The 54,112-nt window shown below is 42.8% G+C and overlaps 1 protein-coding gene across 7 annotated transcripts; it reads left to right on the top strand.

The window, feature by feature from the left end:
* The first annotated feature begins 16,669 nt into the window (after positions 1-16,669).
* On the top strand, positions 16,670-51,117 carry LOC143277537 (uncharacterized). 7 transcript variants are annotated; one of them, XR_013053752.1, is made up of 12 exons: positions 16,671-16,867; positions 20,832-21,230; positions 22,059-22,222; positions 23,948-24,155; positions 26,302-26,401; positions 28,570-28,730; positions 30,709-30,798; positions 34,567-34,689; positions 40,156-40,177; positions 41,515-41,584; positions 46,112-48,693; positions 48,742-51,117. XR_013053752.1 is itself a non-coding variant. In XM_076582418.1 (11 exons), exons 1-11 carry the CDS (start codon positions 16,819-16,821, stop codon positions 46,244-46,246), a joined length of 1,518 nt encoding a protein of 505 aa, XP_076438533.1. In that variant the 5' UTR covers positions 16,670-16,818; the 3' UTR covers positions 46,247-51,117. The 7 variants fall into 7 exon arrangements, 2 of the variants coding, with proteins under 2 accessions (XP_076438533.1, XP_076438531.1); XR_013053754.1 differs by having other exon boundaries at positions 46,112-48,799; positions 48,848-51,117; XR_013053753.1 differs by having other exon boundaries at positions 46,112-48,953; positions 49,109-51,117.
* The last annotated feature ends 2,995 nt before the right edge of the window (positions 51,118-54,112 follow it).

The raw sequence follows: 54,112 nt of genomic DNA, 5'->3' as shown, positions 1-54,112 counted from the left end.
GACGTTTGTCCTTTAATGCGTCATCATCATGTCTCAGTTATGGTCACTGTGATGGTGGCACTTTTGTTCTTTTTTTTTTCCACAAGTATTTGGGATTGCCTTTGTGATGTGCTTTTCCTTGCTCTTAAATCTATTGTGTGTGTACGATGTGTGTGTATGTGTGTGTGTATGTCTCGCTCGCTCGCTTGTTCGCTGTGTCATGCACGTATTACTAAACCATATGGATGCGCGTGATGATGCGCATATGTTCGTCCGCTGCTGCTTACTTACGAACACATTCACGCGGGCGCGCACGCACACGCAAACACGTTGAAGCACGCATGCGTCAATGTGTGTGTGTGTGTGTGTGTGTGAGAGAGAGAGAGAGAGAGAGAGAGAGAGAGAGAAATCATATTGTTGATGTTTGGTTGTTGAATGTTTCGTGGAGGTGTAATTTAAACACACACACACACACACACACACACACACACACACACACGCACACACACACACACACACACTCTCACACACACACACACACACACACACACACACACACACACACACACACACACACACACACACACACACACACACACACACACACACACACACACACACACACACACACACACACGGTCACAGAGGGACGTGTGAGAGGCCCAGCAATGTCTTTCCGTCCATAATTACATACATGCTGTGTTCACAGCTGTCATTGTCACACAGCTGACACCAGGGAGGGATGCCTCAATCACTGCCTTCACACGGTCCCCCCTTTGACTGGACCGTGAGAGAGACGTGGAAGAAGGAGGGGGGAGAGAGAGGGGGGGAGAGAGGGAGAGAGAGGGGGGAGAGAGGGAGAGAGAGGGAGAGAGAGAGAGAGAACAGTGCTCAGAAGGTTTGATGTCCATCGGCCTCTGGCCACAATACATGACAGGTGAAAAGAGCATGTGGTGGGGGTGGGGGGGATAAATGTTTACATACATACATACATACATACATACATACATACATACATACATACATTTGCTTCATGAAAATAATAATTCATTTCGCTTTACGTGTAAGTGGACTGGAAAGTTATATCTGGAATCATGTGGAACATAATGACATTATTTCATCTAAAAGATAGTGAGAGATAGAAAGAGACGAGCGAGAGGAGAGAGAGACAGAAGAGAGAGAGAAAACAGAGGAGAGAGAGGAGAGAAGAGAGAGGAGAGATAGAAAGAAAGGGACGGAGGAGAGAGTGAGAGAAGAGAGAGAAGAGAGAGAAAAAAAACAGAGGAGAGAGTGAGAGAAGAGAGAGAAAAAAACAGAGGAGAGAGTGAGAGTCGAGAAAGAAAGAAAAAGAGAGACAGAGAGAGAGGGGGATTGGAGGGAGGGATGTACGGAGAGTATGATATGAAATGAATAACAACATCTCAACACTGTCTGAGTTAGGGAAAATGTATGATATGAAATGAATAACAACTTCAACACTGTCTCAGTTAGGGAAAATGTATGATATGAAATGAATAACAACATTTCAACACTGTCTGAGTTAGGGAAAATGTATGATATGAAATGAATAACAACATTTCAACACTGTCTCAGTTAGGGAAAATGTATGATATGAAATGAATAACAACTTCAACACTGTCTCAGTTAGGGAAAATGTATGATATGAAATGAATAACAACTTCAACACTGTCTCAGTTAGGGAAAATGTATGATATGAAATGAATAACAACATTTCAACACTGTCTGAGTTAGGGAAAATGTATGATATGAAATGAATAACAACTTCAACACTGAGTTAGGGAAAATGTATGATATGAAATGAATAACAACATTTCAACACTGTCTCAGTTAGGGAAAATGTATGATATGAAATGAATAACAACTTCAACACTGAGTTAGGGAAAATGTATGATATGAAATGAATAACAACTTCAACACTGTCTCAGTTAGGGAAAATGTATGATATGAAATGAATAACAACTTCAACACTGTCTCAGTTAGGGAAAATGTATGATATGAAATGAATAACAACTTCAACACTGTCTCAGTTAGGGAAAATGTATGATATGAAATGAATAACAACATTTCAACACTGTCTGAGTTAGGGAAAATGTATGATATGAAATGAATAACAACATTTCAACACTGTCTCAGTTAGGGAAAATGTATGATATGAAATGAATAACAACATTTCAACACTGTCTGAGTTAGGGAAAATGTATGATATGAAATGAATAACAACTTCAACACTGTCTGAGTTAGGGAAAATGTATGATATGAAATGAATAACAACATTTCAACACTGTCTGAGTTAGGGAAAATGTATGATATGAAATGAATAACAACATCTCAACACTGTCTCAGTTAGGGAAAATGTATGATATGAAATGAATAACAACTTCAACACTGTCTCAGTTAGGGAAAATGTATGATATGAAATGAATAACAACTTCAACACTGTCTCAGTTAGGGAAAATGTATGATATGAAATGAATAACAACTTCAACACTGAGTTAGGGAAAATGTATGATATGAAATGAATAACAACATTTCAACACTGTCTCAGTTAGGGAAAATGTATGATATGAAATGAATAACAACATTTCAACACTGTCTGAGTTAGGGAAAATGTATGATATGAAATGAATAACAACTTCAACACTGAGTTAGGGAAAATGTATGATATGAAATGAATAACAACATCTCAACACTGTCTCAGTTAGGGAAAATGTATGATATGAAATGAATAACAACTTCAACACTGTCTGAGTTAGGGAAAATGTATGATATGAAATGAATAACAACTTCAACACTGAGTTAGGGAAAATGTATGATATGAAATGAATAACAACATTTCAACACTGTCTCAGTTAGGGAAAATGTATGATATGAAATGAATAACAACATCTCAACACTGTCTCAGTTAGGGAAAATGTATGATATGAAATGAATAACAACATTTCAACACTGTCTCAGTTAGGGAAAATGTATGATATGAAATGAATAACAACATCTCAACACTGTCTCAGTTAGGGAAAATGTATGATATGAAATGAATAACAACTTCAACACTGTCTGAGTTAGGGAAAATGTATGATATGAAATGAATAACAACTTCAACACTGTCTCAGTTAGGGAAAATGTATGATATGAAATGAATAACAACATCTCAACACTGTCTGAGTTAGGGAAAATGTATGATATGAAATGAATAACAACATTTCAACACTGTCTCAGTTAGGGAAAATGTATGATATGAAATGAATAACAACTTCAACACTGTCTCAGTTAGGGAAAATGTATGATATGAAATGAATAACAACATTTCAACACTGTCTCAGTTTGGGAAAATGTATGATAGGAAATGAACATAGTCGTCGTCACTGTAGTAGTAGCAGCAGCAGCAGCAGTTGTAGTAGTAGCAGTGGTAGTAGTAGTATTAGTTGTAGTAGTAGAAGGTTTACATTGTTCTCTCAACAATGACACGTTTACAGCCTGACCTGTGCGTGCCTATCAATCCCAACACGGAATCAACAGCTAAGGTAACGGGGGGAGGAAGGGGGGGGGGTCGACACGTTAATGACCTTGAACCCGCTTTCAAAACAGAACCAGAAAAGAAAGAAGAAGGGGTGGGTGTGGAGGAGGGAGGGGGTAAAAGGGAGGGAACTGGAGCGTCCCTTGCTCAGTCTTTGAGGCGAAAACAGAAGGAACAGTCAACTTACCTGCTGTTGTTTCAGTGACGATGTCAGCTAGACGCCTGGTCACAATAGACCCAGGGATAGTTTTGTATAGCGTGACGCCATACCTAGGTAATGTACACATACATGAATATTGAAATGAAAACATATATAATAAATGAATACTTGAATTGTGTGCTTATGTACCTGTGTATGATTTGTCACAGACTTTAACATTGTGAACCTGTACAATTTGATATATCACTAATAAAATGTTTTATTTCAACATGGTTTCATTTGTTGGTTAAATTTTATCTACAGTGTGAATATGTTTTGAAAACATTGATTGCATGAGTTAGGGGTTGGACTTCTTTTTTTTTTTGGGGGGGGGGGTTGTTTTTGTTTTTTCTTTTTTGTTTGCGCTGCTCTGCATGTTGTCTGTAATGGTATGACTGACTGTGTGTGACATCCTTGTGCCCTGCTCTGCATGTTGTCTGTAATGGTGTGACTGTGTGTGTGACATCCTTGTGCCCTGCTCTGCATGTTGTCTGTAATGGCATGACTGTGTGACATCCTTGTGCCCTGCTCTGCATGTTGTCTGTAATGGTGTGACTGTGTGTGTCTGAGATCCTTGTGCCCTGCTCTGCATGTTGTCTGTGATGGTGTGACTGTGTGTGGCTGACATCCTTGTGCCCTGCTCTGCATGTTGTCTGTAATGGTGTGACTGTGTGTGTCTGACATCCTTGTGCCCTGCTCTGCATGTTGTCTGTAATGGTGTGACTGTGTCTGAGATCCTTGTGCCCTGCTCTGCATGTTGTCTGTAATGGTGTGACTGTGTGTGTGACATCCTTGTGCCCTGCTCTGCATGTTGTCTGTGATGGTGTGACTGTGTGTGTGTGACATCCTTGTGCCCTGCTCTGCATGTTGTCTGTAATGGTGTGACTGTGTGTGTGACATCCTTGTGCCCTGCTCTGCATGTTGTCTGTAATGGTGTGACTGTGTGTGTCTGAGATCCTTGTGCCCTGCTCTGCATGTTGTCTGTAATTGTGTGACTGTGTGTGTCTGACATCCTTGTGCCCTGCTCTGCATGTTGTCTGTGATGGTGTGACTGTGTGTGTCTGACATCCTTGTGCCCTGCTCTGCATGTTGTCTGTAATGGTGTGACTGAGTGTGTCTGACATCCTTGTGCCCTGCTCTGCATGTTGTCTGTAATGGTGTGACTGTGTGTGTGACATCCTTGTGCCCTGCTCTGCATGTTGTCTGTGATGGTGTGACTGAGTGTGTCTGAGATCCTTGTGCCCTGCTCTGCATGTTGTCTGTAATGGTGTGACTGAGTGTGTCTGACATCCTTGTGCCCTGCTCTGCATGTTGTCTGTAATGGTGTGACTGAGTGTGTCTGACATCCTTGTGCCCTGCTCTGCATGTTGTCTGTGATGGTGTGACTGTGTGTGTCTGAGATCCTTGTGCCCTGCTCTGCATGTTGTCTGTGATGGTGTGACTGTGTGTGTGACATCCTTGTGCCCTGCTCTGCATGTTGTCTGTAATGGTGTGACTGAGTATGTCTGACATCCTTGTGCCCTGCTCTGCATGTTGTCTGTAATGGTGTGACTGTGTCTGAGATCCTTGTGCCCTGCTCTGCATGTTGTCTGTAATGGTGTGACTGTGTCTGACATCCTTGTGCCCTGCTCTGCATGTTGTCTGTGATGGTGTGACTGTGTGTCTGAGATCCTTGTGCCCTGCTCTGCATGTTGTCTGTGATGGTGTGACTGAGTGTGTCTGACATCCTTGTGCCCTGCTCTGCATGTTGTCTGTAATGGTGTGACTGTGTGTGTCTGACATCCTTGTGCCCTGCTCTGCATGTTGTCTGTGATGGTGTGACTGTGTGTGTCTGAGATCCTTGTGCCCTGCTCTGCATGTTGTCTGTAATGGTGTGACTGAGTGTGTCTGACATCCTTGTGCCCTGCTCTGCATGTTGTCTGTGATGGTGTGACTGTGTGTGTCTGAGATCCTTGTGCCCTGCTCTGCATGTTGTCTGTAATGGTGTGACTGAGTGTGTCTGACATCCTTGTGCCCTGCTCTGCATGTTGTCTGTGATGGTGTGACTGTGTGTGTCTGAGATCCTTGTGCCCTGCTCTGCATGTTGTCTGTGATGGTGTGACTGTGTGTGTGACATCCTTGTGCCCTGCTCTGCATGTTGTCTGTAATTGTGTGACTGTGTGTGTCTGAGATCCTTGTGCCCTGCTCTGCATGTTGTCTGTAATTGTGTGACTGTGTGTGTCTGAGATCCTTGTGCCCTGCTCTGCATGTTGTCTGTAATTGTGTGACTGTGTGTGTCTGAGATCCTTGTGCCCTGCTCTGCATGTTGTCTGTAATTGTGTGACTGTGTGTGTCTGAGATCCTTGTGCCCTGCTCTGCATGTTGTCTGTAATTGTGTGACTGTGTGTGTCTGAGATCCTTGTGCCCTGCTCTGCATGTTGTCTGTGATGGTGTGACTGTGTGTGTCTGAGATCCTTGTGCCCCTGTGATTTTTGTTTTTTGTTGTTGTCGTTTTTTTGTTTGTTTTTTTCAAAGTTTCACAGTTCACTGTTCACTGGTACACACACACACACACACACACACACACACACACACACACACACACACACACACACACACACACACACGCACGCACGACAGAACACAATAACAAGAGCAATTCTTCAGCTTCTCATCAAACGATTTCATTTAATCTTTCAGTTAAAGAATTGAAATGCATAATTCGTGTTTCATTGTCCATGGATAATGAGCCTGCATACGGTCACAAGGGGAGCACGGTTGACACAGCACCGGTTCGGACAACCTCAGCGTTGACAGAGACCCCAAACGATTGTGCTCTGTACGTGATACTTACCTGTACAGGCGTTCACAGATCGCCTCTCTGTTCTTTTTTTTAATAATTAATTTCTTTGAATACATATTAGGCATGCTTTGATACATGGGTTCAGTTTGTTGAATTAAGTCCGTCCGTTTGGGTTGGTGCTGTTATTCAACTGGACTGACTAAACTGTGTTGTGTTGTGTTGTGTTGTGTTGTGTTGTGTTGAGTGGTGTTGTGTTGTGTTGTGTTGTGTTGTGTTGTTGTGTTGTGTTGTGTTGTGTTGTGTTGTTGTGTTGTGTTGTGTTGTGTTGTGCTGTGCTGTGCTGTGCTGTGCTGTGCTGTGCTGTGCTGTGTTGTGTTGTGTTGTGTTGTGCTGTGTTGTTGTGTGGTGTTGTGTGGTGTTGTGCTGTGCTGTGCTGTGTTGTGTTGTGTTGTTGTGTTGTGTTGTGTTGTGTTGTGTTGTTGTGTTGTGTTGTGTTGTGTTGTGTTGTGTTGAGTTGTGTTGTGTTGTGTTGTGTTGTGTTGTGTTGTGTTGTGTTGTGTTGTGTTGGTTGTGTTGTGTTGTGTTGTGTTGTTTTCCGGCGTGTTGAATTGCTTTGAATCTGATTATATCCGGCTGTGTGTGTGTGTGTGTGTGTGTGTGTGTGTGTGTGTGTGTGTTGTTTTTGTTGTTGTTGTTGTTTGTTTGTTTGTTTTGTACAGCCATCTGAAAATTTAATCCCTCAAGACAATGCTTTTCTTTCTTACAAGTGAACTTTCGTATAACGAACCTTTCCAACCAGCCACAAAATATATGTTTTAAAGAAACAAACCTAACTACGAACCTTTCCAACCAGCCACAAAATATATGTTTTAAAGTAACAAACCTAATTACGAACCTTTTAACCAGCCACAAAATATATGTTTTAAAGTAACAAACCTAACTACGAACCTTTCCAACCAGCCACAAAATATATGTTTTAAAGTAACAAACCTAACTATGAACCTTTCCAACCAGCCACAAAATATATGTTTTAAAGTAACAAACCTAACTACGAACCTTTCCAACCAGCCACAAAATATATGTTTTAAAGAAACAAACCTAACTATTTTTTTTTCTTCTTTCTTTCTTTCTTTTTTTTATCTAACAGTCTAAATGATTGAATGACAATTTAATGAACCAGATAGATGAATAAACAAATGAATCATTAAATTAACGAGTTAATAAATGAATAAGTATTAGATAAATAGAGTGTTAAAAAAAATATAGACAGAAATAAATGGACGAATAAATAAATATATTCACCAATAAATAAGAACATGAAAAGCAGCATACACAAACTGACAGGCAGAGGAATGAACGAACGAACGAACGAACAACGAGCACACACATACAATCAGACAAACACACAGATAAAGTTTAATAAACATAACTAAACCAGACCTGCTGATACAAAACTAACACAGTAATTAAGACACGCTCACACCAAAAAAACATAAACAAAACCACACACACACACACACACACACACAACACACACACACACACACACACACACACACACACACACACAGAGCAAACAAAAAAAGACGAAAAAAGTGCACAGTACAGTGAGCATGGTTCTGGTTGAGTGAGCAGCCTGTACAGACCTTCGATGTTTACCTTATCACGGTCTGTTGACTCTCTCTCTCTCTCTCTCCAATGCTTAGCAAAGACACCCGGACACTCTGCCAAAGACGTCTTCTCGTTTTTCTTCTTCTTTCTTCAGACCCTGAAGGGTTTCGGTAGGCCAGTGAACCTGAACGCTGGGATTCAAAAGTTTGTGTCGCGTGATGTATGGCGTATTCAAGGGTCAAAAAACGTTCTGGTTTTGTTTGGTTTTGATGGTGATGGTAGTGGTGGTGGTGTTTTCTTGTTCCATCACAGATCTGATCACATGATTATGTGTTGCTGTGTGACTGGTGATAAGTTTTCTCACTGAGGTGCGCAGACGTGTGTGTGTGTGTGTGTGTGTGTGTGTGTGTGTGTGTGTGTGTGTTTGAATGCGCGCGTGCGTGCCCAGTTGCGCCGGAGTATGAGTATGCCACCGAAAATTCCGTGGACGAGTTTTATTTTCATTTCGAATGTTTCGCATGGACCACGGAAACGCAGACTTACATCTACAGTACAGATCACATCATCACAGCACGTTGACAAAACTACATCATCAACGAAATACACTCACACGCCCAACACGCTATTGTTGTTGTTGTTGTTGCAAGCAATGTACAGCATTGTTAACGTTCCCACCTGCATGGCCCTCCCACTTATTATTCCCCGATGGTGTTCCTGTAATGACACAGTGTCCGTGTGATAAACACCTGTAATTAAGCACAGTAGTCCATACTCATTACGGTGAGAAGATCTGGTGGCGGATTAGAATGTCGATCATGACGCGTTGTCATGTGCGTAATTGTATAGAATCTGACGTAATTAATACGTTCGGTTCCAGATTGACGAAATTAGCTGACGAAATTCTACGTTATGGTGTGCATGTGTGCGTGCACGTACTGATAGTCTGACTGATGAGTGCCGGAGGTAGCTGTTGGTTTGTAAAGCGCTGAGAGTCTGTATGATGAGTGCCGGAGGTAGCTGTTGGTTTGTAAAGCGCTGAGAGTCTGTATGATGAGTGCCGGAGGTAGCTGTTGGTTTGTAAAGCGCTGAGAGTCTGTGCTCCCTGACAGAAGTCAGACGCTGTATAACTATCAATGATAATAACACTAATGTAACGCTGTATAACTATCAATGATAATAACACTAATGTAACGCTGTATAACTATCAATGATAATAACACTAATGTAACGCTGTATAACTATCAATGATAATAACAATAATGTAACGCTGTATAACTATCAATGATAATAACAATAATGTAACGCTGTATAACTATCAATGATAATAACACTAATGTAACGCTGTATAACTATCAATGATAATAACACTAATGTAACGCTGTATAACTACCAATGATAATAACACTAATGTAACGCTGTATAACTATCAATGATAATAACACTAATGTAACGCTGTATAACTATCAATGATAATAACACTAATGTAACGCTGTATAACTATCAATGATAATAACACTAATGTAACGCTGTATAACTACAAATGATAATAACACTAATGTAACGCTGTATAACTACAAATGATAATAACACTAATGTAACGCTGTATAACTACAAATGATAATAACACTAATGTAACGCTGTATAACTACAAATGATAATAACACTAATGTAACGCTGTATAACTATCAATGATAATAACACTAATGTAACGCTGTATAACTATCAATGATAATAACACTAATGTAACGCTGTATAACTATCAATGATAATAACAATAATGTAACGCTGTATAACTACCAATGATAATAACACTAATGTAACGCTGTATAACTATCAATGATAATAACACTAATGTAACGCTGTATAACTATCAATGATAATAACACTAATGTAACTATTGACATATATGGCACTAAAGGCGCTAACTCTGATTGTCAGGTAGAGAATGATTGGGATGCAGGCTGATTATAATCACCATGGACGACACTGCCACCATCTCCGCAGTCACCAGCACAAGTGCCGCCACCACCACCACCGCCGCCCTCACCAACAACAGCAACGACGCACAGTGAATCGTGTATGGGCAGTCCAACAACTGAATGGCTTCACTGAGACTCAGAAACCGGAGTGCCGCCAACACCACCACCACCACCACCAACAACAACAACAACAGTAACGACAGCAGCAGCAGCAGTATTAACACAGATCTGCAAGCCCCCTGTACCTGCTTGATGTACAGATTTTAGTGGTGGTTTCAGACAAGCAAAATGAAAGGGGCGTGTACGTGTGGGGGTGGGGGTGGGGGGTGGTGAGGCGGGGGGCTGAATAAAGAACCGAGAAACGTTTCAGAGTGTGAACTAAACACGTGTAAACGAAGCACCACAGCAAGCACATTCCGCAGTCCAGCCCCAAGGCAATACGTACAATGAATCATGTATGGGCAGTCCAACAACTGTCATACACTGAATGGTTTCACTGACACTCAGAAACCGGAGTGCCGCCAACACCACCACCACCAACAACAACAGCAACGACAGCAGCAACGACGCACAGTGAATCGTGTATGGGCAGTCCAACAACTGAATGGCTTCACTGAGACTCACAAACCGGAGTGCCACCACCACCACCACCACCAACGACAACAACAGTAACGACAGCAGCAGCAGTATTAACACAGATCTGCTGGCCCCCTGTACCTGCTTGATGTAATTAACACAGATCTGCTAGCTCACTGTACCTGCTTGATGTAATTAACACAGATCTGCTAGCTCACTGTACCTGCTTGATGTAATTAACACAGATCTGCTTGCTCCCTGTGCCTGCTTGATGTACAGATTTTAGTGGTGGTTTCAGACAAGCAAAATGAAAGGCGCGTGTACGTGTGGGGGTGGGGTGGGTGAGGTGGGGGCTGAATAAAGAACCGAGAAACGTTTCAGAGTGTGAACTAAACACGTGTAAACGAAGCACCACAGCAAGCACATTCTGCAGTCCAGCCCCAAGGCAATACGTACAATGAATCATGTATGGGCAGTCCAACAACTGTCATACACTGAATGGTTTCACTGACACTCAGAAACCGGAGGGCAAAACTGAAATGAAAAAAAACAACAGAGACCCGTTTGATAAAAAGAATAAAAGCAACAAAGGCCCTTCAAATTCAAATCACACACACACACACACACACACTATACATAATTATATATGTGTGTTATGTATATATTCATTATTATCATTATGTAAATTACAGATAGATAGACAGACAGATATTGGTTGTTTTAACTAAAGGCTTGCTGAACCACACCAGCCCTGTATGAACGGTGATTACACGTGCTATATTCATGGCACATCGGGTGAGTGACACTCACGCACAAGCACAGCACTATAAATAGACCAGGCACCTCACGAACTGGAAGGTGATGGTGTCGGTTCATGGTGCCAGTTGACTGAAGGAGGGTGCAGGGTGTTGGCTGGTGTGAGTGACACAATTTCACATTGTTGTGACGCCGATCATCATCATCATCATCATCACCACCACGTGACCACCATCATCGTCATCGTAATCATCATGATCAGTCCTGTCATCATTAAAGGTGATTCAAATCTAAATACCCCTCTGTGTGTGTGTGTATGTGTGTGTGCATGCGTGCGTGCAATTGATTTTTTCCCTGACTTCGCGATCCCGCCCCCCCCCTCCCCACTGTGTGTTCTTTTTTCTTTCTTTCCTCCTTTCTTTCTTTTTAGCATTTAGTTATTATTATTACAATCCCACCCCAACCCCCTTAAATAACTTTGTGTATGTGCGTAAGTGTGTGTGTGTGTGTGTGTTTGCGGGAAGGACAAACCAAACAGATCGAAAACAGCTGATGAAAGCCACGATAACTCTCCCAACCCCAGAACAGAACTGACGCAAACAGCCGTGACGTAGAAACCACAGAGAACACAAGGTGCAGCTCGTGAGTCCCGCCATCGATCATTGCACGTGCACTATTTCTGCAGACCACGGGCACAGCCGTCACACGCACGCGCCATGTGCTAAAATTAGACAGAGACATCGGGATTCGATGATTCAGATTTTTGTCTGATTCACTGAGAATGACAATGTAGGTTTCCCAGAACATCGGACGGGGAAGGTGTGTGTGTGCGGTTGTGTAGGCTACAAATGTGTGCGTGCGTGCATGTGTGTGGGAAGGGTCGGGAAAGTGGGGGTGGTGGTATGAATAAGACACAGGTCATACTTTTCACATGACTGCAAAATGCTATTTTGTTACATGGTGCGTGACGCTATTGCGGAAATTCCATGGTTTTAACCTGCTGGAATGACCAGAATCAGCTGCAGAATGCTGAACACTGGGTTACAACCACCCATTTGAGCACCAACACCAAGTTGACAGTGTACACAGTTCTCCACACTGCTGTAGGACTGCTGGATGATCACTGGGAATGATCACACCAAGCTGACAGTGTACACAATTCTCCACACTGCTGTAGGACTCACAATGCTGGACGATCACTGGGAATCATCTCACCAAGCTCTCCACCATCCACACGAGGAATCTCCAAAGAGCCCTGCAAGTCTTCTGGTCCAGTACCGTCTCCCGTCAACAAGTACTCGCCCAGTGAAGTCATGAGACCATCATCATGAGAAGGTCGTACAATGGACTGGACACGTCATGTGAAGAGATACCATCACCTGGACAGCCCTTCACTGGACACGTCATGTGAAGAAGTACCATCACCACGACAGCCCTTCACTGGACACGTCATGTGAAGAAGTACCATCACCACGACAGCCCTTCACTGGACACGTCATGTGAAGAGGTACCATCACCACTGAGACAGCCCTTCACTGGACACGTCATGTGAAGAGGTACCATCACCACTGAGACAGCCCTTCACTGGACACGTCATGTGAAGAGGTACCATCACCTGGACAGCCCTTCACTGGACACGTCATGTGAAGAGGTACCATCACCTGGACAGCCTTTCACTGGCCACGTCATGTGAAGAGGTACCATCACCACTGAGACAGCCCTTCACTGGACACGTCATGTGAAGAGGTACCATCACCTGGACAGCCCTTCACTGGACACGTCATGTGAAGAGGCACCATCACCTGGACAGCCCTTCACTGGACACGTCATGTGAAGAGGTACCATCATCACTGAGACAGCCCTTCACTGGACACGTCATGTGAAGAGGTACCATCACCACTGAGACAGCCCTTCACTGGACACGTCATGTGAAGAGGTACCATCACCTGGACAGCCCTTCACTGGACACGTCATGTGAAGAGGTACCATCATCACTGAGACAGCCCTTCACTGGACACGTCATGTGAAGAGGTACCATCACCACTGAGACAGCCCTTCACTGGACACGTCATGTGAAGAGGTACCATCACCACTGAGACAGCCCTTCACTGGACACGTCATGTGAAGAGGTACCATCACCACTGAGACAGCCCTTCACTGGACACGTCATGTGAAGAGGTACCATCATCACTGAGACAGCCCTTCACTGGACACCACAAGGCAGACACAAGACAGCAAGGTCACATCACCCAGACAGCCCTTCACTGGACACGTCATGTGAAGAGGTACCATCATCACTGAGACAGCCCTTCACTGGACACGTCATGTGAAGAGGTACCATCACCTGGACAGCCCCACACTGGACACCACAAGGCAGACACAAGACAGGAAGGTCACATCACCCAGACAGCCCTTCACTGGACACGTCATGTGAAGAGGTACCATCATCACTGAGACAGCCCTTCACTGGACACCACAAGGCAGACACAAGACAGCAAGGTCACATCACCAGGACAGCCCTTCACTGGACACCACAAGGTGGACACAAGACAGGAAGGTCACATCACCAGGACAGCCCTTCACTGGACACCACAAGGCAGACACAAGACAGGAAGGTCACATCACCAGGACAGCCCTTCACTGGACACCACAAGGTGGACACAAGACAGGAAGGTCACATCACCAGGACAGCCCTTCACTGGACACCACAAGGTGGACACAAGACAGGAAGGTCACATCACCAGGACAGCCCTTCACTGGACACCACAAGGTGGACACAAGACAGGAAGGTCACATCACCAGGACAGCCCTTCACTGGACACCACAAGGCAGACACAAGACAGGAAGGTCACATCACCAGGACAGCCCTTCACTGGACACCACAAGGTGGACACAAGACAGGAAGGTCACATCACCAGGACAGCCCTTCACTGGACACCACAAGGTGGACACAAGACAGGAAGGTCACATCACCAGGACAGCCCTTCACTGGACACCACAAGGTGGACACAAGACAGGAAGGTCACATCACCAGGACAGCCCTTCACTGGACACCACAAGGTGGACACAAGACAGGAAGGTCACATCACCAGGACAGCCCTTCACTGGACACCACAAGGCAGACACAAGACAGGAAGGTCACATCACCCAGACAGCCCTTCACTGGACACCACAAGGCAGACACAAAACAGGAAGGTCACATCACCAGGACAGCCCTTCACTGGACACCACAAGGCAGACACCAGACAGGAAGGTCACATCACCAGGACAGCCCTTCACTGGACACCACAAGGCAGACACAAGACAGGAAGGTCACATCACCCAGACAGCCCTTCACTGGACACCACAAGGTGGACACAAGACAGGAAGGTACCAAATTTAGACTGAAACATAATTTGGGAATTAAATTTGATCGTTGTCTGAGTCACAATTGACAGCATGCCGCAAAGAGAACACACTCTCATAATGTTCTGAAAAACCCGGTTACCGCAGAAGTATTCAAAACGACTGTTGGCCACCAACATTATCCAGTTATTAAAGATGATTATCAATTCGTCGGTTGGTGTTGGAGCAAATAATGACGGACATGATTTCTGACTTGCTGATCAGCTCTGCTTGGTTATGAATACTTGTTATCTGATGATTGTGCCCTCAACAAGTGTGTGTGTGTGTGTGTGTGTGTGTGTGTGTGTGTGTGTGTGTGTGTGTGTGTGTGTGTAAGTGAGAATGAGGGCGGTTATTACGTTTCACAGAGAGAGAGCCTCGGACAGACAGACAGACAGACAGACAGACAGACAGTTTCAGTTTCTCAAGGAGACACCATTGCGTTCGGCCTCCTTCTTCTTCTTCCTCGTTCGCCTCCCATTAGAAGAGCAGCCCGTGTCCTCGATGAAGGCTGCCGTCTGTCGCAGCTCCTCCAGGGTGCCGTACAGTTTGGCTTCCACTGCTGTCGGTGCCGACGGTTGGCCAGTATTGCGTTCGGACAAATCCATATACGCTGCACCACATCTGCTAGGCAGATGCCTGACAGCAGCATAACCCAACGCGCTTCTCAGGCCTGGAGTGCATGCCTATAATAATATCAGAATCAGAGTGGATTCAGTCTTTTTACGAAACTTCAGTGCCAGAGGACAGCAGTCTGCCACATTCCTCTGTATGACAGACAGTGACCTTTGATCTTATCCCCACCCACCACCACCCTTCCCCTTCCCCTCATATCTCAGTAGGATATGTACATGTGTATGTATGTATGTATGTATGTATGTATGTATGTATGCATCTATCTACAAAGCTTATACAGAGCGATCTTTACTGTCATCATCCTGAGCGGGAGCTGCATGCAGGCTATAATCGCTCCATCACCATGACCACTGCTGTCATCCCTTTTATTACTCCTGATGAAGCCGACAGTCAGGTCTGGATTTTTACTGACTCAAGTCCAACTCATTCATGTGACTCACAGTGTTTATATTATGTATCAGTATGTCTGTATGTATGTACTAGTATATATGTATGTCAGTAGCCTATAAAACATAATTATGTTTATATATATCATATATATATATATATATACATACACAGAATATATGATATATAAAAACTGATGATAAAATAACAAAACTATGATTATACATTATAATCCCCCCCCCTCTCTCTCTCGGTCTCTCTCTCCGGGTCTCTCTCTCCGGCGGCCGAGTCAGTCTCTCGGCTCTGGCTCGCTCTCTCTCTCTCCACACTCACACACACACACACACACATACCATGTGGGACCCACAACTTGAAATAATTATAACCCTTCCATCAGTGATAATTCTGTCACGTCGGCTTTTTCTTAATTTCTATTTATTATCATTTTAGTGTTCATATTGTTGTTCTGATCGCTTCTTGGACAGAATAAACAAACAAACAACTGGATGCATTGTTAATAAAATCAACCTCTCCTTGTCTCGTTGATTGGATCGAATGACCAGCGGGCCTGCCCGTGGGGCGATGCATTGAGTGTTGATAGTCTACGTTTCTCATTAAATCAAGAACGCCTGAGTTTATTTAAAAAAAAAAAACAACAAAAAAAAAAAAAACGCCGTGAAGGTGGCGTCCGTTGAAAAAACCCCAGGCCTGATTGTTCCTTCCTCGTACCCCCATCCATGTCAGCTCAGTGGTGTGGCCCAGTTTAAACAGGTCGTTGGACTGACTGCCACAGTTGTGTCAGCCCGCAGTGACAGTCTGCGCAAGACGCAGGCCACGCGCTCGCAAAGGACGACGGGAAAGTTGTCTGTGAGTCATGGCGGATCAGTTTGTGTGTTGACCAACCCTGCCTTCCGCTTGCGCACTTTGACTCTCCTGTATCAAAGATTTCCAATATTTTATTTTGTGTTGAAACCTTTCCTGGATCGTTACAACCATGGATACCCGGCGGACAACACTGTGTGTTCTTCTGATGTTGTGCACAGGTAAGTATTTCCCACACCTGTTCCCCTTTTGAAAATGTCACCTGTTTTTACCTGTGAAAGTCGTCTGCATTTTGGATCGGCTGTGCTGAGGCCAGCAAGAACATGCCTCGAGTGGCTTGCCAATCCTTCGGTGTTTCCGTAGGGTTGGGTTTCGTTGAATACAAAATGAGGGCTGTATTGTATAATAAATCTAGATGTAACTGCAAGTAAGGACGTAAGTGTCTTGAAGTTGAACACTTACAAATAGCAACACAGCGAGTTGCTGAGCGAAAACAGCGGAAAATGGAAACGCCTTCCTGGTTGTTTGTCCCAGCGCTGGGTCCGTTTGTTGTGTGTGACACAGCGGTTTTCTGCCCTTTGATTCAAGACGGTTTTTGTTGTTGTTGTTTTTTCTTGACGAAGTGAAACGATTTCACACTTAGTTTGCATAGAATGAATCAAACGTTTTAATTATTTTATTTGAGGGCAGCATCAATTGAAATTTGTTCCAACTCAGAACTGAATCATACATAGTAAGACAGAACGTTTTCTTTTGAAGCCAGCAGAGGAAAAGTCAGAACTGAAAAGGTATACAGGTCTGCATTAAGTCTGCTTTCATCAATTCATGGCAAAAACAAAAACAAACTATTAAAAAAAAAAAAAAAAAAAGTTGAAAGAATAGTAATAATGAAAATTTTCACCAAGTTTCTGTTCAATGAATCTCCGTGCACACACCATAATTATGTTCAAGGAAGCACCAGTGTGAGGGATTGGCTGTTTTTGAAGCTGGGTTTTTAAGTTTTCCTGCTGTTAGTAATTTTAGTAAATTAATTATTACTACTGCTTTTGTTTAACCCTCTACTGAGGTTCTATTAAAAGTGCGGTGTACTGATTAGTTTTATTAGTAATAGATTCAATTCCTAAATATATAGCATAATTTACAATTCATTAAATGATATTAAGTTAATTAACCGATTTTAACAAATTATAGTATTAATATTCATACTACTCCTCAGACTCTGAGTGTTAATGACTTTAATACTAATATTATAACAATGATGATATGTTTTTTACATAGCAAAACAAAATGCACCAAAAGCACTTTGAGTTCTGTGCACTTGACTTCAGTGGGGAGGAAAAGCTAATTTTAAACTTAGACAGTTCACTGTACAATGTGATTCTTGACTTATGTGGGAATTTGCTCAGTGGGTGAGGAAAAGTTAATTTTAAAGACAGTTCAATGTACAGTGTGATTCTTGACTTGTGTGGGAATTTGCTCAGTGGGTGAGGAAAAGTTAATTTTAAAGACAGTTCAATGTACAGTGTGATTCTTGACTTGTGTGGGAATTTGCTCAGTGGGTGAGGAAAAGTTAATTTTAAAGACAGTTCACTGTACAATGTGATTCTTGACTTGTGTGGGAATTTGCTCAGTGGGTGAGGAAAAGTTAATTTTAAAGACAGTTCAATGTACAGTGTGATTCTTGACTTGTGTGGGAATTTGCTCAGTGGGTGAGGAAAAGTTAATTTTAAAGACAGTTCAATGTACAGTGTGATTCTTGACTTGTGTGGGAATTTGCTCAGTGGGGAGGAAAAGCTAATTTTAAAGACAGTTCACTGTACAATGTGATTCTTGACTTGTGTGGGAATTTGCTCAGTGAACTGAATCTGAATCTGTACCTATACAGTACTGTGATCTAATATAATATGATGTTGTCAGATAACAAACAGATTTTTAAAACCCAAAAATCAAACCCCTCCAAAAAGAAAAAAAAAAAAGAAAAAGATACGGAAACATTTTCTAGTAATACTAATATTTTATGCCTGAGTCAATTCAGGAACTCAACTTCAAGTTACAGAAAATTTTTAAAGAATTAAATTTTCAGTAAAATGGGAATTCATACATTATTATACTGGCCATCATTCCATGTATGATGTATTGATCAGCATTATGTCATAAGAATATAATTGTTTTGAAATTAAGTTAAAATTCCTCACTGATAATGCAGGGTACGATGTATAGTAAATTTTGTTTTGTTAAAAACAAACAAAAAACAAGGAGAAAAACACACAAAAAAGTAAAAGTTTTTTTTTGTTTTATTTAATGTAAAAGACAGAGTATAATCCATAAACATCCAAGAAAAATGCCATCACACACTTGAAAATCATGCAGACAATTCTTCAGAATAAGGGGACTCTTTCTGGGTCTTGGTTGAAGTGGAGAATGAGTACTTCTTTGTGACAACAAAGTTTGTGTAAGACTTTTGAAGAAGTATACTGGCTGCACTCATGTCCCAGAGGAGCTAGGTTGAGCTGTTTGAGATTGCAGACCTGTGCACACCTGTGCAAAGTTAGGTGTGGTGGGTAAGGAGAGGGTTGGTTGGGGGTCTGGATATAGCTCTGTGTGGTAATAATAGTGTACACCTGTAGGTGCTTTACCTGTTTCTGGGATTTATCATGTAAAAATGTAATTGACGTGAATGGTTACATGTATACATGTGTGTGTGTGTGTGAATACTGTAACTGTGTTTGATGCCCTTAACTAGTTACAGGTTATATATACTCGTGATACTGTGTGAGTGAGTGTACAGAGTGTATATAATATATGGGTGTGAATATGGGGGTAATGCCTGTGTATAATTTATGTGTGAGTTTTGAGGGTGGGGCTTCGTAGTGGGTAGGTGTTTGGCATACAAGTAATTTGCCTCTGTGTGTGTGTGTGTGTGTGTGTGTGTGTGTGTGTGTGTGTGTGTGTGTGTGTTGTATTTGTGTGTGTGTGTGTTGTGTTTGTGTGTGTGTGTGTGTGTGTGTGTGTGTGTGTGTGTGTGTGTGTTCTCTCGAAAGGTGAAACCTGAAATGGGATTTGTTTTCATTATGTAATACAGTATGTGAACAGGTATGATCTATACATGTTGTCTTATATAATTTATAAATTATATTTTTCAGTTTGTCATTTGGGTTTTTTTTTTTATTGGAAAGTTGTTCCATGAATAATAATAATAATAATAATAATAATGTACATTTATATAGTGCCCTTTCTCTCTAAGAGCTCAGGGCTGACAAATCAACCATGACTACTCTACTCAGCCCCCACCCCCCACCCCAACCCACCCACTCTCCCTTTCCCACTCTTCATACATATATCCGAAGTGAGCTGACATGGGTGTTGTTGGAGAACAAGTTGAGAGTGCTTAAAAAAAGTAAGTTATAAATAGATCAGGTTTTAAAAAGATGAATTTTTAGTGATGAGAGAAAAACAGAGTATAGAATCAGATGCACCGATATGATGAGGAAGGTTGTTCCAGATGTCAGGAGCAGCAAAAAGAAAGAACGTTCACCATAGGTTCTTGTATTGACACCAGGAAGTTTCTAAAGGTAACAGTTAGAGGAAGAGCAGAGATTTCTTGTGGGAGTGTAAACACTGATAAGGTCAGAAAGATATAATGTAGGTCCTGCAGAGTGGAAAGCAGAATAGCAGAGACACGCAACTTTGTAAAATTTGTATAAATTCTCGCTTCAGTAGGGAGCCAGTGTAGAGTGTGGAGGTGAGGAGAAATGTGATCAGTACATGGGACTCAGAGAGTCAGACGGGCAGCATTGTTTTGAAGTTTTTGAATTCGCTGAAGAATATTCTGTGGACAGCCTATGTGAAGAGAATCAAGTAGTCAATTCATGACAGCACAAAAGCAGAAACTTATAAGAGTTTTAGTAGAACAACAGAAAGGTACCGAAGGACAGAGTTGATGAGACAATTGACTACAGGTATACATAAAATTTGTATTCAGAAAAGTTGAACACAGCAAGTCTGATATTGGTGATAATCAAGAAATTTTAATGGAATATATTATTATTATTTTTTTAATGAAAATGTATTTTTTATCTCATTTATTTATTTTTAATTAATTTATAATTCTGTTTATTTAACATTTTGTAAGCTGTATTCATCAGTTTGATGGTTGCCATGGAAAAGACCTGTGCTGTATTTCAGAGCTGTGCTGTCTGGTGCAGACCAGATCATTGACTGCCTCCTTCACTCCAAACCCAGCCATCAAGGGCAGTAACCAGCACACAGTCAGATGCGATTTCTCCCTGGATCAAGGGGATAATTTTCAAGCCCTGAATTTATACCTGGAGTCTGAAGCCCCAGCAAATCTTGTGGCCATCGTTCTTCCGGATGGCACCGTTACATGGGGCGGCAGCAATGTTCCGGGAAACATGAAGCAGAGAGGGTATCTGCAAGGGTCAAAAACTGAGGGTCATCTGTCTCTGGTGCTGAATGACACAGTGTGCAGCGACAACAGTAGAGTCTACCTGTGTGCTTTGGACGTCTTCAACGCTGAAACTGGCTTGTGGAAACCTCGTGAGACGGTAGCTGTGCAGGTTGAAGGTGAGTTAGCTCCTGTTAAATAAAAATTGAAATGAACATTTGTAAGGTCATGAATGCCTGTGTGAATAGTAAAACTAATCTTTTACAAATTACAGACTGGCAGAGTTAGAGTATGTGTGGTCTTCAGTTACTTCCAAAAGTTCTTCATGAAATAAACTATAGTTATGAATTAATGTCATATTAAATTTGTGTGTATTGTACATTGTTTTAATGTTTACATGTCAACAGTGATTCATTTCGTGCATTGCATAAATTCACTGTGGCTTGGATGATGCAAATGGTTATGATATCAATGTAATTTATATTACACTTGCAGAGAACTTTGAAGACTTTGCAATTGCAGCTATAGAGAAAAAAAGATAAAAAGGTCAAGTGGTTTTGCACTGTGTAGGGTGAGCAACCTGAATTCCACACACTGAAACTTATCTGTTTGGGCAAGAAACTAAGAACTAAAAAAGTACATGTAATGAATTATGTCTTTTTGTTTTTTTAATTTCTTTGTAGTGCAATAGTCTGAATAAATCTGTATTTTTCATACATGAACTAAAATGTGTGACCTATGGTTTTATTTGCTTCAAACATTGACAGCGTGTTTGTCAGTGGAAAAGTAAAAATGAAAAAAGTAAATCATGTTATGAATGATGAATTATTTTTTAATGATAAATTTCACCTAGTAATGATAAAATTGTTCATTTTATTGTAATATGAATTGATCACTAAAATCGAAATAAAAATTATTTTTTTTCAAGTGTCTTCCTTGTGTGTATTAATCTTTCTGTCTGAAGAAGTAAATGTTGACTGGTAATTGTCATAACAATGTGTTGTCAGCTGCCCCACTGGCTCCCAGCGCAATGGATACACCGCCAAATTCAGAGAATGCCACAGAGTTCTCTGAGCTTGAGTTCCAGTGCAGTGGGAATGTGGGCCGGCCAGCGGGCACCTTCCAGTGGTTCACCTTTGTTGGCAGCTCTGGTCAAGAAGTGACCGAAAAGGTCTGTTCACATTATTATATATAGTCATTCACTGTGCTGTTTCAGGGTTCTCTAAGAACTTTTGGTTTTCCTGCATTGAAATATTCTTCTTTTTTTTTTTTCTTTTTTTCCAACTTTTTTTTTTTTTTCAGATGAAGGTTTACAGATAATTTTGAATATAATTATCATATTATACACTGACAAGTTACAACAGTATATTATTCTGAATATCAGTCATTCCACATCAAGATCATGTGTAGAAGTTAGAACACTAATTCGTTCAGTTTCAAGTTTGATCAATGTGCTGTTATAAAGTCCAGTTTACAGTGAAATCTTGATAATGGGAAGAGCTTCAAATATCCGTTTACACATTGATTTCAGTGGTATTAATTACTATTACTAAATACTATACCCAGTTTCCATCAAAATAATTTTGGCACAACAGTGGGTATTCTTTCACACATTGATTCTATGTAATATGACAATGCTTGGCTCACATCAAAGCATAGTCAAAACAACATGAATTCATTTACACATTGATTCCAAGTAATATTACAATGCTCGGCTCACATCAAAACAAAGCATAGAACAACAGGAATTCATTTAGTGATTTACACATTGATTCCATGTGATATTACAATGCTCAGTTCACATCAAAGCATAGTCCGAATTCATTTACACATTGATTCCATGTAATATTACACTGCTCGGCTCACATCAAAGCATAGTCCGAATTCATTTACACATTGATTCCATGTAATATTACAATGCTCGGTTCACATCAAAGCATAGTCAGAATTCATTTACACATTGATTCCATGTGATATTACAATGCTCAGTTCACATCAAAGCATAGTCAGAATTCATTTACACATTGATTCCATGTAATATTACAATGCTCGGTTCACATCAAAGCATAGAACAACAGGAATTCATTTACACATTGATTCCATGTAATATTACAATATAAATACAGTGCTCGGTTCACATGAAAGCATTGTCAGAATTCATTTGCACATTGATTCTATGTAATATTACAATGCTTGGCTCACATCAAAGCATAGTCAGAATTCATTTACACATTGATTCCATGTGATATGACAGTGCTGCCTACAGGTGATGGAGGGTATACCTCTGGGTGGATAACTAACTGGGTACAGACTGTAGAGTGCCTGTCTGTCTACAGGTGATGGAGGGTATCCCTCTGGGTGGATAACTAACTGGGTACAGACTGTAGAGTGCCTGTCTGTCTACAGGTGATGGAGGGTATCCCTCTGGGTGGATAACTAACTGGGTACAGACTGTAGAGTGCCTGTCTGTCTACAGGTGATGGAGGGTATCCCTCTGGGTGGATAACTAACTGGGTACAGACTGTAGAGTGCCTGTCTGTCTACAGGTGATGGAGGGTATCCCTCTGGGTGGATAACTAACTGGGTACAGACTGTAGAGTGCCTGTCTGTCTACAGGTGATGGAGGGTATCCCTCTGGGTGGATAACTAACTGGGTACAGACTGTAGAGTGCCTGTCTGTCTACAGGTGATGGAGGGTATCCCTCTGGGTGGATAACTAACTGGGTACAGACTGTAGAGTGCCTGTCTGCCTACAGGTGATGGAGGGTATCCCTCTGGGTGGATAACTAACTGGGTACAGACTGTAGAGTGCCTGTCTGTCTACAGGTGATGGAGGGTATCCCTCTGGGTGGATAACTAACTGGGTACAGAGTGTAGAGTGTCTGTCTGTTTACAGGCAGTGGAAGGCAGCCCAGTACTATCAGGGGACGGCTGCACGTTTACCAGGACGAGCCGGCTCAAGCTGAACCTGACCCGCACCAACGGCAACCAGAGACTGGTGGTGCGTTGCCGGGTCAACCAGACCCATGGCAACCGCGACGTGTCTGCCTGCACCGACCCGGACACCGACTTCTGCCGCATGAGTCCGCAGATCAACATACAGTGTAGGTTGATCCACTGATACATGTGGAGTTTGGGTGTGTGTGTGTTGGTGTCATGTGTCAGTGTGTGTCATGTGTCAGTGTGTGTTGGTGTCATGTGTCAGTGTGTGTTGGTGCCATGTGTCAGTGTGTGTTGGTGTCATGTGTCAGTGTGTGTTAGTGCCATGTGTCAGTGTGTGTCATGTGTCAGTGTGTGTTGGTGTCATGTGTGGGTGTCATGTGTCAGTGTGTGTTGGTGTAATGTGTTAGTGTGTGTTGGTGTCATGTGTCAGTGTGTGTTGGTGTCATGTGTCAGTGTGTGTTGGTGTCATGTGTCAGTGTGTGTTGGTGCCATGTGTCAGTGTGTGTTGGTGTCATGTGTCAGTGTGTGTTGGTGTCATGTGTCAGTGTGTGTCATGTGTCAGTGTGTGTTGGTGCCATGTGTCAGTGTGTGTTGGTGTCATGTGTGTGTGGGTGTAATGTGTTAGTGTGTGTTGGTGTCATGTGTGTGTGTGTGTGTGGGTGTAATGTGTCAGTGTGGGTTGGTGTCATGTGTGTGTGGGTGTCATGTGTCAGTGTGTGTGGGTGTCATGTGTCAGTGTGTGTGGGTGTCATGTGTCAGTGTGTGTTGGTGTCATGTGTCAGTGTGTGTTGGTGTCATGTGTCAGTGTGTGTTGGTGTCATGTGTCAGTGTGTGTTGGTGTCATGTGTCAGTGTGTGTTGGTGTCATGTGTCAGTGTGTGTCTGTCTCGTGCAGTTTGCTCATTGTGTTCCTGAACTGACACTGATTTCTGCCGCACATTTTCCTGCTGTTGGCTGCTTTTCCTTTTCTTTGTTTCTTTTCTTTTTCTCATCAATGTTTTATCTCATTTCTGATGATAATTTTTTTTCCAAAGTAGAAGAGTGCTGAACAATGGATGTGATGTGTGATGGTGTGTGGGAACAATGGATGTGATGTGTGATGGAGTGTGTGAACAGTGGATGTGATGTGTGATGGAGTGTGTGAACAGTGGATGTGATGTGTGATGGTGTGTGAGAACAGTGGTTGTGATGGTGTGTGATGGTGTGTGTGAACAGTGGTTGTGATGGTGTGTGATGGTGTGTGGGAACAGTGGTTGTGATGGTGTGTGATGGTGTGTGTGAACAGTGGTTGTGATGTGTGATGGTGTGTGAGAACAGTGGTTGTGATGGTGTGTGATGGTGTGTGGGAACAGTGGTTGTGATGTGTGATGTTGTGTGTGAACAGTGGATGTGATGTGTGATGGTGTGTGAGAACAGTGGTTGTGATGTGTGATGGTGTGTGAGAACAGTGGATGTGGTGGTGTGTGTGAACAGTGGTTGTGATGTGTGATGGTGTGTGAGAACAGTGGATGTGATGGTGTGTGTGAACAGTGGTTGTGATGGTGTGTGAAAAAAGTGGTTGTGATGTGTGATGGTGTGTGGGAACAGTGGATGTGATGTGTGTGATGGTGTGTGGGAACAGTGGATGTGATGTGTGTGATGGTGTGTGTGAACAGTGGATGTGATGTGTGATGGTGTGTGTGAACAGTGGATGTGATGTGTGTGACAGTGTGTGTGAACAGTGGATGTGATGTGTGATGGTGTGTGTGAACAGTGGATGTGATGTGTGTGATGGTGTGTGTGAACAATGGATGTGATGTGTGATGGTGTGTGGGAACAGTGGTTGTGATGTGTGTGATGGTGTGTGGGAACAGTGGATGTGATGTGTGATGGTGTGTGTGAACAGTGGTTGTGATGTGTGATGGTGTGTGGGAACAGTGGTTGTGATGTGTGTGACAGTGTGTGGGAACAGTGGATGTGATGTGTGTGATGGTGTGTGTGAACAGTGGATGTGATGTGTGATGGTGTGTGGGAACAGTGGATGTGATGTGTGTGATGGTGTGTGGGAACAGTGGATGTGATGTGTGATGTTGTGTGTGAACAGTGGATGTGATGTGTGATGGTGTGTGGGAACAGTGGTTGTGATGTGTGTGATGGTGTGTGGGAACAGTGGATGTGATGTGTGTGATGGTGTGTGGGAACAGTGGATGTGATGTGTGATGTTGTGTGTGAACAGTGGATGTGATGTGTGATGGTGTGTGTGAACAGTGGATGTGATGTGTGATGGTGTGTGTGAACAGTGGATGTGATGTGTGTGATACGTGTGCAGACCCTGTGACGGTGAGAGTGGACCGGGAAACCACCAGCTCCTATGAAGGGGCTGATGTCAGACTTCTCTGCATCACTGAGGCCAACCCCCCACCCTTTCTGTAAGTCTGCCCGCATGGAGGGCAAATGAACACATCTTCTTACACGTAAAGCTTGTATACATACGTGTGTAGTGTGTGTGTGTGTGTGTGTGTGACTGAAGCCTGAGTCATTGACACAGGGAACCAAGGATAAGTGCCCAAAAGCAGGTCACTTGGCTCTACCTAGGTAGGCTGTCTGTTGTTGGGCTGTCTGTTGTTGGTAGGTAGGCTGTCTGTTGTTGGGCTGTCTGTTGTTGGTAGGTAGGCTGTCTGTTGTTGTTGGTAGGCTGTCTGTTGTTGGTAGGTAGGCTGTCTGTTGTTGTTGGTAGGCTGTCTGTTGTTGGCAGGTAGGCTGTCTGTTGTTGTTGGTAGGCTGTCTGTTGTTGGTAGGTAGGCTGTCTGTTGTTGTTGGTAGGCTGTCTGTTGTTGGTAGGTAGGCTGTCTGTTGTTGGTAGGTAGGCTGTCTGTTGTTGGGCTGTCTGTTGTTGGGCTGTCTGTTGTTGGGCTGTCTGTTGTTGGGCTGTCTGTTGTTGGCAGGTAGGTCTGTCTGTTGTTGGCAGGTAGGCTGCCTGTTGTTGTTGGTAGGCTGTCTGTTGTTGGTAGGTAGGCTGTCTGTTGTTGGGCTGTCTGTTGTTGGCAGGTAGGCTGTCTGTTGTTGGGCTGTCTGTTGTTGGGCTGTCTGTTGTTGGTAGGCTGTCTGTTGTTGTTGGTAGGCTGTCTGTTGTTGGCAGGTAGGCTGTCTGTTGTTGGCAGGTAGGCTGTCTGTTGTTGTTGGTAGGCTGTCTGTTGTTGGTAGGTAGGCTGTCTGTTGTTGGGCTGTCTGTTGTTGGCAGGTAGGCTGTCTGTTGTTGTTGGTAGGCTGTCTGTTGTTGGCAGGTAGGCTGTCTGTTGTTGGGCTGTCTGTTGTTGGTAGGCTGTCTGTTGTTGTTGGTAGGCTGTCTGTTGTTGGCAGGTAGGCTGCCTGTTGTTGTTGGTAGGCTGTCTGTTGTTGGCAGGTAGGCTGTCTGTTGTTGGGCTGTCTGTTGTTGTTGGTAGGCTGTCTGTTGTTGTTGGTAGGCTGTCTGTTGTTGGCAGGTAGGTTGTCTGTTGTTGGGCTGTCTGTTGTTGTTGGTAGGCTGTCTGTTGTTGGCAGGTAGGCTGTCTGTTGTTGGCAGGTAGGCTGTCTGTTGTTGGGCTGTCTGTTGTTGGTAGGTAGGCTGTCTGTTGTTGGCAGGTAGGCTGTCTGTTGTTGGCAGGTAGGCTGTCTGTTGTTGGGCTGTCTGTTGTTGGTAGGTAGGCTGTCTGTTGTTGGTAGGTAGGCTGTCTGTTGTTGGGCTGTCTGTTGTTGGGCTGTCTGTTGTTGGGCTGTCTGTTGTTGGTAGGTAGGCTGTCTGTTGTTGGTAGGTAGGCTGTCTGTTGTTGGGCTGTCTGTTGTTGGTAGGTAGGCTGTCTGTTGTTGGTAGGTAGGCTGTCTGTTGTTGGTAGGTAGGCTGTCTGTTGTTGGGCTGTCTGTTGTTGGCAGGTAGGCTGTCTGTTGTTGGGCTGTCTGTTGTTGGCAGGTAGGCTGTCTGTTGTTGGCAGGTAGGCTGCCTGTTGTTGGCAGGTCTGTTGTTGGCAGGTAGGCTGTCTGTTGTTGGCAGGTAGGCTGCCTGTTGTTGGCAGGTCTGTTGTTGGCAGGTAGGCTGTCTGTTGTTGGCAGGTAGGCTGTCTGTTGTTGGCAGGTAGGCTGCCTGTTGTTGGCAGGCCTGTTGTTGGCAGGTAGGCTGTCTGTTGTTGGCAGGTAGGCTGTCTGTTGTTGGCAGGTAGGCTGCCTGTTGTTGGCAGGTAGGCTGCCTGTTTGTAAAGCACTAAAAGTCTGACGGAGCACACATGTTATATGACTTTGTAAGTATCCACATCAGTCAGTAACTCCATGTTTGTAAAGCACTTAAAGCCTGACTGAGCACAGGCATTATATAATTTTACAAAGTTGTTGCCATATACCAGTCAGTGACTCCATGTTTGTAAAGCACTGAAAGTTTGACTGAGATGTTATATAGTATCCAAATCGATCAGTGACTCCCTGTTAGTAAAGCACTGTACTTGACGATAACAGTGATGATAACGATAACAATGATGACAACGATAACAATGATATTAACAATGATGATAACGATAACAATGATGATAGCAATGATGATAACGATAACAAAGATGAAAACGATGTGCAGAGTGCAATGGCAGAAGGAAGGGGAGAACGTGACAAGGGAGGGAACCATGCTGACCCTCACCAACCTGACGCAGGCCGACCAGGGAACCTATGTCTGCACTGCCTTCAACACCATCGCCGGTGTCACCGCAAATGACTCTGCCACCGCCAGCCTCACTGTCGGTCAGTGGCACTGTTTGTCTTTTCTGTTTCTTTCTTTTTCCTCCATGCACCGAAGGTTCTGTTTGTTCTTGTTTTCCTTGCAGTGGGGGTTCTTTATGTTGTTTTTCCTCCTTGCAGTGGAGGTGCTTTGTGGTGTTGTTTTTCATCCTTGCAGTTAAGGTTCTTTGTGTTGTTTTTCATCCTTGCAGTGAAGGTTCTTTATGTTGTTTTTCCTCCTTGCAGTGAAGGTTCTTTGTGGTGTTGTTTTTCCTCCTTGCAGTGAAGGTTCTTTGTGTTGTTGTTTTTCATCCTTGCAGTTAAGGTTCTTTGTGTTGTTTTTCATCCTTGCAGTGAAGGTTCTTTGTGTTGTTTTTCATCCTTGCAGTGAAGGTTCTTTGTGGTGTTGTTTTTCCTCCTTGCAGTGAAGGTTCTTTGTGTTGTTGTTTTTCATCCTTGCAGTGAAGGTTCTTTGTGTTGTTTTTCCTCCTTGCAGTGAAGGTTCTTTGTGTTGATGTTTTTCATCCTTGCAGTGAAGGTTCTTTGCATTTTAAAGGGGTGTTACTATTTACATCAGTCAGGTACTGTTAATGTACTGATAATACATGTTCTTTCATTTCAGAGGAGCATATTATAACAATCAGTCAGGTATTGTTAATGTCATAATAATTCATTTTCTTTTGGTTTTAGAAAGCACATTATTACAGTCAGTCAGGTACTACTAGTGTACTACCAATAATATTTCTTTAAGGCAAGGGTTTTAATGTAAGTAGTAAAAATGTAATGTAAAAAAGTAGAATAGATGATCAAAACTAAAAAATGACATGCAAAGCAAACATACAGAAAGAAACAACAATTATATATATATATATATATAATATAATCATATAATATTATAATCATATAATCATTCATATACACACACACACGCACGCATATATATATATATATATATATATATATATATATATATATATATATATATATATATATATATATATATGCGTATATATATATATATATATATATATGCGTATATATATGCGTGCGTGTGTGTGTGTATATGAATGATTGATGCTGTTCCCCCAGATGTTGGGTAAGTGAGCCTACACATTGAGTGCCTTTTGTGCCAGTTGTGGAAAGTGTGTAATGATTGCCTGTTTTCTGCCACTGACCACAGAAAACTGGCTCCTTCTATGAGCTTCATCCTAATGACATGATGAAATTTTCCAACAGAACACCAAAGACAGAATGAATGCAAAAACTGCAATTTTTTTCTGAGAAGCTCTTTTATTGGACAAAGGGAAACGCTGTCTGTGATTGGCTTTTAGAGCCATTGGGGGATTGGGGTTTCCCGATAGAAGTTGACCCATCCGTTGTGGGAATGTACATGTACACATGAAATATGAATATAATAGTATTCATTTGTATGCACCCATACATGCATAGGTTTTGTTTTCTGTGGCATGGTTTGTTGGTTTTGGATTATGTTTTTCCAAAATAATGCTTAATGCAAAATTGTTTTTCAAAATAATGCTTGGATGTTATAATGAAAACCAAACAAAACTGAGTGTCTTCAAAATAAGCGTTTGTTTATGCAAGACTTGCAGCCCTGTACAAAGCTTCCTTCTCTTGAAAGGTTTTACCTCTATGGTAGCAGTTTTCATCCAAATGATAAAAAGTACATATAAAAGCACTTATCAGTCAGTGGGACATTTGCTGGAATTTAACTTTGTCAGGTAATAAAACATCCAAAACTGTTTTACTTGTGTGTGTGTGTATGTGTAGGTGTGCATGTGTGTGTGTAGGTGTGTATGTGTGTGCAAGTGTGCATGAATGTTTGCATGTTACAATGTGTGTGCATGTGTGTATGTGTGCTTGTGTGTGTGTGTGTGTGTGTACGTAGGTGTGCATTTGTGTATGTGTAGGTGTGTGACTATGCTTCAGTGTACTTGTGTGTGCTCACATTCCTGAATCACATGTGATCCCCTTATGATTTCAGATAAGACAACCACACCCCCACCAACCACCAGCACCAAACCCCCACCCCCAACGTCAACCACCCCCAAAGATGGTGACAAAGCTGCCACAGGTGAGACAGACAGGAAAGAGGGGGGGGGGGGGTGAAGGGGAGAGCATGGAGGGGGGCTGTTTCACATTCAGATGCACACACACTGACCTGTTTCTTTGATACATGACTGCCGAGTTAGCCATCACCACTGCACAGCACCCAAACCAAGGTTCACAATCCACTCAGTCATCTCTGAAGCTAATGATGGAGTTAGCTCCCCTGGACCGTGCACCATGAAATTTCTCTGTGCTGTTTTCATCAAACACTGAAGTAGTCTGTGAAATCTCTGTGCTGTTTCCCCCAGTGCTGAAGTAGTCTGTGAAATTTCTCTGTGCTGTTTTCCCCAAGCATTGAAGTAGTCTGTGTGAAATTTCTGTGCTGTTTTCCCCAAGTATGAAATAGTCTGTGTGAAATTTCTGTGCTGTTTTCCCCAAGTATGAAATAGTCTGTGTGAAATCTCTGTGCTGTTTTCCCCAAGTACTGAAGTAGTCTATGTGAAACCACTGTGTGCTGTTTTCCCCCAGTACTGAAGTAGTCTATGTGAAATCACTGTGCTGTTTTCCCCAAGTACTGAAGCAGTCTATGTGAAATCTCTGTGCTGTTTTCCCCCAGTACTGAAGTAGTCTATGTGAAATCACTGTGCTGTTTTCCCCAAGTACTGAAGTAGTCTGTGTGAAATCACTATGCTGTTTTCCCCAAGTACTGAAGTAGTCTGTGTGAAATCACTATGCTGTTTTCCCCAAGTATGAAATAGTCTGTGTGAAATTTCTGTGCTGTTTTCCCCAAGTACTGAAGTAGTCTGTGAAATCACTGTTTGCTGTTTTCCCCAAGTACTGAAGTAGTCTGTGTGAAATCTCTGTGCTGTTTTCCCCAAGTACTGAAGCAGTCTATGTGAAACCACTGCTGTTTCCCCAAGTACTGAAGTAGTCTGTGTGAAATCTCTGTGCTGTTTTCCCCCAGTACTGAAGCAGTCCATGTGAAATCTCTGTGCTGTTTTCCCCAAGTACTGAAGTAGTCCATGTGAAATCTCTGTGCTGTTTTCCCAAGTACTGAAGCAGTCTGTGAAATCTCTGTGCTGTTTTCCCCAAGTACTGAAGCAGTCCGTGTGAAATCTCTGTGCTGTTTTCCCCCAGTACTGAAGTAGTCTATGTGAAATCTAATTGCTGTTTTCCCCAAGTACTGAAGTAGTCTATGTGAAATCTCTGTGCTGTTTTCCCCAAGTACTGAAGTAGTCTGTGAAATCTCTGTGCTGTTTTCCCCCAGTACTGAAGTAGTCCATGTGAAATCACTGTGTGCTGTTTTCCCCAAGTACTGAAGTAGTCTATGTGAAATCTCTGTGCTGTTTTCCCCCAGTACTGAAGTAGTCTATGTGAAATCTCTGTGCTGTTTTCCCCAAGTACTGAAGTAGTCTGTGAAATCTCTGTGCTGTTTTCCCCCAGTACTGAAGTAGTCTATGTGAAATCTCTGTGCTGTTTTCCCCAAGTACTGAAGTAGTCCATGTGAAATCTCTGTGCTGTTTTCCCCCAGTACTGAAGTAGTCTATGTGAAATCTCTGTGCTGTTTTCCCCAAGTACTGAAGTAGTCCATGTGAAATCTCTGTGCTGTTTTCCCCCAGTACTGAAGTAGTCTATGTGAAATCTCTGTGTGCTGTTTTCCCCAAGTACTGAAGTAGTCTATGTGAAATCACTGTGTGCTGTTTTCCCCCAGTACTGAAGTAGTCTATGTGAAATCTCTGTGTGCTGTTTTCCCCAAGTACTGAAGTAGTCTATGTGAAATCACTGTGTGCTGTTTTCCCCAAGTACTGAAGTAGTCTGTGAAATCTCTGTGTGCTGTTTTCCCCAAGTACTGAAGTAGTCTATGTGAAATCACTGTGTGCTGTTTTCCCCAAGTACTGAAGTAGTCCATGTGAAATCTCTGTGCTGTTTTCCCCCAGTACTGAAGTAGTCTATGTGAAATCTCTGTGTGCTGTTTTCCCCAAGTACTGAAGTAGTCTATGTGAAATCACTGTGTGCTGTTTTCCCCCAGTACTGAAGTAGTCTATGTGAAATCTCTGTGTGCTGTTTTCCCCAAGTACTGAAGTAGTCTATGTGAAATCACTGTGTGCTGTTTTCCCCAGTACTGAAGTAGTCTATGTGAAATCTCTGTGCTGTTTTCCCCCAGTACTGAAGTAGTCTGTGTGAAATCTCTGTGCTGTTTTCCCCAAGTACTGAAGCAGTCTGTGTGAAATCTCTGTGCTGTTTTCCCCAAGTACTGAAGTAGTCCATGTGAAATCACTGTTTGCTGTTTTCCCCAAGTACTGAAGTAGTCTATGTGAAATCACTGTGTGCTGTTTTCCCCAAGTACTGAAGTAGTCTATGTGAAATCACTGTGTGCTGTTTTCCCCAAGTACTGAAGTAGTCCATGTGAAATCACTGTGTGCTGTTTTCCCCAAGTACTGAAGTAGTCTATGTGAAATCACTGTGTGCTGTTTTCCCCAAGTACTGAAGTAGTCCATGTGAAATCTCTGTGCTGTTTCCCCCAAGTACTGAAGTAGTCTGTGTGAAATCACTGTGTGCTGTTTTCCCCCAGTACTGAAGCAGTCCATGTGAAATCTCTGTGCTGTTTTCCCCAAGTACTGAAGTAGTCTATGTGAAATCTCTGTGCTGTTTTCCCCAAGTACTGAAGCAGTCTATGTGAAACCACTGCTGTTTCCCCAAGTACTGAAGTAGTCTATGTGAAATCACTGTTTGCTGTTTTCCCCAAGTACTGAAGTAGTCTATGTGAAATCACTGTGCTGTTTTCCCCAAGTACTGAAGTAGTCCATGTGAAATCACTGTTTGCTGTTTTCCCCAAGTACTGAAGTAGTCTATGTGAAATCACTGTGTGCTGTTTTCCCCAAGTACTGAAGTAGTCTATGTGAAATCTCTGTGCTGTTTTCCCCCAGTACTGAAGTAGTCTATGTGAAATCTCTGTGCTGTTTTCCCCAAGTACTGAAGTAGTCTATGTGAAATCTCTGTGCTGTTTTCCCCCAGTACTGAAGTAGTCTATGTGAAATCTCTGTGCTGTTTTCCCCAAGTACTGAAGTAGTCTATGTGAAATCACTGTGTGCTGTTTTCCCCCAGTACTGAAGTAGTCTATGTGAAATCTCTGTGCTGTTTTCCCCAAGTACTGAAGTAGTCTATGTGAAATCTCTGTGCTGTTTTCCCCAAGTACTGAAGCAGTCTGTGTGAAATCTCTGTGCTGTTTTCCCCAAGTACTGAAGCAGTCTGTGTGAAATCTCTGTGCTGTTTTCCCCAAGTACTGAAGCAGTCTGTGTGAAATCTCTGTGCTGTTTTCCCCCAGTACTGAAGCAGTCTGTGTGAAATCTCTGTGCTGTTTTCCCCAAGTACTGAAGCAGTCTGTGTGAAATCTCTGTGCTGTTTTCCCCCAGTACTGAAGTAGTCTATGTGAAATCTCTGTGCTGTTTTCCCCCAGTACTGAAGCAGTCCATGTGAAATCTCTGTGCTGTTTTCCCCAAGTACTGAAGCAGTCCATGTGAAATCTCTGTGCTGTTTTCCCCAAGTACTGAAGTAGTCTATGTGAAATCTCTGTGCTGTTTTCCCCAAGTACTGAAGTAGTCTATGTGAAATTTCTGTGCTGTTTTCCCAAGTACTGAAGCAGTCCAGTGCATGGTTGCTGTACAGCGTCATGCCTCCCAACGCTTTGCTGCAGCTTCTTGTCAGCAAGTGGATTGGTTCAAACACACACATGTATGTAGCCACGGGCTGTATCACAGTGACTTATCATTATTTTTGTATTGCTGTGTTGCAGCGGGGACGGATGAGACCACAATCATCATTGTGGTAGTGGTGGTGGTGGTGGTGGTACTCGTCGTCGTCATCGTTGTCGTCGTCTTCATCATACGTCGTCGTAAGAAGGGGAAGGGGGTGGAGGGTAAGTGCTGTCTTTCCGTTCTTTGTTCTCCACCGTTGTTTTTTTGGGGGGACGGGGGGGACTCTCTTGTTGATCTGTTCACTATTTATTGAAATGGGACTCTCTTGTTGATCTGTTCACTCTTTATTGAAATGGGACTCTCTTGTTGATCTGTTAACTATTTATTGAAATGGGACTCTCTTGTTGATCTGTTCACTATTTATTGAAATGGGACTTCTTGTTGATCTGTGAACTATTTATTGAAATGGGACTCTCTTGTTGATCTGTTAACTATTTATTGAAATGGGACTCTTGTTGATCTGTTCACTATTTATTGAAATGGGACTCTCTTGTTGATCTGTTAACTATTTATTGAAATGGGACTCTCTTGTTGATCTGTTAACTATTTATTGAAATGGGACTCTTGTTGATCTGTTCACTATTTATTGAAATGGGACTCTCTTGTTGATCTGTTAACTATTTATTGAAATGGGACTCTCTTGTTTGATCTGTTAACTATTTATTGAAATGGGACTCTTGTTGATCTGTTCACTATTTATTGAAATGGGACTCTCTTGTTGATCTGTTCACTATTTATTGAAATGGGACTCTCTTGTTGATCTGTTCACTATTTATTGAAATGGGACTCTTGTTGATCTGTTCACTATTTATTGAAATGGGACTCTCTTGTTGATCTGTTCACTATTTATTGAAATGGGACTCTCTTGTTGATCTGTTCACTATTTATTGAAATGGGACTCTCTTGTTGATCTGTTCACTATTTATTGAAATGGGACTCTTGTTGATCTGTTCACTATTTATTGAAATGGGACTCTCTTGTTGATCTGTTAACTATTTATTGAAATGGGACTCTTGTTGATCTGTTCACTATTTATTGAAATGGGACTCTCTTGTTGATCTGTTCACTATTTATTGAAATGGGACTCTCTTGTTGATCTGTTCACTATTTATTGAAATGTTGTATTCATTTTTTTTATGTATTGATTAATTAATTGTTTATATTTATTGTGCTTTGTGTTTAGTTTCTGAATACTTGAGTCAAAAGACAAATTTCTGTGCATGACAGGCAATAAAAATGTGTTTTTTCTTATCTTTACAAGTTTTTGTACTTCTAAATTTTGTTGGCTTTCATTGATCTCAGATGTGTTAGATTTGTTGTTTTTAAAATTGCGTGCTGTTTTTTTTTTGTGTGTGTGTGTGTTTTGTTTTGTAGTAGCATAAGATTAGCAGATTTATTGAAGTTCGTGTTTATATGCTTGTGTAAGAAGAAATCAAGTCTTCCAGACTTTTATCTTCATTTTTTTGACAAGGTGGTGGTGGTTTTTGTTGGTTTTTTCTTTCTTTCTCACTCTCTTTCCTTCCTTCCTTCTTTCTTTCAGTACTGATTTATCTTTTTCCTTTTGTGTAAGGCCTGACCAGTACGTTGGGTTTTTATTTATTTTTATTTTATTTTATTTTTATTTATTTATTTTTTTCTCAAGGCCTGACTAAGCGCGTTGGGTTACGCTGCTGGTCAGGCATCTGCTTGGCAGATGTAGTGTAGCGTATATGGATTTGACCGAACGCAGTGACGCCTCCTTGAGCTACTGATACTGATAGTGATACTGATATGTGAAGGGCAGGCATCTGCTCCTCTTTCTTTCTTTTTTTTATTTATTTTTTAAAATATTTTTTTGTTTTTAATAACTGCAGGTGTGTAGCATAGATATGTGGACCAGTCCCCACACTTTGACACACCACTTGAAACTGAAACTGAAACAGAAAATCTTCTGCCTTTCTTTCTTTGTCCCATCAGTCGGTGTCTCCTCTGCTGTGAGGTTTCTGCAGCATCACCTGTCTGTCTGTCTGTCTGTCTGTCTGTCCATTTCTCTGGTACTGAGGGCTGTCATGTCTCAGATGTCAGTGTAACACTGGTTCACACAGATAAAAGAGAACCTTCTGCTGTGCTCATTGTATTGTATTGTACTGTATTGTATTGTACTGTATTGTATTGTGTTACGTTTTGTCACAGCAGATTTCTGTGTGTGAAATCTGGTCAGTTCTTCCTGTCAAAGGAGCGCAGTGCCACGTTACTATCAAAGAGGATTTCTGTACAGAATTTCCCCAAGGACAATCCTTTTGTTGCTGTGGGTTCTTTTACTTGCGCTAAATGCATACATGCTGCTCATGGGACCTCTGTTTATTGTCTCATCCAAAAGACTTAAATCCAGCCTGCTACTCAAGGTGAAGTGGAGGGGGAGAGAGTAAAACATTACCTGTGTTCCACCTTGTTGATCACACATTACCTGTATCCCACCTTGTTGATCACACATTACCTGTGTCCCACCTTGTTGATCACACATTACCTGTGTTCCACCTTGTTGATCACACACATTACCTGTATCCCACCTTGTTGATCACACACATTACCTGTATCCCACCTTGTTGATCACACATTACCTGTATCCCACCTTGTTGATCACACATTACCTGTGTTCCACCTTGTTGATCACACATTACCTGTGTCCCACCTTGTTGATCACACATTACCTGTGTTCCACCTTGTTGATCACACACATTACCTGTATCCCACCTTGTTGATCACACATTACCTGTATCCCACCTTGTTGATCACACATTACCTGTATCCCACCTTGTTGATCACACACATTACCTGTGTTCCACCTTGTTGATCAGACACATTACCTGTATCCCACCTTGTTGATCACACATTACCTGTATCCCACCTTGCTGATCACACACATTACCTGTATCCCACCTTGTTGATCACACACATTACCTGTATCCCACCTTGTTGATCAGACACATTACCTGTATCCCACCTTGTTGATCAGACACATTACCTGTATCCCACCTTGTTGATCACACACATTACCTGTATCCCACCTTGTTGATCACACACATTACCTGTATCCCACCTTGTTGATCACACATTACCTGTGTTCCCACCTTGTTGATCACACACATTACCTGTGTTCCACCTTGTTGATCACACACATTACCTGTGTTCCACCTTGTTGATCACACACATTACCTGTATCCCACCTTGTTGATCACACATTACCTGTGTTCCACCTTGTTGATCACACATTACCTGTGTCCACCTTGTTGATCACACATTACCTGTGTTCCACCTTGTTGATCACACACATTACCTGTATCCCACCTTGTTGATCACACATTACCTGTGTTCCACCTTGTTGATCAACACATTACCTGTATCCCACCTTGTTGATCAACACATTACCTGTGTTCCACCTTGTTGATCACACATTACCTGTATCCCACCTTGTTGATCACACACATTACCTGTATCCCACCTTGCTGATCACACACATTACCTGTATCCCACCTTGTTGATCACACACATTACCTGTGTTCCACCTTGTTGATCAGACACATTACCTGTATCCCACCTTGTTGATCAGACACATTACCTGTATCCCACCTTGTTGATCACACACATTACCTGTGTTCCACCTTGTTGATCACACACATTACCTGTATCCCACCTTGTTGATCAACACATTACCTGTATCCCACCTTGTTGATCACACACATTACCTGTGTTCCACCTTGGTTGATAACACATTACCTGTGTCCACCTGTTGATCACGACACATTACCTGTATCCCACCTTGTTGATCAACATATTACCTGTATCCCCACCTTGTGATCACACATTACCTGTATCCCACCTTGTTGATCAGACACATTACCTGTATCCCACCTTGTTGATCACACACATTACCTGTGTTCCACCTTGTTGATCACACACATTACCTGTGTTCCACCTTGTTGATCACACACATTACCTGTATCCCACCTTGTTGATCACACACATTACCTGTGTTCCACCTTGTTGATCACACATTACCTGTGTTCCACCTTGTTGATCAGACACATTACCTGTGTTCCACCTTGTTGATCAGACACATTACCTGTATCCCACCTTGTTGATCACACATTACCTGTGTTCCACCTTGTTGATCAGACACATTACCTGTATCCCACCTTGTTGATAACACATTACCTGTGTTCCACCTTGTTGATCACTCACATTACCTGTATCCCACCTTGTTGATGAGACATATTACCTGTATCCCACCTTGATCATACACATAACCTGTATCGCACCTTGATCACACACATTACCTGTATCCCACCTTGTTGATCACACACATTACCTGTGTTCCACCTTGTTGATCAGACACATTACCTGTGTTCCACCTTGTTGATCACACACATTACCTGTGTTCCACCTTGTTGATCACACACATTACCTGTATCCCACCTTGTTGATCACACACATTACCTGTACCCCACCTTGTTGATCACACATTACCTGTATCCCACCTTGTTGATCACACACATTACCTGTATCCCACCTTGTTGATCAGACACATTACCTGTATTCCACCTTGTTGATCACACATTACCTGTACCCCACCTTGTTGATCACACACATTACCTGTATTCCACCTTGTTGATCACACACATTACCTGTACCCCACCTTGTTGATCACACATTACCTGTACCCCACCTTGTTGATCACACACATTACCTGTACCCCACCTTGTTGATCACACACATTACCTGTATCCCACCTTGTTGATCACACACATTACCTGTGTTCCACCTTGTTGATCACACACATTACCTGTGTTCCACCTTGTTGATCACACACATTACCTGTATCCCACCTTGTTGATCACACACATTACCTGTATCCCACCTTGTTGATCACACACATTACCTGTATCCCACCTTGTTGATCACACATATTACCTGTATCCCACCTTGTTGATCACACACATTACCTGTATCCCACCTTGTTGATCAGACACATGACCTGTATCCCACCTTGTTGATCACACACATTACCTGTATCCCACCTTGTTGATCACACACATTACCTGTGTTCCACCTTGTTGATCAGACACATTACCTGTATCCTACCTTGTTGATCAGATACATTACCTGTATCCCATCTTGTTGATCATGCGCATTACCTGTGTTCCACCTTGTTGATCACACACATTACCTGTATCCCACCTTGTTGATCACACACATTACCTGTATCCCACCTTGTTGATCACACACATTACCTGTGTTCCACCTTGTTGATCACACACATTACCTGTATCCCACCTGTATCCCACCTTGTTGATCACACACATTACCTGTATCCTACCTTGTTGATCACACACATTACCTGTGTTCCACCTTGTTGATCACACACATTACCTGTGTTCCACCTTGTTGATCACACACATTACCTGTACCCCACCTTGTTGATCAGACTTATTGCCTCAGTGTAGTGCTGTAGTTTTTGGCCAACAAGGTGCAAAGTGCAGCAGCACAGAGCTACCTGTTTGTATTGTCTTTGTTCTTTGTTTGGCTCTGATGGTTTGGACAAGTGTCACAATGGCTGATACATGCTTTGTGTTTGCTTTTCCTTGCAGAGCCACCAGAGAAACCTTTCAAGTGAGTATGATGTCTTTCACTTCCACTCTGGTCTTGCTCCTCACACACAATGCAGACTGCTGTCTTGTCTCAGCAAGAAAAATTCATGTGTGCTGTATGCCTCACACACATTATACATTTGTATTACAGTCATTCAGTAGGAATACATACAGACATTGAACACTTACAGGTTGATTTAGGCCACACATACAGTAGTCACTATCATGCAGGTAATAATCATAGTAAGAAAACAGGCATACATATCGTAATATGATTTATACATAGACATGCATGGTTAGCACCAGCCTAACAGTATTAATTACTGTACAGTATGGAATACACACACACACACACACACACACACACACACACACACACACACACTCACTCACTCACTCACTCACTCACATACACACTCACTCACTCACTCACTCACTCACTCTATACACATACTATTATCTTGAGGCATGAAACAATGAGACAGATATATGAAGAGCAAAACTGTGCATTATTAATTTGTTGAAGTAATGAAGGATGATGATGGTGATATGGACACACACATATATAGTCCCTATCCTCGGTCAGAGACCAAGTGGTGATATGGACACACACATAGTCCCTATCCTCGGTCAGAGACCAAGTTCTAAGCGCTTTACAAACACAGTCATTTACACAGCAGGCTGCCTACCTGGGTAGAACTGACTGACAGCTGCCATTGGGCGCTCATGATTCGATGTGTATGGCGTGCTTTAACCACCTGAGGGATTAATTGTTGTCATCATTGGATGTGTATGACGTGCTTTAACCACCTGAGGGATTGGTTGTTGTCATCATTGGATGTGTATGACGTGCTTTAACCACCTGATGGATTGGTTGTTGTCATCATTGGATGTGTATGACGTGCTTTAACCACCTGAGGGATTGATTGTTGTCATCATTGGATGTGTATGACGTGCTTTAACCACCTGACGGATTGATTGTTGTCATCATTGGATGTGTATGACGTGCTTTAACCACCTGAGGGATTGATTGTTGTCATCATTGGATGTGTATGACGTGCTTTAACCACCTGATGGATTGGTTGTTGCCATCATTGGATGTGTATGACATGCTTTAACCACCTGATGGATTGGTTGTTGTCATCATTGGATGTGTATGACGTGCTTTAACCACCTGATGGATTGGTTGTTGTCATCATTGGATGTGTATGACGTGCTTTAACCACCTGAGGGATTGATTGTTGTCTTCATTGGATGTGTATGACGTGCTTTAACCACCTGAGGGATTGATTGTTGTCATCATTGGATGTGTATGACGTGCTTTAACCACCTGAGGGATTGATTGGTGTCTGTCTCCAGTAGTCATTCTGCCATCAACACTGTGGCCACACGACCTGACCTGGTCAACAGCAGCTACAACAATGAAATGGTGAGTTCAGTGCTGGGACCTTTCGTTTTTATTATGAACATTATGGTTATTATTGATATCTGTGTAGTTCCTATCATCAGTCAGTGTCCCAACTTTAAACGCTTAACAAACATGGAGTCATATTTGTCAGCAGAAGTGGAGGGATAAGATAAGTTTACATTCACCTGCTGTCATCATGGCAGAATCGGTAAGGTGTTGGATTTCTGATCCAGTGTTGACCAAAGATCAGGTTTGTGGCCCTGATTTGTCATGTTGGTGTCCAGGGAAGGGTCCTTCACTGACCTGTTTTGTCATGTTGGTGTCCAGGGAAAGGTGCTTCACTGACCTGATTTGTCATGCTGGTGTCCAGGGAAAGGTGCTTCACTGACCTGTTTTGTCATGTTGGTGTCCAGGGAAAGGTGCTTCATTGACCTGTTTTGTCATGCTGGTGTCCAGGGAAAGGTGCTTCACTGACCTGTTTTGTCATGTTGGTGTCCAGGGAAAGGTGCTTCACTGACCTGTGTTGTCATGTTGGTGTCCAGGGAAGGGTGCTTCACTGACCTGTTTTGTCATGTTGGTGTCCAGGGAAAGGTGCTTCACTGACCTGATTTGTCATGTTGGTGTCCAGGGAAGGGTGCTTCACTGACCTGTTTTGTCATGTTGGTGTCCAGGGAAAGGTGCTTCACTGACCTGTTTTGTCATGCTGGTGTCCAGGGAAAGGTGCTTCACTGACCTGATTTGTCATGTAGGTGTCCAGGGAAAGGTGCTTCACTGACCTGTTTTGTCATGTAGGTGTCCAGGGAAGGGTGCTCTACTGACCTGTTTTGTCATGTTGGTGTCCAGGGAAAGGTGCTTCACTGACCTGATTTGTCATGTTGGTGTCCAGGGAAAGGTGCTTCACTGACCTGTTTTGTCATGTAGGTGTCCAGGGAAAGGTGCTTCACTGACCTGTTTTGTCATGTAGGTGTCCAGGGAAAGGTGCTTCACTGACCTGATTTGTCATGTTGGTGTCCAGGGAAAGGTGCTTCACTGACCTGTTTTGTCATGTAGGTGTCCAGGGAAAGGTGCTTCACTCTGACTTACCTCTCTCCACCTGACATTGGTTGCAGAAAGTTAAAACAGCGGGAGGAGAGAATTGGGCCGCACCTTCCATTGCCTAGCCCTAAACACAGTGGATATGAATTCACTGCCTTCTAATGCCTAGCCCTAAACACAGTGGATATGAATTCAGTGTCTTCCAATGCCTAACCCTAAACACAGTGGATATGAATTCACTGCCTTCTAATGCCTAGCCCTAAACACAGTGGATATGAATTCACTGCCTTCCAGTGCCTAGCCCAAAACACAGTGGATATGAATTCACTGCCTTCCAATACCTAGCCCTAAACACAGTGGATATGAATTCACTGCCTTCTAATGCCTAGCCCTAAACACAGTGGATATGAATTCACTGTCTTCCAATGCCTAACCCTAAACACAGTGGATATGAATTCACTGCCTTCTAATGCCTAACCCTAAACACAGTGGATATGAATTCACTGCCTTCCAGTGCCTAGCCCTAAACACAGTGGATATGAATTCACTGCCTTCCAATACCTGGCCCTAAACACAGTGGATATGAATTCACTGCCTTCCAATACCTAGCCCCTAAACACAGTGGATATGAATTCACTGCCTTTCAGTGCCTAGCCCTAAACACAGTGGATATGAATTCACTGCCTTCCAATACCTAGCCCTAAACACAGTGGATATGAATTCACTGTCTTCCAATGTCTAACCCTAAACACAGTGGATATGAATTCACTGCCTTCCAATACCTAGCCCTAAACACAGTGGATATGAATTCGCTGCCTTCCAATGCCTAGCCCCTAAACACAGTGGATATGAATTCACTGCCTTCCAATACCTAGCCCTAAACACAGTGGATATGAATTCACTGCCTTCTAATGCCTAACCCTAAACACAGTGGATATGAATTCACTGCCTTCCAGTGCCTAGCCCTAAACACAGTGGATATGAATTCACTGCCTTCCAATACCTAGCCCTAAACACAGTGGATATGAATTCACTGCCTTCCAATACCTAGCCCCTAAACACAGTGGATATGAATTCACTGCCTTCCAGTGCCTAGCCCTAAACACAGTGGATATGAATTCACTGCCTTCTAATGCCTAGCCCTAAACACAGTGGATATGAATTCACTGTCTTCCAATGCCTAACCCTAAACACAGTGGATATGAATTCACTGCCTTCTAATGCCTAACCCTAAACACAGTGGATATGAATTCACTGCCTTCCAGTGCCTAGCCCTAAACACAGTGGATATGAATTCACTGCCTTCCAATACCTGGCCCTAAACACAGTGGATATGAATTCACTGCCTTCCAATACCTAGCCCCTAAACACAGTGGATATGAATTCACTGCCTTTCAGTGCCTAGCCCTAAACACAGTGGATATGAATTCACTGCCTTCCAATACCTAGCCCTAAACACAGTGGATATGAATTCACTGTCTTCCAATGTCTAACCCTAAACACAGTGGATATGAATTCACTGCCTTCCAATACCTAGCCCTAAACACAGTGGATATGAATTCGCTGCCTTCCAATGCCTAGCCCCTAAACACAGTGGATATGAATTCACTGCCTTCCAATACCTAGCCCTAAACACAGTGGATATGAATTCACTGCCTTCTAATGCCTAACCCTAAACACAGTGGATATGAATTCACTGCCTTCCAGTGCCTAGCCCTAAACACAGTGGATATGAATTCACTGCCTTCCAATACCTAGCCCTAAACACAGTGGATATGAATTCACTGCCTTCCAATACCTAGCCCCTAAACACAGTGGATATGAATTCACTGCCTTCCAGTGCCTAGCCCTAAACACAGTGGATATGAATTCACTGCCTTCCAATACCTAGCCCTAAACACAGTGGATATGAATTCACTGTCTTCCAATGCCTAACCCTAAACACAGTGGATATGAATTCACTGCCTTCCAATACCTAGCCCTAAACACAGTGGATATGAATTCGCTGCCTTCCAATGCCTAGCCCCTAAACACAGTGGATATGAATTCACTGCCTTCCAATACCTAGCCCTAAACACAGTGGATATGAATTCACTGCCTTCTAATGCCTAACCCTAAACACAGTGGATATGAATTCACTGCCTTCCAATACCTAGCCCTAAACACAGTGGATATGAATTCACTGCCTTCCAATGCCTAGCCCTAAACACAGTGGATATGAATTCACTGCCTTCTAATGCCTAACCCTAAACAGTGGATATGAATTCACTGCCAAGATGGCCGTAAAAGGCAGTGGGGTCTTTAACCTGTTTAAACGACCACTGTGTTAAATGATGTGGAGCCTCTCCAGAACATAGCAGTATTGTTTGGTTTTTGCTTTCTTCTTTCTTTTTTAATTGAACATCTTTGGGTTTTTTCCAAGTCCAAATATATAGCAATCACTTTCACTTTCCTAATTTTGGATGCTTTTTGAGGAGAAAAAAGAATCATATGGAGATACATTTTTTTTTTTTTTTTTCACTTATGTTCATGGTATATCTGACCTGCTTTTACTGACAGTTCAGATATTATGTCAAATTTGTTTGTCTAACTTTTCAGGTTCATTCTTTGCTAACCAGTGTGTTAAATAAATTTCAAACTGTCAGAAATTGATATTCTGTTATTTTTCTTTCGAAAAAAGTATAGGTAATAATTACATACAATAATCATGTGGTTGTTTGTGTCATTGTGTAGTTTCGTCCCTATATGATGATGATGACGATAATGATGATGGTGATGATAATGACAATGATGATGATGGTGGTGGTGGTGATGACACACCAATCTTGTGCTTATTTGTGTCATTGTGCGCCCTTGTCCCTATATGATGATGATGATAATGATGACACACAAACCCATGTCTGTGTCATTGTGCGCCCTTGTCCCTATATGATGATGATGATAATGATGACACACAAACCCATGTCTGTGTCATTGTGTGCCCTTGTCCCCATATGATTGTGGTGATGACAGTGATGTTGATGATGAAGATGACACAAGAATCCTGTGTGTGTCTGTGTCATTGTGCAACCTCATCCCGTTATGATGATGATGGTAATGACGATGACGCACTAATCCTGTGTTTGTCTGTGTCATTGTGCAACCTCATCCCGTTATGATGATGTTGGTAATGATGACGGTGACAATGATGACACACTAATCGTGTGTTTGTCTGTGTCATTGTGCAACCTCATCCCGTTATGATGATGATGGTAATGACGATGACGCACTAATCCTGTGTTTGTCTGTGTCATTGTGCAACCTCATCCCGTTATGATGATGTTGGTAATGATGACGGTGACAATGATGACACACTAATCGTGTGTTTGTCTGTGTCATTGTGCAACCTCATCCCGTTATGATGATGACGGTGATGATGATGACACACTAATCGTGTGTCTGTGTCATTGTGCAACCTCATCCCTTTTTGATGATGATGATGATGACATACTAATCATGTGCCTCACTGTGCAGCCCCCGCCCTACAAAGGAGAGGATGGACTGGACTACGCGGAGCTCCAGTTTGACAACAAGCCTCGCAGCCGGCGCCCTCTGGCGTTGGACGACTCCCACACGGATTACTCCGACGTCAGCATGCCGCGGGTCTAACAGCTCCCTGCAGCTTGCCTCTCCCAGCCTGTGGGCTGTGGGGTCCGACATTCCTCCTCACTTTCCACCCCTGTTTTCATCCTCCCTGTGGTGTTGGTCACCTTTACAAAAGGTGTCGTCAGTCTGGAGTTTCCTCCCTTCTGTGTTAAGGGGCCGTCAGTGTGTGTGTGCTCGGCCTGTGAAAGATAGCGGCTGGGATGTCAGACGGTGTTTCCATGGAGAACATTGATTTTCTTCCTCTGCTGGACTAGGTTTTAGTGTGGGGAGAATCACTCTGCTGGTGTGGGACGGGTGGGATTGTTGGAAAGTGACTGATTGATTGCTTGATTGATTGATTGATTGATATGATAGGTGTGTGGCGCCTGTCCGCAGTCAGAGACCAAGCTGCTGTTTGTTTCGGGGGGACGAAGAAGAAACCAGCAGCATGGAGCGGCCTTGTCAATCTGCACAGACTGCAAAGCAAGGATGAGAAGATTCGGTTTTTGTGTCGCATTGATGGTGTGGAGTTCAGAGGGAATGGAGTGTCGAATTATCCTCTCATTTCTTCCTTCACTTTCACAATTCCCTTTTCATGAAAGTTAGTTTGGGTTGGGTTTTTTTTGGGGGGGGGGGGGGGGGGGGGGTATTTTTCTTTTAATCATAATTTTGGGGGAATTTTTTTGTTTTTTTTTAAGTTGAAAATAATCTGCACTGATTTTGAAAGGTGTTTGAGCAAGGAAAAACAGTTTATTTTCACTTGTGTTGTTTTGTATTGGTGGCGTGGAGTTGAAAGGCAAATCACAGGAAACTGCTGAACTGTTGTTGGATGTTACAGTTTCCGCTTGTCACTGATGATTGTCAGTTTGTGTGGATTGTCAGATCTTCCAGCTGATTTGACGTTTGCCAAAAGAAAGAAGAAAAAAGAAGGAAAGTGACCGCAGCATATTGTTGGGTGTAATGGACGGTGTGTAGCACATGGACATTGACAGGTGGTGTGGTGAAGTGCAGTGAGTTGTGTGAATGTTGTGACCACAGGTAGTGTGGTGAAGTGCAGTGAGTTGTGTGAATGTTGTGACCACAGGTAGTGTGGTGAAGTGCAGTGAGTTGTGTGAATGTTGTGACCACAGCAGTCTGGGGGAATGGGACTAACAGTCACTGGTTTCTTCTCTTTTCTTTTACTGTTATCTCTTTCTTTACACGGCAAAGAAGTTCTTCTTTTGACCCTTCAGCCTCATACAAAAAAGGTTTGGAAGGAAGAGTACCATATTGATTATCAGCACATGTCCTAATTTTATGTTTTAAGAGATGTGAAAGGATGTAATTTCTACAGTAATGTTTATCAACCTGGAGGAATTAGATAAGGATGTAATTTCTACTGTAATCTTTATCAAACCTGGAGGAATTAGATAAGGATGTAATTTCTACTGTAATCTTTATCAGACCTGGAGGAATTAGATAAGGATGTAATTTCTCCAGTAATCTTTATCAAACCTGGAGGAATTAGATAAGGATGTAATTTCTCCAGTAATCTTTATCAAACCTGGTGGAATTAGATAAGGATGTAATTTCTCCAGAAATCTTTATCAAACCTGGAGGAATTAGATAAGGATGTAATTTCTCCAGAAATCTATCAAGCCTGGAGGAATTAGATAAGGATGTAATTTCTCCAGTAATCTTTATCAGGCCCGGAGGAATTAGATAAGGATGTAATTTCTCCAGAAATCTATCAGGCCTGGAGGAAATAGATAAGGATGTAATTTCTCCAGAAATCTATCAAGCCTGGAGGAATTAGATAAGGATGTAATTTCTCCAGTAATCTTTATCAGGCCCGGAGGAATTAGATAAGGATGTAATTTCTCCAGAAATCTATCAGGCCTGGAGGAATTAGATAAGGATGTAATTTCTCCAGTAATCTTTATCAGGCCTGGAGGAAATAGATAAGGATGTAATTTCTCCAGTAATCTTTATCAGGCCTGGAGAAATTAGATAAGGATGTAATTTCTCCAGTAATCTTTATCAAGCCTGGAGGAATTAGATAAGGATGTAATTTCTCCAGTAATCTTTATCAAGCCTGGAGGAATTAGATAAGAATGTAATTTCTACTGTAATCTTTATCAGGCCTGGAGGAATTAGATAAGAATTTGATTGCACAGAGAGAGAATATGTTGACAAGCAGCACACACACACACACACACTGTCATGTTGCTACTTTGTATTGGGAATGGCTTTTGTGGAACAAGTTTTAACTGACAGCTTTAAAAGGAAGAAAGGTTGTGGATGGGCACAGTTTTAAACACTTTAATGAGCTCACTATTAACCATGGAGGTAGTGAGGTAGAATGGTTGAGGGGTTGGACTTGTGATGTGGTGTTCACCAGTGACCAGGGTTGGAGGCCCACTGTAGCATGCTGTTGTGTCCTTGGGAAAATCACTCCGCCAGGTGAGAACAGTGGGAAAATCACCCCCCAGGTGGGAACAGTGGGAAAAGCACTTGGTTGATTTCCCTCACTCCGCCAGGTGAGAACAGTGGGAAAATCACCCCCCAGGTGGGAACAGTGGGAAAATCACCCCCCAGGTGGGAACAGTGGGAAAAGCACTTGGTTGATTTCCCTCACTCCGCCAGGTGAGAACAGTGGGAAAATCACCCCCCAGGTGGGAACAGTGGGAAAATCACCCCCCAGGTGGGAACAGTGGGAAAAGCACTTGGTTGATTTCCCTCACTCCGCCAGGTGAGAACAGTGGGAAAATCACCCCCCAGGTGAGAACAGTGGGAAAATCACCCCCCAGGTGGGAACAGTGGGAAAAACACTTGGTTGATTTCCCTCACTCCGCCAGGTGAGAACAGTGGGAAAAACACTTGGCTGATTTCCCTCACTCCCCCCAGGTGAGAACAGTGGGGAAAGCACTTGACATTTCCCTCACTCCCCCAGGTGAGAACAGTGGGGAAAGCACTTGACATTTCCCTCACTCCCCCAGGTGAGAACAGTGGGGAAAGCACTTGACATTTCCCTCACTCCCCCAGGTGAGAACAGTGGGGAAAGCACTTGACATTTCCCTCACTCCCCCAGGTGAGAACAGTGGGGAAAGCACTTGACATTTCCCTCACTCCCCCAGGTGAGAACAGTGGGGAAAGCACTTGACATTTCCCTCACTTCCCCAGGTGAGAACAGTGGGGAAAGCACTTGACATTTCCCTCACTCCCCCAGGTGAGAACAGTGGGGAAAGCACTTGACATTTCCCTCACTTCCCCAGGTGAGAACAGTGGGGAAAGCACTTGGCTGATTTCCCTCACTCCCCCCAGGTGAGAACAGTGGGGAAAGCACTTGGCTGATTTCCCTCACTCCCCCCAGGTGAGAACAGTGGGGAAAGCACTTGGCTGATTTCCCTCACTCCCCCCAGGTGAGAACAGTGGGGAAAGCACTTGACATTTCCCTCACTTCCCCAGGTGAGAACAGAAACCTGACTGGTCAGGGAAGGTGAGTTGGCGTGAGGAAAGAACTGGGCCCTGCTGTCCCATGCCAAGGCGTGGACACTGTGGGTATGAATTCACACACCCTGACAGCAAGGCGTGGACACTGTGGGTATGAATTCACACACCCTGACAGCAATGCCTTGACACTGTGGGTATGAATTCACACACCCTGACAGCAAGACGTGGACACTGTGGGTATGAATTCACACACCCTGACAGCAAGGCGTGGACACTGTGGGTATGAATTCACACACCCTGACAGCAAGGCCTTGACACTGTGGGTATGAATTCACACACCCTGACAGCAAGGCCTTGACACTGTGGGTATGAATTCACACACCCTGACAGCAAGGCCTTGACACTGTGGGTATGAATTCACACATCCTGACAGCAAGACGTGGACACTGTGGGTATGAATTCACACACCCTGACAGCAAGGCCTTGACACTGTGGGTATGAATTCACACACCCTGACAGCAAGGCCTTGACACTGTGGGTATGAATTCACACATTCTGACAGCAAGACGTGGACACTGTGGGTATGAATTCACACACCCTGACAGCAATGCCTTGACACTGTGGGTATGAATTCACACACCCTGACAGCAAGACGTGGACACTGTGGGTATGAATTCACACACCCTGACAGCAGGACGTGGACACTGTGGGTATGAATTCACACACCCTGACAGCAAGACGTGGACACTGTGGGTATGAATTCACACACCCTGACAGCAAGATGTGGACACTGTGGGTATGAATTCACACACCCTGACAGCAAGACGTGGACACTGTGGGTATGAATTCACACACCCTGACAGCAAGACGTGGACACTGTGGGTATGAATTCACACACCTTGACAGCAAGACGTGGACACTGTGGGTATGAATTCACACAACCTGACAGTCGTCACAGACAACGCCACCTCTAACCTATTTTTCTGTTTTACCTGACTAATCTGTGGACAAGTAGCGTACTACCTGTAACTAAATGGTATCAGTCGGACACTTGTTTTTTTTTTTTAATTCAAATGCTTAATCTTAGCAACATTTTGTTTCAAATATATGTATGTCTGTTCTTTCGGTATGTTTCTATAGCATGTGCAAGTGGAGTATGGTCTAGTGAAGGACAGGGTTCATTGTAATGAACATTTTATTGTTGTTAGTTTTGGGTAGGGTATGACCATTTTCAAAGAGGTCTCAGAGGTGTTTACTGGTATTGTTCCATTTACTGTCCAGGTTTTTTGGTTGGTTTGGTTTGGTTTCTTTATTGAGGGTGGGGGATGGTTTATTTTATTTAGCTTGATGGTGGTGGGGTATTTGTATTTACTTTGGATGGTAGGGGCAGGTGTTTTGATGGGGGTGGGGTGTTTGTGTTCACTTAGGATGGTAGGGGCAGGTGTTTTGATGGGGGTGGGGTATTTGTGTTCACTTTGGATGGTAGGGGCAGGTGTTTTGATGGGGGTGGGGTGTTTGTGTTCACTTAGGATGGTAGGGGCAGGTGTTTTGATGGGGGTGGGGTATTTGTGTTTACTTTGGATGGTAGGGGCAGGTGTTTTGATGGGGGTGGGGTGTTTGTGTTCACTTAGGATGGTAGGGGCAGGTGTTTTGATGGGGGTGGGGTATTTGTGTTTACTTTGGATGGTAGGGGCAGGTGTTTTGATGGGGGTGGGGTGTTTGTGTTCACTTAGGATGGTAGGGGCAGGTGTTTTGATGGGGGTGGGGTGTTTGTGTTCACTTAGATGGTAGGGCAGAGGTGTTTGTGTCGCAGGAAACAGATAATCAGCAGTGGAAAAGTGTGTGTGTGGACTGAGGCTTCATCATGTATTGATGCAGATGTTTTTTCCATGCTATGGTGCTCAACAAATTTCTTTCTGTGTGATGGTGTGTACATATGTGCTGCAAAGAGTCGTCGTTAGTGTGTTTGTGGGTGTGGGTGTGAATATATGTGCTAGTGTATACATGCTTATGTACATGCATGTATACACAAGATCTGTGTCAATGAATTTATTATATGAAGAGAAAAAATTCCCTTTTGCATAAAGTGTATAGGGAACTTGATGAAAAGTTTACCAAAAGAACAGTTTGTACGCTGCTTTTTTTGTTTGTTTGTTTGTTGTTGTTTTTTGTTTTAGTGTAGCATGTTTTTTTTCTGCAGACTTTTATTGAATTTGAGTGAAACTCATTTTGATCCATTTTATAAGAGTGCTTTAAAAATGATTTTGTTTGTTTCTTGAAGTCTGCATATATTTTATGCACTGTGGATTTTTCAGGTTTTTTTGTCATGGATGTTTTTGGTTTGGTCTGTATTATTGATGGTGTCTTATCATCGGGGACAGACAGGTAGAAACTGACTTATGAAAGATATACTTCTGTCTGTTAGTGTGGTAAGTTTGAGGTAGTTTATGAAGGAAAAACATGAAATCATGCATGTGTGATTAGTCAGAGACAACTAATTGCATGAATCATTACGGATAGGTTACAAGTTTGTAATTCATTTCTGACAGGTAATTTCTGACTGCAAAGCTCATATATGGGATGTGTTATTAAAACCCAAGATCTAGGATAGTGACAGTTATTAAACAACTGCATAATTAGTTTGGGTAGCCTATTCTGCAGCATTCACTTGTGACATGTAAACACAGTTGTGCATGGCGGAGAATCCAGTGGAGTGTTATCAGTGATCTTCAATACCAGTTTGTGCCCCTGTCAGTCCTTGAGAAAGGGGAATCCCAGCACCAGTGTAGGGGCCTGTTTGTGCCCCTGTCAGTCCTTGAGAAAGGGGAATCCCAGCGCCAGTGTAGGGGCCTGTTTGTGCCCCTGTCAGTCCTTGAGAAAGGGGAATCCCAGCGCCAGTGTAGGGGCCTGTTTGTGCTCCTGTCAGTCCTTGAGAAAGGGGAATCCCAGCACCAGTGTAGGGGCCTGTTTGTGCCCCTGTCAGTCCTTGAGAAAGGGGAATCCCAGCACCAGTGTAGGGGCCTGTTTGTGCCCCCAGTGGATTTTACCCTGGGGTCAAATTTGACGCATTTAGCTTATCAGAACAGTGAGCAGACTGACTGACTGACTGCACATCCTGTATAGATCTATGGTCTGGAACATGACTGGCTGCACGTCCTGGGTAGATCTAGATCTATGGTCTGGAACATGACTGGCTGCACGTCCTGGGTAGATCTAGATCTATGGTCTGGAACATGACTGGCTGCACGTCCTGGGTAGATCTAGATCTATGGTCTGGAACATGACTGGCTGCACGTCCAGGGTAGATCTAGATCTATGGTCTGGAACATGACTGGCTGCACGTCCAGGGTAGATCTAGATCTATGGTCTGGAACATGACTGGCTGTACGTCCAGGGTAGATCTAGATCTATGGTCTGGAACATGACTGGCTGCACGTCCTGGGTAGATCTAGATCTATGGTCTGGAACATGACTGGCTGCATGTCCTGACTGACTGCACGTCCTGTATAGATCTAGATCTGTTGTCTGGAACAGTAGTGGACGGGACTTGGGGCTGATCTGTGGCAGCTATTTTCTACATGGACAAACCATATCATACAGGTTCACACAAGTTTGGGTTTTTTTACATGCACATTGTGTGTGGAAGCTCAACAGACTGGTGCAGTCATACAGAATTAAACTCCTAATTATATGCCATGGCAACTATTTGCTCAACAACAACAGTTGAAACATGAAAGTTGTTTGTTTTTTGTCATTGTTGCTTCCAAATCTTTTCTAAAAAAAAAAAAAAAAAAAAAAAAAAAAAAGGTTGTAACAGTGCTTTACAAAATTTAAAATCAGTAGGTTTAAAAAGTATCTGTTTAATGTTGAAATGAAAACATGTTTTTGTAATCACTGTTATTTTACATTTGTTATAGTTGCCGCCCATGAATTAGATTAGTCATGAGGTTAGGCTTTTAGGAGGTTTTTGCAGATGCATATCTTATCAAAAAGTGCTCTGGTTATTTTGCAAGAGTCTTGAACACACAAACACAAAATTTGGGGAGTCATACGCTGGCCATGTCAAACTGGTATAAACAATAGGTGGTAGGTTTGATATGGATCTATGTATAGTATTTATCCTCAGTCACAGACCAAGCTCTGAGCCCTGCATATTACTATTATTAGAGTGGATTTTACTACAAAACTGTACTGTTGCTGTTGGTTCTTTTTCATGCATTGAATGCATACTGCACACAGACCTCAGTCAACTGATCCCATGACTGGCATTCAGTAAAGCATGGTATACCTGCACCTTGCGCTGGGTACCTCCCTCAACAAGAACCACATGTTATTGTTGTTTTTATTTTTAGTATTATTAATGAAACACCCCAGTTCCCTATGATTATTGTGTCAACAGTTAGGATTTAATCAACACAATTAATATGACAGTATTCTACATTTGACTTTGAAACCAAG

This window comes from Babylonia areolata, chromosome 34 (genome assembly GCF_041734735.1).
Source record: "Babylonia areolata isolate BAREFJ2019XMU chromosome 34, ASM4173473v1, whole genome shotgun sequence".
In the NCBI taxonomy this organism is placed as follows: Eukaryota; Metazoa; Mollusca; class Gastropoda; order Neogastropoda; family Buccinidae; genus Babylonia; species Babylonia areolata.
Note: the sequence above shows the minus strand (reverse complement) of the source record. Positions and strands in the feature narration are given on the sequence as shown.

Coding starts and splice junctions, on each gene's coding strand:
- LOC143277537 (XM_076582416.1), top strand. CDS start 16,819: ATGGATACCCGGCGGACAACACTGTGTGTTCTTCTGATGTTGTGCACA. Junction 28,731..30,708: donor CACCGCCAGCCTCACTGTCG/GTCAGTGGCACT, acceptor TTATGATTTCAG/ATAAGACAACCACACCCCCA. Junction 40,178..41,514: donor CCACCAGAGAAACCTTTCAA/GTGAGTATGATG, acceptor GTCTGTCTCCAG/TAGTCATTCTGCCATCAACA.